Source organism: Anomaloglossus baeobatrachus (assembly GCF_048569485.1).
Source record: "Anomaloglossus baeobatrachus isolate aAnoBae1 chromosome 5 unlocalized genomic scaffold, aAnoBae1.hap1 SUPER_5_unloc_30, whole genome shotgun sequence".
In the NCBI taxonomy this organism is placed as follows: Eukaryota; Metazoa; Chordata; class Amphibia; order Anura; family Aromobatidae; genus Anomaloglossus; species Anomaloglossus baeobatrachus.
The window spans coordinates 156,504-228,592 of NW_027441807.1; the positions used below are offsets into that span (position 1 = coordinate 156,504).

Sequence of the window (72,089 nt, forward strand, 5' to 3'; positions counted from 1 at the left end):
GCTGAGCGACCTCACTGTGGGGGGCGAACGTCCACTTCCTGAATGGGGAGGGACATTCGGCGTAACAGCGACGTCACACAGCCGCCGGCCAATAGAAGCGGAGGGGCAGAGATGAGCGGGATGTAAACATCCCGCCCACCTCCTTCCCTCCACATAGCCGGCGGGAGCCGCGGGAAGCAGGTAAGCGATGCACGGAGCAACGTGTGATACCACGGAAACGATGAACAACCGGCGCCATGTTTCATAAACGATTTTATGAAACCTAGCGACGAGTACACGACTCACGATTTTTGAGTGATACTGCGTCGCTAGGAGGTGTCACACAGGCCGACGTCGCAAGCGACACCGGATGTGCGTCACATGACCGTGACCCCGATGATCTATCGCACGATAGATCGTCTCGTGTAAAGCAGCCTTTAGGGACCACGATCTGGCAGATTCTCTCATGAGTCTTGGGGTTGGTCCGACTTCTGCACAATTTACCTTGATGCAGGTAAAGCCGACTCCGATCTTGCCACAACTTCTTGGCCTCTTCTGGAGCGACTGGTCCAAGACGGGCATCAGGTCTGGTCAGCAGTACTTTGACTAACTTAATCGCTGGGTCTCGATCCTGAGCCTCCAGCCAGCCATTGTGGGGCAACGGATTACAGGTCATCTCTTGTTGTCGGGTACTGGATCTGGATTGTTCCTCCCATGGAGGCTGGTGGAACGCAGGTAGCTCGACCTCTTCCAGGTCCTCTTCATTACCACCATCATTGGACAAGTGAGGCATCCGGGATAGGGCGTCTGCATTAGTGTTCTTATGGCTAGTCCTGTACTTAATAACGAAATCGTAGTTGGCCAGTCGTGCGACCCATCGTTGCTCCAAAGCCCCCAACTTTGCTGTATCCAAATGAGTCAATGGATTATTATCAGTGTACAACGTGAACTTAGCAGCAGCGAGGTAATGTTTGAACTGTACAGTTACCGCCAAGACAAGTGCCAGAAATTCCAATTAGAAGCAGCTATAATTCTCTGGATTTCTTTCCGTAGGTCTTAGCTTCCGGCTGGCATAAGCAATCACCTTTTCTTTGCCCTTCTGTACTTGGGACAAAACGGCTCCCAGCCCTACATTGCTGGCATCAGTGTACAACACGAAGGGGAGGCCATAATCGGGATGAGCCAAGATTTCTTCCCCTGTTAGGGCGGACTTCATCCTCTTGAAAGAATCTTCTTGTTCCGCGCCCCATTTGAACGGAGGCCCCAAGGATTTACCGTGTGCAGCCTGGCCCACCAGGAGATTCTGCAAGGGGGCCGCCATTTGGGTATACCCCTTCACGAACCTCCGGTAGTACACCATCAGGCCTAGGAACTGTTGCACTTCTCTGACTGTAGTGGGCCGTGGCCAATTCTGGATGGCTGCGATCTTTTCGGGGTCCGGGGCCACACCTTCAGCACTCACCACATGCCCCAAGTACTGCACCTTCGGTTTCAACAAGTGACACTTGGACGGCTTGAGCTTCATTCCGTACAAGGAACAGAGCCTCAAACACCTCGGCCAGATGCTCCAAGTGTGCTTCGTAGGTCTTGCAGTAAACAATAACGTCGTCCAGATACAGCAAGACGGTTTCAAAGTTACAATGGCCCAAACAGCACTCCATTAACCTCTGGAATGTCCCGGATGTATTGCACAGCTCGAATGGCATACTATTAAACTCACATAGATCCATCGGGGTAGCAAAGGCGATCTTCTCCTGGTCTTCCTCGGCAACTGCAACCTGCCAGTACCCGCTGGTAAGGTCAAGGGTGGAAAAGTACGTTGGGACTTTAGAGCGGCTAATGACTCCTCAATGCGGGGCAGAGGGTAGGCATCTTTATGGGTAATCTTGTTAATCTGGTGGTAATCTACGCACATCCTCATGGTCTCATCCTTCTTCTTTACCAGCACCAGTGGGGCGGCCCACGGACTGCAGCTATCACGGATCACTCCTGCTTCTTTCATACTTCTGAGCATGTCCTTGGCACATTGATAATGGGCAGGTGGTATAGGCCTGTACCTTTCTTTGATAGGTGGGTGCGTGCCAGTGGGTATGTGCTGTTGTACCCCCTTAATTCACCCAAAATCCAATGGGTGCTTGCTAAAGACCTGCTCATATTCCTTGACCACCCTGTAGACCCCTTGTTTGTGATGTGCGGGTGTAGAGTCGGTGCCCACATGTAGCTCCTTACACCCCTTCCCTACTGGACCCTGGGGATCAGCGCCAGGATGTTGACTTTGCTCGCCTGAAGACCCTGTTGCATGAATGTCATCTGCATTTACTGTAAACAGCTTGGCTATGATGGCATAGAGGGGCAATGTGGCCTCCTCTTCCCCATAGTTTAGCACGCGCACGGGCACCCTCCCCTTCTGGACATCCACTACCCATCTGGCCGTGAACACAGTGGGCCAATGTTCTGAGTGTAGGGGTTCTACCACTGCTTGGTAACCCTGTCCCCGGGAGTCTATAGCTGCTCTGCACCATATCAACATTTCACTTTGTGGGGCACTACTAGGGGGGTTGCATCCATTACCCGTACACCACCTATCTCACCTCCAGAGAGATTTACCTGTTGTCGCTGCAGGAGAGCTCGGATCTCACGTTGCAGGACCCTCTGTCGCCCTGCTCCTTCAGTCTCAGACAGCTGTTGAAGCAAAAACAACACTTCATCCATGCAATTCTCAATGACATTTGTTCCTAAAATGATCTTCGGGTTCCGATCACTAGGGTCATTTTGTAATACTATCAGGCCTTGTCTGACTAATTCTACTCGGCCCACTTTTACAGTCACCTCCTTGAACCCAATTTGAGTCACAGGTAACCCGTTGACAGCATAGATGGTCAAACCGTCGTCTGGGGCATCAAGTCATCATCAAGTCAGAACTTCTTATAGAGTACATAAGGGATAGTTGTTACCTGTGAGCCGGTGTCAAGAAGTGCAGAGGTAGGGATCCCATCCAATGTAATAGAGACGATGGGCCGTCCCCTGACATACCGCTCTCTCCAGTCTGCTGGGCCTTGGCAATTTATTCCTGTGGATTGGCCCTTGGCCCCAGGGGCTGCCCGTTTGAAGGACAGCTTCGTGCGTAGTGGCCGGTCTTGTTACATTTATAACAAACAGGTGGATCATACCGGTCACCGCCTCGTTCTCTGTACGCTGAGGTCCGCTTTCTCATCGAGGGGACGTCCTCTGGGCAATCCGCCAGTTGGATCTCTCTCGACGGGATGGTCTTTGACTTCAGTTGCATGGCTTCCAAAATCCAGGCGACATCCTTAGTTGTTGCACTTGGGTAGATAAATCGGGTACTACTCTCCCAGTTGCTGTTAAGGGAGTCGTTGCAGGCAGGGCCAGGGCAGAGGGCTTTACTTGTGCTGGGGAGGCATCGGCCTGCCAAGCCAGGAGTGGGGAGTCAGGAGCCTCTGGGGGCTGTAGGGCCTTGATTGCCCGTTCTTTCAGGATAGCAAAGTGCAAAGCAGGGTGCTCCAAAGCCCATAGCCGGAGCTGCTTGCGGTCCTCCACCGACCCGAGGCCTTTTAGGAACTGCTCCACTAGCATCTTGTTCCCTTCCGGCTCTCCGATATCGTTGGTCAGTCTCAGGGTCCGCAGCGCTGCTTGCAATCTCAAGGCGTAATCTCGGATGTTATTGTACTGCCCCGCGCTCGGCTGCAGCCGAGCCGCTCGGATCCGGACTCGTTTGTCGGTGGCTCGAGCGCCTCCGGACCGGGAGTTACTTCGCTCTGAAAGGGGCTGGCGCTCTAAAGGGGGTTTAGGGTTACGGCTGGGGCCATGGTGTTTGTTGTTAGAGTTCGTGACGCCACCCACGGGTTGTGCTGAATGTGGACACCACCGCTGCTGTTCACTAGGCACCCGGGGGAGATGTTGTGCAGCTTTGGTGTTAACCCCTCCGTGGGCAGGGGAGATGGCCCCTGGACCCGTTTGGTGTGAGGTAACGGTGCTTGGCGGTGCAGGGCAATGCGTGGCCTGAGGGCACAGTTGTACTCACTATTACAGATGCACAAGAGTCTCTGGTAAACCAAAAAGATGGTGGTCGGTGCCCGCAGCCGGCTGCGTCTGGTCCCCCAGGCGGGTTGGTGGTCTCCGCCTTTCTCCTGCACCTTCTGTGTAGCTATGGACAACCCGTGCTTCAGCAACGGGAGCCCGCTCCCCGGGATTATGTGTCGGGAGAGCCCGTTTGCCCGCAGACGCTGGCCCTTTGGATCTCTTAGCCTGAGCGGTGGCTTTTTATCCCTTTTCGGTGGGCTGTTGTCTTCAGTCGGGACTTGGGTGGGAAAGGACCTAAAGTCCAGACCTCAATCAGTTAATTAACGGGATCCGGTAGTTTCGGGACCGCGTTGCAGGGTCTGAGTACCCCCCTTTGTGCTCCAGTTTCCAGTCGGTTCCCCGGTTCGGTACCGGCAGGCCACTACCCTGTCCCGGTCCCTTATAGTTCCACCGAGCCATCTTCCCGACTCCTGCAGGCTGAGGCCACCATCTGCCTCCTAGCCAGAGGTGACTGGGCTCCGACCCAGAGACCCGGAGTTAGGCGGGCTTTGCACGTTGCGACATCGCAAGCCGATGCTGCGATGTCGCACGCGATAGTCCCCGCCCCCGTCGCGGGTACGATATCTTGTGATAGCTGGCGTAGCGAAAATTATCGCTATGCCAGCTTCACATGCACTCACCTGCCCTGCAACCGTCGCTCTGGCCGGCGACCCACCTCCTTCCTAAGGGGGCGGGTCGTGCGGCGTCATAGCGACGTCACACGGCAGGCGGCAAATAGCGGCGGAGGGATGGAGATAAGCAGGATGTAAACATCCCGCCCACCTCCTTCCTTCCGCATAGCCGCCGGCGGCAGGTAAGGTGATGTTCCTCGCTCCTGCGGCGTAACACACAGCGATGTGTGCTGCCGCAGGAACGAGGAACAACATCGTACCTGTCGCGGCAGCGTAATTATAGAAAAGTCGGAGCCTGCACCGATGATACGATAACGACACTTTTGAGCTCGTTAATCGTATCATCTAGAATTTACACACAACGATGTCGAAAGTGACGCCGGATGTGCGTCACTTTCGATTTGACCCCACCAACATCGCACGTGCGATGTTGCAACGTGCAAAGCCGCCCTTAGACTGGGGCAAACTTGGGCACAGGTCTGCCTCTGCACTTGTACTTCACTCCTCCACTCCTCAAACTAATCTAACTGTTTTTCCTGCCTCAGGAGCTGTGAACTCCTCGGTGGGTGTGGCCAACCGCCTGGCTTTACCCCCCTGGTGTTGTTATGGACAAGATTATGAATTATTATGAGTATATAAGAGTTACATGGAGATATCCATAAAGAACAGGATTTAAGATGGTGTTTGAACTGTACCACACTTTTGTCTTGGCATAAGACTCAGACAGACAGTCTGGGCTATTCTTGTGACAAGTGAATCATGCTGACATTGCCTAATATAAATGAGGAACCAAGCACATTACAGTAAATTGTATATCACAGAATAAGCTGTTCTACTTTATCCAATAGGAGACGTGTTACGTATTCTTGGCACCTAGCCAATAAGCCCGGTTATATATATTTGTACAACTTCCGGAATAAAGCAGTCTTACTTTCTATTCATATCTGAGCACGTCTCTGGTGTGGGTGAAAGAGAGTGGAATGCATGCTACCACGAGTGACTCATAATTTGGACTGCAGACAGTTTAAGAGGGATGCATGACTGAATGGCATCAACCTAAATTAAGGCCTTACCAGTGTGAACATCAAATCCTGAGGGAGGTGACTAGGGTTTTAAGGGTGGCTAATGACACCTTTTTAGGGCATGGGTGTTTGTGCAAGGGCCTACCTGTGACTATCTGGCTAGTCCAGGGCGTCACATTCCCCCTTGGTTTAATACAGACCGTCCGCGGGCTGTCCGACCACCAGCGGTTTATTTTTGTTGTAACTGCAAAAGATAAACGGGAAAAACAGATACAAGTATAATAACATTATTTACATTATAAGCAAGTGTGGAAATCATCCCTTACGGGGGGCATGTTACTTTAACGTTGCAAACATAAAACATTTTTATTAAATGGGAACGGGTCCTTTCATTTGCCCACCCAAGCAAACCTACCCCTTGGTGCTGCCTCTAAGAACAGGTCAGCACCCCTCTTCCCTAGTCCAGGAATCGGGTCCGGGTCCGGGTATTGCCCACAACGGGCCGGGTACAAAGTTCCATACCCGGCAGTCTCTCAGAGGTCCCACGTCCAGGGGACCCCTGGACCCGGAGGGTTGTCACCGGTTGCCATGGTGACGGGACCTCGGCCGACTCTACAGCAGGCCCTTTGTCCAACCAGCCTCTCCGGAAACCGTAGACATGAAAGGTGTTCCAGGGGCTTTTTACAAAGCCCAAACGTTATTGGGTGGTCTGCAAGTTCTCGGCCTTGTCTATGTTTAAAACGGGACCGCGTTTCAGGGTCTGAGTACCCTCTTTGTGCTCCAGTTTCCAGTCGGTTCCCCGGTTCGGTACCGGCGGGCCACTATCCTGTCCCCGGTCCCTTACGGTTCCACCGAGCTGTCTTCCCGGCTCCTGCAAGCTGAGGCCACCGTCTGCCTCCTAGCCAGAGGTGACTGGGCTACGAGCCAGACACCCGGAGTTAGACTGGGGCAGACTTGGGCACAGTCTGCCTCTGCACTTGTACTTCACTCCTCCACTCCTCAAACTAATCTAACTGTTTGTCCTGCCTCAGGAGCTGTGAACTCCTCAGTGTTCATGGCCAACCACCTGGCTCTGCCCCCCTGGTGTGAACATCAAATCCTGAGGGAGGTGACTGGGGTTTTAAGGGTGGCTGATGACACCTTTTTAGGGCACGGGTGTTTGTGCAAGGGCCTACCTGTGACTACCTGGCTAGTCCAGGGCGTCACACTATCCTGGGGCCGTTGCTTGCAGCTGTAGAACCTCATTCTCAGCTCCGCTTCTGTGCGGGTTTCAAATGCAGCTCCCAGTCTCCTAAAAATGGTGGTCACTGATGTCCGGTCTGCTTCAGTCCACATCTCCACTTCTAGCTCGGCAGCATCGGTCAGCTGTCCCAGTACCACCGAGGCCCGCTGCCGCCCGTTTAAGGCATACATATCCAGACGTTACATATTTTCCTCTTAAATCCTTGCAGCGCATCTGATCGGCCGTCATACTGTGGGAGCCAGGCATACATACGGCAATGTTATCGGCATTATGGGGACAACTGCTTCAGGTCCCGGTGCCGCTGCCTCTTGTGACTGGAGCGGCATACGCTGCGCCATCATTACCCTGGTCGGGCGGAGGCAGCACCGCCACAATCCCATCGTCTGGAACCGACATCTCCGCGCGCCACCTTGGTCTTTTCGCAGCACTCCCTTGCTGACCGTGGCCCTCTGGGAACTTCCGGTTACGGCCTCACTGGGAAGACGAAGGGCGGGGCTTAGGCTTTGCACGCTTTCTTGGGGAAGATGGCGTTTTGGCGCGAAAAAATGCCAGAAAATGGCAGAATTGGCGGGAAACAGAATCTTGACTCGCAGTTTTCGGCTTTTAAGGCGCACGTTACCAAGGTAAGTGGGTCCTGCTCGTATCCTGTTCGTGACGCCAGGTTTTTCGAAAGTGTACCGCCCCCGTTACAGCGGCCGAGCCGCTCGGATCCAGAGCCGCGGTGGCTCAAGGGGTCTCCGGACCCGGGGGTTCGCGCGGACACTTGAATTAAAGAAGAGAGGGGGAGATATGTACAGGGGAGATGTGTAAGCTCGTGATGCCACCCACGGTGCGTGGTAATGGGGGAGACCACTGCTACTGTTGGGGAGCCCGGTGGCGATGGTGGAGCAGCAGGATGTTTAACCCCTCCGTGGGTAGGGGGTTTGTGCCCCGGGGCCCGTTGGATTGTTGGTGATTGGGGTGCCATTGAGTAGAGGAAAAGGGGGCTTTCAGTGTACTCACTCAGTCCAGGAATGATAACACAGACAGCTTGTAAACCAGAATTCTGAGCACCACTGCAGCTTGGAGGGAGCACGCTTGGGTCCGTGCCCTTGGTGTTGCTGTAAGCCTGTGGCCTTTCCTTGGCACTTGATTTCCTCTAGTTGGACAGTTAAGCCTGCTTTACATGTTACGATTTCGCATACGATATCGTATGCGATCTTAACCGCCCCCATCGTATGTGCGGTACATTCAATTTGTTGAATGTGCCGCACAAACGATTAACCCCCATCACACTTCGAACGTCCACTTCCTGGAGTGGGAGGGACGTTCGGCGTCACATCGACGTCACGTGGCATCCGGCCAATAGAAGCGGAGGGGCTGAGATGAACGGTACGTAAATATCCCGCCCACCTCCTTCCTTCCGCATTGCTGGCCGGGAGCAGCTGGACGCAGGTAAGATCTGTTCATCGTTCATCATGTGCTACCCCGGGTACGATGAACAATCTGACGTTCAATTTTTAGGAATTGAACGACATGCATGCGATGAACGTTTTAAGGTTCAATCGCAATCGCACGTACCTGTCACACACTACAATGTACCTTACGATGCCGGATGTGCGTCACTTACGACGTGACCCCGCCGACACATCATAAGATATATTGTAGTGTGTAAAGCGGGCTTAAAGCATAAAACTTTTCGGATCCCGCTCACCCGTATGGCTAACGGAGTGAGCTTGCTCTCAGGGTTCACGCGTAGGATTTTTTTGGACTGTATTGGGAAAGTCCTATCCCATCGGTGTGCTAGTACCCCGGTTTTGGAGTGGGTTGGGGATGAATCTTGAAGTCTTCACCACTGTCTGGCAAATTACCTGAACGCGTGAAGCTACTTCCCGGCCTAGGGTCCACATACCTCGTCATGCCCTGGCCCCTGCTCGGTGATGGCTCAAGGCCGCCGGCTGCCCTCCTCGGCAGCCCGTGCCCCTTGACATGTTCCCCTGCGACCGGGGTTCCAGCTCCTACCAGGCCCAGACCAACGTCTGCCACCTAGTAACTTCAGGAGCCCTGCTCCAGGCCGGTGACCTCTCCCTCTCAGAGAGTCACCTCCACCTCCTTCTCCTTCCACTTCCGTTTCACACTTTCTTCTAAGTGTCACTTTCTCACTTTCTCCTCACCAACACCCTATCTGGGCGACCCTATTCCCTTCAGGCCCCCCAATGGTGTGTCTGGTGGGTACGGTATAAAGTGTTTCTAGGATTTTGATTGGCTAAGCTGTTAGCAACTCCAAAGGACCAGGATCCATAACGAAGGAGGAGTGGATACTGTGGAGAGGGGCAGATTGCACAACACCCTGTGACGACCTGATAGGCCAGGGCGTCAGATATGCTTTTTAGGGTTAATTGGGCAGTTCACGTCTCCACCCACATGCAGCCATAAACAGATCACTTCTGGGGGAGGATGGGTTTTTCCATTTTTTTTTTTGCTTGTGCACACTACATCCGATCATTCTGTTGTTACCCCCAGTGCAAGCCGATCAAACCCTGCAGGTGACTCACACTGGGTTGAGCACCGAGCGTACCCGAGTACCGCGATACTCCAAGAGTGGTTTACATTCATAAAGCCCCCGAACTCTGAACTCGAACTTAGTTTTCTTGGAAAAGTCGGAGTTTATACTGATAGCCAAAATTCAGTTTCACTCATCTCTAGTGGTATTTTTGCATCAATGGAGTTGAGTGAGGAATTGTTTTTTTCTTGATGAGCCAACATTTTCATTGATGCCATTCTAGGTACAATATGAATAATTGATCACTTTTCATTGTATTTATATGGCTATAAAATGATATCTCACCTCCCATATCTGAATTAATTTTCCATATCATCTGCTCATCTCCTTCCCATTCAGGTCCTTATAATATCAAATCCTCTCAGTGGTGATCTTCTATATAACAGAATTCTCCTGATTGCCCCGTGAAGGATGGATATGGACAGGGACAAGATGGCGGAGAGGATATTACACCTCACCCTAGAAATCCTCTTCCGGCTTACTGGAGAGGTGAGAGATTCTGATGACGTCACATTACATCATCCTTATCTATGGGAATAACAGATGGACAGAACTGGAGAGGTGAGGACTCTGGAAATGTCTGTAGTGAGATTTATTACTGTGTCTCTCCATAACCAGGATTACACAGTAGTGAAGAAGACCTCTAGTGAGCGCTGTCAGAACCCTGTGTCTGAGGGATGGGGAAGACCCCTGAGCCCAATCACGGGGCCTCCACCTCACCCCCCGATACATGAGGACATCAATGACCAGAAGATCCTAGAACTCACCTACAAGATGATTGAGCTGCTGACTGGAGAGGTGACACTGCTGGGAATGCTGGGACATTATACAGTAACGCTATGGAGGGATCGGGGGTGACGGTATCATTGTATGTGTCAGGTTCCTATAAGGTGTCAGGACGTCACCGTCTATTTCTCCATGGAGGAGTGGGAGTATTTAGAAGGACACAAAGATCTGTACAAGGACGTCATGATGGAGAGTCCCCAGCCCCTCACATCACCAGGTAATAGACAGGACTAAATACACACGGCCTATAATTATCTGTATGTAAGGAATGAATTCAGTCCCTGTATGTGTCTCCTCCAGTTCTATCCAGTAAGAGGACAACACCAGAGAGATGTCCCCGTCCTCTTCTCCCACAGGACTGTAAACAAGAAGATCCCGATGTTCCTCAGGATGTGTTTCCTCCAGTTCTATCCAGTAAGAGATATCTACTCATGTACTTTCTGCACTAATTTTGTGTTTACATTTTTAGACTTTCTGCTCTGGGGTTTTTTTAGCTGTATTTTCTTTTCTTCTTCTGCTTCTTCTGCTGTTTGTTTCTAGTGCCTTCTCTATGTTGTTATGAAGGCAACTCAAAGACCTGCAGAGGGTTCACGAATACTCTGTTTCCCCAAAAATACGACCTACACCAAAAATAAACCCTAGCATGATTTTATGGGATTTTTGGAGAATGAAATATAAGCCCTACTCCAAAAATAAGCCCTAGTTACAGTCAGGGCCAGCGTTAGGAGGAGTTAAACTGCGCAGTTTCTCAGGAACCCAACTCTCTTCGGGTCCCCATCAGTTGTATTCTAAGGTTGATTGTTTAAGGACCTTTGATGACTTCAAAGTTATGTGACATGATGTAACCAAAGGTCTCATCATTGCAGGAGTCTAAATTGAACAGAATAAAGGCTGGCATGCAGGACTGGTATTAATGGAAAGGGAGAGCAAACTGGACAATTTCACAGAACCCCCATTCTACTAGGTCCCCCAGTGTTTATATACCGATTATAGGACTGCTTAAGGACCTTTTTAACATCACATCATGTGATATAAGGTCTCTTAATTACAGAAGTCTAAAAATAAAGAGGCGATAGGCTGGTGTGTGTGTGTGTGTGTGTGTGTGTGTGTGTGTTCATGCAAATTTTAACCAGCTTTGCCAAAATAGGCAGAGTTACAGCCGCACACTGAAATGCAAAGGTTTACAACTACCAAAAAAGATGTAATTAAATTATTGCTTTAGAGAGTGTGAATTACTGGCAAACTACCCTGGAAGGAATGGAGACACCTACAGAAGGAGATTTTACACCCTGATTCATCAAAGCAATTATGGCATAAACCACTTTGAAATTTCTCAAAAAAATGTGTGCAGCACGAAGTTTTAAAAAAAATTGTGCAACTTTTGGAGGTTTCACGCCAATTGTAACCAGCTTTGTCAAAATGGGCAGAGCTTGGCCAGAAGAAGGGTGTGATGCCACCGCTTCTCTAATTCATAACAAAATGCAGTGTTCCCTATGCCAGAAATCTCACTCCAATCCATGATGTAATTTTTCAGTGTCCATCGCCAGTCTTGATGAGTTGGAGCTCTAATGTTTATCTGCATAGACCGCAAGAACCTGCTACCGGATTGGTTACAAAGCCTAAGGATGGGGGGGGGGAGTGGCCGGCTGCAGAGTGATGAGGAAGTGAAAATCCTCTCTGTGTTTCACTCAGCAAAGCTACAAAATACAGCAACTTGGATGGACCTTAGCCTTTATTGAACGAAGGAGAGCACAAGAGGACTCCGTCTGGATCATTTCAGTACCAAAATTACCTAAATCGGGCTCTCCTAGCCTGAGATATCACAGATTATAGCAGGCACTATCACAGCACAGAGGGACCGAGGAACAGTGGACACAACAAGCACTGGTGAGTGCATATAAACCTGGGCCAGGGGTGCACAGTTTATCACACTAGGCCTGATTCAGGGGATATAACTGTTAACACAGTGGGAGACATAACTGGGCTGAGCAGGAGCCTTTTCCCCACAGCTCCATCCCTCCCCCTCCACTTCTCTCAGACTGCAAGGGACAGAATCTCTGCAGCATTGCATATGCTAATTAACCCCTGTGGTGAAGTTGCTAATTCTTGCTGGAGCTGAACTTTAACAACAAATAAATCAACAAGCCACTAAGTGGTGAAGGCAGTGCTGCCCTGACTTTATATCACCCTGTAAATAGGAGATTCTCCTATATAATAAACTATACAGCTGCTTTTAAAACGTATTCTACTGCAAAGCAACCCTGTGCAGCATTCAGCCTGCAACTCACTGTATAATACCTTACTGTGACAAAGGTCTTGCTGACAACTATTTGTGAGATCAGCAAACCACCATAAACAAGGATTAATAACAGATTCAAGTTAAAAACAACTACCCAAGGAGAGCTGCTAGACCCCTAAACAGCTTGTCTATAGCCTATTCAACAACAAAGCCCTGACAAGTGCATATTCCTTATAAGGTTAACAAATAACAGACATTTCTGCATATTCCCATAAGGTTGTAGTTAATCAGAGGTCTCAGCTACTGAACCGTCAAGACTAAAATAAACATTGCTAACAATAGTCAAATACTATAACTGTAATTATTTACACCAGCACAAAATGTCAAAACCTACTCCAACTACAAATACCAAAATGGAAAGAAGTACTCAAGAAACCAGACAGAACACTACTAAATACTCACAGAACCCATCTTCACAATCAAGCAGCAAATCTGCACCACAAAAGGAGAAAAATATGGTATCACTAGTCACTCAACTCCATGACACTGCAAGAAGCATTAGCTCTCCCAATGTGTCTCAACATATCAAGACAGACTCAGTTTCTGGCTATACAGACAGTGATTTTCCTGCTCTAAAAAGAGATTTAGAAGATAGCACAATGGACATCACATACCAAACTCAAAAAAGAAAGGAACCCGATTCGGACAGATCAAGGATAGCTAACCCCCATTCGGATGGCGAATATAAATCAGATTCAGAGTCATCCCCAACACAGAGCCCAGCAAAAAACAAGAGCAGAATGGAACATTCAGATGACAATAACGGCAATTCAATAAATCATGCCATCAACTTTGAAGATATTGCTTCGTCTGATAAAAACGCCTCTGAAAATTTTGTGAAAAGCGCAATGGCAACAATGTTCGAAAAATTTAATATTCTGTTTCAGAATCAAACCAAGATTTTGCAAGCCATTATTGACTCTAACAACAACAGGTTCTCAGAGCATGAAGATAGAATAAAAAAATTAGAGGATAACAGCCACTCAGCAGACTTGGAGCAAGCAACAATCAAGAACGAAATCCGCCAATTAAGAGCCAAGGTTGCGGATATGGAAGATCGAAATTGTAGAAACAATGTCAAGATAAGAGGCATCCCAGAATCCGTCCCCCCGAAAGGACTTTCCGAATTCTTGAAAAACATCATACGTGCTGTATTACCTTCTGTTGCAGAATCAGAACTTATTATCGACAGAATACACAGACTCCCGAGACCCAGACATATTTCCGAGGAAACTCCAAGGGATACCATAGCAAGAATCCATTTTTTCCATATAAAGGAGGAGTTTATGCAAAAATTAAGAAAAATAAAAAATCTCCCTAAGCCCTTTGAGCTAATAAAAGTATTCACTGACCTCTCCAAAGAGACCATGGCAATGCGCAAATCTTTCAATTTAACCACTAGCTTCTGCCGGGATAATGGAATCCAGTACAGATGGGGCTTTCCCACTAAATTATTGATCTCATTCAGAGGGAAAATAGTACCCATTACAACTCCTGAAGATGGCCACCGCTTTGTCAGCTCCCTTGAGGAACGAAAAGCCCCTCACCCAGATCCACGACGTAGACCAACATAGACTTGGCCCTGAAAAATCCTTTGATTTATTTTGATGGGCCTGTTATTTTCTTCTCAAGAGATCTTGTGCTTTAAAGAGATAATACAAGATTATCTATTCATGTTATGGTTATAATGGAAAAGTTATACATGTCTTTCCCAATTTTCACATGATGAGTGACTCACGGTAACATAATTTGTTGTTTCATTTTATATATAACCTTTTATTTTTCACAAAACTACAATTAGTACTTGGAGATAAAGTACTATATTAAAGTCTTTACAGCAATTGACTAGTGCCTCAAGAGGGAAATGTCTGACCAAAAGGCATTCCCCGGAGATTTATTTGTTGGAACAATATTTTTTTTCTTGTTTTTCTGTTATTTGAGTATCTTATAGGTAAAGACAGTGAACGACAAGATACAGAATTAAGAACCCTTAAATTTTGAATAAAGTATCTGAAGTAAGATACTTTAGAAAATTACTGTTTGTTTACAGATATTTACAAATTGTAGCAGATTTTGATAAGCGTTCGCATTGTACTAGTACTGGTATACAATACAGAAATGTATCTTTTATATTAGGTCAGCTAAAAACCTTGGTAACCCATTTCAACACTTAATGGATAACAGGTAAATATAATTAAACCCCAAAACAACTGTAACCCAAAATGGACATAAACATTCTATCCCTAAATGTTAAAGGTATGAACAGCCCTAATAGAAGATTCATGATTTGGAAGGAAATCAAAAATTTTAAAGCAAATATAATCTGTCTTCAAGAAACAAGACTGGCCAGAAACAATCACCCTAAATTTGAAAATAAGAATTATACTAATATTTTCAAAGCCCTTAATGAAAAAAAGAAAGCAGGAGTTATTACGATAATCAGTAACTCAACTAGGTTCTCCTTGATATCTGAAATACAAGACCCTGAAGGACGGTACCTTATCCTTATTGGTAAAATTAATGACCACCTATGCACTATCGTAAATGTATATGCCCCAAACAGTGGCCAGATTACTTTCCTTAATAATCTAATGGAAAAAATTCAGAAGCACAAACAAGGAGATCTCTTTTTAATAGGCGATTTTAACTTGATACCTGATATTAAGATGGACTCGACAGCAAATCCCAGACAACATCACCCATCATTATACAAATGGCTTCAAACTCATGAACTGTTGGACACCTTCAGATGTCTTAACACCACATCTAAGGAATATACCTTCTACTCATTAGCCCACAAAACCTTTTCTAGAATAGATTTACTTTTAACTGAATCCCTCTCAATCTCCAGAGTAACTAAAATAGAAATTAAGGACAAAACTTTCTCAGACCACTCTCCCTTATTCTGCACAATTAAAGTAGGCCCTCCAGACAGATTAAATTTCACCTGGAAAAATAACCCGGCAATTTTCCAACACCCAAACTTTCAACAAGAAATTGAAAAATCTTTAAAAAATTATTTCTCCGAAAACGCCTCTGAAACTATGAACCCTTTTTCAGTTTGGAATGCCAACAAGGCGGTGCAAAGAGGCATATTGATTCAAATTTCTTCAAGACTGAAAAAACAAAGGAATTCAGATCTGTCTAAAATACAAGAAAAAATAAAAGAAAAAGAAAGAGAACAGCAAAGACTACCCCAGCCCAGCCAACAAATACATGTCGATATTATAAAATTGCGTATACAGCTGAGAGACTTACTTCTGGCTGACTATGATAAATATGTGAGAATATTAAATACAAACCATTATACATCAGTTAACAAACCAACTAAATATATGGCACGTAGAATTAAACAAAAAAGAATTAGGAATAGGATACACAAGATAAAACACCCAGATGGCCATTATTATATCCATCCAAAAGACATCGTAGAAGCATTTGCGAGTAATTTCAAAAAACTATATAACCTCAATTCCACTCCTTCTGACCAGAATGATAACCTCAACAAAATGAATAACTTCTTGGACAAAATCCATCTTCCTAAACTAAATGAGCATCAGCTAAATATTTTAAATCGTCCATTTACTGACTCTGAAATTTTACAAACAATTAAAAACCTAAAAATAAACAAGTCCCCAGGCCCAGATGGGTTTTCCAATGAATTTTACAAGACTTTTTCCCAATTACTTGTACCTCACCTCTGTAAAATTTTTAATCACGCAGCTTCCACCAGAGAATTCCCTGCAGAAATGCTCCAGGCAAATATAACCCTCATCCCTAAACCAAATAGTGACCCTGAATTAGTGACTAGTTATAGACCCATCTCTCTAATTAATACAGATGTAAAAATTTATTCAAAAATATTAGCCGAAAGATTAAAAGAAATTCTCCCATCATTGATCCATCAAGACCAACTAGGATTTGTTAAAAATAGGCAAGCATCAGACGGTACTAGAAGATTACTAAACATTCTTGAATACGCTAAAAAATCTAGAACACCCACCCTACTTTTATCGCTTGACGCTGAGAAAGCATTTGATAGAGTGGGGTGGGAATTCTTGGAAAACACCCTGAAAAAATTTGGCTTTGACAACACATCCATTAACGCCATCATGGCGCTATATTCCTGCCCCTCAGTCACAATTAAATCAGATAACCACTCTTCAAAAACTTTTATGATAACCAATGCAACTCGTCAGGGATGTCCTTTATCACCGCTACTTTTTGCCCTGATTATGGAACCTTTGGCAGAATGTGTCAGGTCAAATGAAAAAATTAAAGGTATTTCCATAGGGAAAGAAAACTTTAAAATAAGTCTTTTTGCGGACGATGTAATTATGACTCTTAGCGACCCAGTAAACTCCATCAATGAAATAAACAACATTTTGAAAGAATTCTCCATTGTTTCAAACTTTAAAATTAATGAGAAAAAGTCAAAAATGCTAGCTCTTAACCTCATCCCAACAGCACAAGAAAATCTTAGAAATAATGTTAATTATGAATGGGTTACAGACGCTATTGAATACTTAGGTATTACTTTCACAAAAGATATTAAAAGCACCTTAATCCTCAACATGAATAAACTCTTATCTCAGATTGAAAAAGACTTTGCAACATACAACAAAACCGAAACGACTTGGCTTGGTAGAATATTGGTAGCTAAGATGTTTATTCTACCCAAAATTTTATATACAATTAGATGTCTACCTATCATCATCCCAGACGAATTCCTAGTCAAATTGCAAAAATTGATCAACAAATATGTCTGGAATAATAGTAAAGCAAGGGTGGCCAAAAATACATTATTCAAAAATAAAATTAATGGAGGATACGGCCTTCCTAATATACAAGCATATTATTACTCAAATTTATTAAAACAAACCAACAATTGGTTATTAAAAAATGAAAATACTCCAACTTGGGTTAACTTGGAACTAATATTATCAGGAAATAATTCTTTCCGCTCTCCTTTACTGGAACAGTTACTAAGCTTTGGAGGACGAAAATCAAATACCTATGATAGCAACACTATTAATGCTGCATTTACTTCCTGGGAAAAGATTTCAAGAATCTCCAAAGACAAAATGACTTTTGAAGTCTTTAAAAATACTGAGATAAAAAATATAGATTTGTCAAACAATACCGAGACAGTAGATAGATGGATCCAGTCAGGGATAAAATACATAAAAAATATATACGATGGTACAAACTTCACCTCATTCTTACAACTTAAACTACAAAACAATATACCAGATAAAGATCTTTACTTCTTCCTAGAAATAAGGAAAATCATCCGGAAACTTGTAGAACCCAAATGTAAAATAAACAAATTCATACTTAAATTGATAAACAACCCAAATAACAAACTAATATGGAGTCATAAGAACATCTATCATGCCTACAATTCTGAACTCCCCACAAGAAAAATTATACACATATCCAGTTGGGAAAAGGACTTGAAAGTAGAATTCACTCAAGACCAATGGGATAAAGCTCTTAAAAACACATACCTTTCCAATATCTGCGCTACATTACATGAAGCTTATTATAAGATTTATACCAGATGGTATTTCACTCCGGACAAAGTAGCTAAAATATTCCCAAGCCAAAAACCAACATGCTGGAGAGGTTGTGATACAAAAGGTGACATTGTTCATATTTTTTGGAGCTGTCCTAAAATCAGAAGCTTATGGCAGAAAGTGTCTAAAATAATAAATCTGATAATGCACTCAAAAATAAGTCTAACCCCACAATTAGCTCTCTTATCGATAGATTCGGATACAATAAACATAAAATACAGGGCCATCGTAATTCATATCCTTCTAGTTACCAAAATCGAATTGGCGGCACGTTGGAAATCCAATAAAATTCCAAATATTTACGATCTAATAGAAAAAATATCCCTTCATAAGTTCTATGAAGAGAAGCATGCCCTAATTAATAACTCTTGGAACAGATTTCATAAAAAATGGGACCCATGGACTGACTTTATTAACAACAATACATAAAATTTTAAATCTAATCTAGTTAAAATTCTTGTATAAACGTAATACACTATACTTATTTAATTAGTTTAACAAGAAAATTGTTTGTTTACATCTATCTCCTGACATATTATTTGAATATCATACTTTGTAAATACTTAATCCGACTGTATGTCATAGTTTTTACCAATGTTATTTGTTTGTTTCTCCTTTTGTATATGTCTACTGTATATTATTTGTTTGATATAGCATGAAGTAATGCTATACAGCACTTTGTTTTATTGTTTTTGTTAGAACTCTTTTATGTATAAACTTTGAAAACCTAATAAAAAATTATTGAATCACAAAGCCTAAGGATGGGCCATCAACGTTACAGTCCCGGAAAACCCTATTAGGCTATGTGCCCACGCTACAGGATTTACCGCGGATTTGCCGCGGATTTTGCCGCGGATTTACCGCGGATTTGCCGAAAATCTGCAGCAGCAGCACTTCCAAGCCATTTCAATGGCATTTTGGAAATGTTGTGCCCATGCTGCGGATTTTTCCGCTGCGGATTTGCCGCGGATTTTGATCCGGAAAAATCTGCAGCATGTCAATTGTTTGGTGCAGATTTGGTGCGGATTTTTGGTTTTGCATGGGGAAAAAAAGAAAAATGAAATCCGCGGCAAATCCGCGGTAAATCCGCGGCAAATCCGCGGCAAATCCGCGGGTGCGGATTTGCCGCGAAAGTCGCGGATTTTCAGGCAAAAAAATCCGCAGGGACATTCTAGCGTGGGCACATAGCCTTATACAGTGTGTCCACCCATATCCTGTCCACCGCCATTAACTTGAGAACGGCGGCAGCTTTAGGCATAAAAGTGTTTTCTGGGTATAGTAAACTAGCCATGCACTACGCAATGAAACCACCTATAGCGCCACCTGGTTGAAAACAACGGAGTTAGCATTTTTATTATGAAATTGGAACGAGATCGAGAAAAAAAGTGAATTACAAAGTTGTATGGCATACCTAGGCACCACTTCTAGCTGCCGCCGTTCTCAAGTTAATTGCGGTGAACAGGATATGTGTGGACACACTGTATATCTGGCATCTGTAACTATTTTATTTTCGTCTTCGAAAAAACCCTCGTTGAAATTGTCTATGTTGTGGATCAATGTAACAAGGAGATGTTTGCAGGGTATGCCAACTGTCATGGCGGCATCAGGATCTGTGGAAACTATACTCTGCCTGCTAACTTCTCTGATGTCTGTGAGCAGCGCAGGGAGATGCAGGTGTCAAACCACAGGCTTGGGCAGGCTAGTAAGAGTTATTCTCTGCTGAGCTGCTTGTTAATGTCTTTGATCACATGCTGTAAAGGGGAAAGTATCATTCGCTTCCCTTCTGTATATGCTGGCTGGACTATCTCATTAATGCCAACTAAAGGTTACCTATACTTGTCTGGTGAGGTGTTGTGATCGAGATGTACGGGTTATTGTTGTGTACTATTGCTGTAAGCTGTTGTGGTGTTAAGCCTTGTTGTCTTTTTGTTGCTGCCTTCCAGCTCTTGCTTTTCTCCTTAGTCTCTCACTGTTTATTTCTGTGACTTTGCAATGTGTCCTGTCTGTCTTAATCTGTGTTTCCCGTCTTTCTTAATCTGTGTTTCCATCATACTTCTGCCCATTCCTTTCCCGGGGGGATAACAGATTAGATCTCTTCAGGAGACTAGTAAGGCACGGGACTCTGGCATCTCCATCTTCAGGGGTAATTCAGTGGTTAGGAATAGGTTAGTGTCCCCTAGCGTGAGGGACAGTATAGGAGCCCCCTGTCCCTCATTATCCTGCAGTCACATTATGACAATCAATCAGATTATTTACTGTAGCACATTCCAGAGAACTGGTGCTAGAAATGGAAGATCCGCATTAACGAAGATGTAACTCTTAAGGCCGCTTTACACACAACGATATCGCTAGCAATCTCGTTAGCGATGTGACACGCCCAGATCATTGCTACGATTTGCCGAGATCGCTCATAGGTCGATTTTTAGCAGTCACACGTACCCATCTTACAAACGACGCTACATCGTTCAGCGATATATTGTTTGACTATTGCGGTCGTGTGGACACCGTCACACAGCATTCCTCCCAACAATTCCAACAATGACAGAGGCGTACAATTGTGTCCGCCTTATCAACCATGCCTGCCAAATCAGAACGCAGTTGGTACCACCAATCAGAGCAGAGGAGGCATGGAGCATTGCTCGTAACGACACGCCCGCGTCGCTGATGACGGACACACTAGCGATGTTGTTTGAAACGACGAACAATAGTTTGAAACTGAACGACGTGTCAACGATCAACTATTTTTGCTATTTTTAAGATCGTTCGGAGTCGCTCATAGGTGACACACGCAACGACGTCGCTAACGACGACAGAAGTACGTCACGAAAACCGTGACCCTGACGACATATCGTCAGATAAATCGTAGCGCGTAACGGGACCTGAAGATGTCAAAATTGGACAACAGATTCAGAATACATTTTTTCCTCATTTAATTTCTGATGTTATGGTTTAAAAAAATAAATGTGCTTTCAAGATATTAAAAACTAATAACATTGTATTTATTTTTAGGAGATTACTGTATTTTGAGTTCGTATGGAAATCTATTATCTTCAGAATTTGAAACTGACAATCAAAGTGTCAGACATGATACATATGAAGAGCATGCAGTTGTCCCAGATATATCTCCAGTCCTTCCTTGGAAAGCTCTATCATCTGATCTTTTCAAACAAGTCCAAAATTCTGATTCATTACAGAATTGTCAGCAAAATAAAAGTTACAGTAGGGATGTGGAATATGAAACTGCTCCTACAAGGGAGAAACCATTTTCATGTCCAGAGTGTGGAAAATGTTTTATTCAGAAATCACAACTTGTTAAGCACCAAATATCTCACACAGGGGAGAAGCCATTTTCATGTTCAGAATGTGGGAAAAGTTTTATTCGGAAATCAGCTCTGGTTAGACATCAAAGATCTCACACAGGGGATAAGCCATTTTCATGTTCAGAGTGTGGGAAATGTTTTATTTGGAATTCAGAACTTGTTGACCATCAAAGATATCACACAGGGGAGAAGCCATTTTCATGTTCAGAGTGTGGGAAATGTTTTAGTCAGAAATCACAACGTTTTCAGCATCAAAGATCTCACACAGGGAAGAAGCCATTTTCATGTTCAGAATGTGGGAAATGGTTTAGTCAGAAAGCACAACTTTTTCAGCATCAAAGATCTCACACAGGGGAGAAGCCATTTTCATGTTCAGAGTGTGGGAAATGTTTTATTTGGAATTCAGAACTTGTTGCCCATCAAAGATCTCACACAGGGGAGAAGTCATTTTCATGTTCAGAGTGTGGGAAATGTTTTATTCAGAAATCATACCTTGTTAGACATCAGAAAAATCACACAGAGATTAAGCCGTTTTCATGTTCAGAATGTGGGAAATGTTTTATTCAGAAATCAGACCTTGTTAGACATCAGAAAAATCACACAGGGGTGAAGCCATTTTCATGTTCAAAGTGTGGGAAATGTTTTAAGTGGAAATCAGGACTTGTTGTACATCAAAGATATCACACAGGGGAGAAGCCATTTTCATGTTCAGAATGTGGGAAATGTTTTATTCGGAAATCAGATCTTGTTTGTCATCAAAGATCACACACAGGGGAGAAGCCATTTTCATGTCTGGAATGTGGTAAATGTTTTATTAGGAAATCAACTCTTATTGACCATGGAAAACTTCACACAGGGGATAAACCATTTTTATGTTCTGATTGTGGAAAATGTTATTCTCAGAAATCAGATCTCGTTAAACATCTGAAGAAGGCACACAGAGAAGGATCCTTTTTCATGTTGTGAATATTTGAAATGTTTAACTGGTAAATCAAGTCTTGTCGACCATGAGAAAACCCACACAGTAGAGGAGCCATTCTTGCATTTGGAATTTGGCAAATGTTTTTATCATTACTCAGGTCCTGTTGTCAGATGAGTCACATGGGAGAAGGCATCATGATGTACTGTGAGTAAAAGGTTTTTTTTTCAAAAGTCAATTGCTCAAGTAAGACTTCGTCAGGGAAAGCACCATTTTCTTTCTTTTTAAACTTACTGTATTATTATGATTATAAGATGCACTTAGGTTTTAGAGGAGGAAAATAATAAAAAAATTGTAGCAAAAAACGTAGTCATGATACACTGTTATGGGTGGGTGGGGAATCTTCTGCTGACACTGTTATGGGGGTAATATCCCCCAATTCTGTACTATTATCCCCCATCCCGAGGCCCTTCCAGTTATGTGTCTCTGATTTTGGTGCATATTTCGTTCTTCCTGGTATATATGTTCCTTATCTTTCTCCCATCCTGGTATATATGGCCTTCATCCTGGGCTCATCCTGGTATATATGATCCCCATGCTGGTATATAAGGCCCTCACCCTGGTATACATGATCCTCATCCTGGTATGTATACCTCTCATCCTGGTATATATTGCAATCATCCTAATATATATGATCCCCATCCTAAGCCCATTTCAGAATATATGTCCCTTATCCTGGTATATATGATCCCAATCTTAGTATTTACAAGTGAAAATGGGCCCCCTTACCTCTTGGCCTGCAGGTTGCACCTGCCCCTGGCGTCATCCTGGTATAAATATCCCTCATCACACTGCATAAATAAAAAAAAATGCTTATATTCACCATCCATCTGCTCCCCCAGTGTGTGGTGTTGTCTTTGATGTTGGCAAGTGAATTCAGTGTATAAGCGGTGCATCGCATGACATCACTGCCATGCACCTGCAGTTACACGCAGATATCAGCTGCCGGAATATTCACTGCTTCCCACACCTGGGATTATTGGCTTGGGGACAAGTGAATTATTAAAAAGAAGTAATAGTCACTGCTCCCCACGCCCATAATGCCACACACCCCTCGATTTTAGCTTCAGTGTCTAGAGGTAGACGGGATTATGGGAGTGAGGAGCAGTGAATATTCACTTTTGTTATTAGCAGGCACACTGTTAGCCCCAGCGCTGGTTCCTGCCTCCTGCACTACCACTCCTCCAGCCACAGCCAGGAGCATTCGGACTATGAGACAACCCCCCTTCCTACACATTTTTTTTGGGGGGGAGGGGCGATGTGTCTTAAAGTACAAAAATTACAGGAATTGGTTAACAATTAGTAAAAGTAAAAAAAAGTACAATAGGCAAAATCACATATCATAAAAGGGCACAAATTATTGTGAATCTGTCTGACCGCTTCCGGCACCACTTTCTTTCACTAAACTTCTCTTACATTTCAGAATAAAAAATGTCAAAAGTCACAAAATGTTTGAACAACTAAGGTGTGTGTTTCACAAAATGAGTGACTTTTACACAATAGTTTGTAGCACAATTTGTTTGATGACTTTCCCTTTAAATAGTGCTTATCATCACAAAATATATATCATGGGATCCTTTATCAAGAATGCCTCAAAAAAAAAAACCACTGAACTGCCGTTCAGCGAGAGCTGGAAATTACCTTGTTAAAGTTAGAGGCAGCAAATGAATCATATCCCACTATCCATCTTACCAAACTCACCACAGATATTACATTTCAACTACAAACTTTGTTGACAACAAAAACGGAGCGAGCACTAAGATGGACGCAAGCGACATACTACAAACTTTCCAATAAAATACATAAACTATTAGCAAGAAAACTTTGTGATTAGGAAAGGATTAACTCAGTATACAAATTAAACAACAATCAGGGAGGCCAAACCTCCAAACCTGATAGAGTATACCAGTTATTTAATAACTTTTATCAATCTTTATATACCCAGACAGCACCTGCTACCCCGAATGCGATAGATAGTGTCGCGGGCGGAGGGGCGCGCTCGGGTCCGGGGCTTCTGCTGCTGCTGCTCGGTGGCTCGAGCGGTGGGCCGGACCCGGGGACTCGAGCAGCGCTCCTCACCCGTGAGTGAAAAGGGATGGAGGGATGGTTTGTTTGGGGAGATAGTTCGTGACGCCACCCACGGGATGTGGTGATGATGGCTCCACTGCTGCTGGTGACGGGGATCCCGGGAGCGATGGTAGGGAGCAGCTAGGGTGTTGTCCCCTCCGTGGGTAGGGGTTGGTGTTCCCGGGGCCCGGGTGATGATACGGGACGGCTGGATAGCTGGGATGCAGGGTTGCAGAGGCAGCGCGGCGCAGTGCCGGATGGCACTGTTGTACTCACTCAGACAGAAAATCACAAAGTCTCTGGTAAACCAAACGGCCGGATGGACGGGTCCCGCAGCCGGCTGCAGTGTCTTTGCTCTCCCCGGACAGGTGATGGTGGCTGTCTTTCCCTGCACCTGTGTAGAATGTGTTGACTGTTATGGTTTCCCAATGGTAGTCCTCTCCCCGGCGTATTGGTACCGTAAGAGCCCTTTTGCCCGCAGGCTCTGGCCCTTGGATCTCTAGCCTGTGGCGGTGGCTGTATATCCTCACGGTGTGGACTATTGCCTTCTAGCGGGACTTGGGTGTTAGGAAACCCCTGGGGTTCCGGTCACTTTCGGATAAACTTTGCAAGCCTAGTCGGGGTCCGATGGCCCTGCATGTGTGCTTAACTTCACTGCTCTCCCCGGTTCAGTACCGGTGGGCCACCGCCCAACCCCGGTCCTACGGTTCCGCAGAGATCCGCCAACTCCTGCAGACGGCCACCACCATCTGCCGACCTTGCTGTCAGTGCCTGGGCTGCTACCCAGGCACACGCAGACGTTTTACTCCTCTCACTTTCACCTCCAAAACGAATCTGACTCCTTTTCCCGCCTCCAGGCCTGTGAACTCCTTGGTGGGTGGGGCCAACCGCCTGGCTCCACCCCACCTGGTGTGGACATCAGCCCCTGGAGGGAGGCAACAAGGTGACTGGTGTAACTGTCTAGGGAAGGTGGTGTGTGTGGTGTTATGTCTGTGACTACCTGGCTAGTCCAGGGCGTCACAATAGCTTTTTAAACTCCATAAATCTTCCTACCCTTACCTCGAATTTCTCAGCAACACTTTAAGCTAGAGTCACTAAAGAAGAGTTCGAGGAAATGGTTAAAAAGTTAAAACCTCACAAAGCCCCCAGCCCGGATGGACTCTCAGCAGTTTATTATAAGAAATCCATTCACATTTTGAAACCCCATATTATAAACATATGTAATTACATGCTTGAAGGTAAAGCGATGCCCCTGGAATTTCTCTTAGCACATATAACTGTTTTACCAAATCCCAAAAAAAAGACCCCCTGCAGGTGAAAAACTACAGGCTTATATCACTTTTGAATGTTGACCTGAAGCTCTTTACCTCTCTTTTGGCTAGTAGAATTAATCGAGGACTACAAGCACTTATACCTCCAGACCAAGTCGGATTCATCCCGTTTTGCCAGGCACCAGACAACATCCGTAAGAATCTCAATATAATTCAACATGCCAGTAAGTCCAAATCGTCAATACTCCTTCTCGCCCTTGATATAGAAAAAACCTTTACCTCGGTAATGTGGCCTTACCTATATAGGGTGTTGGCTAGATTAGAGTTCACTGAGAACTTCATCCGAACTATACATTTTCTCTATAACAACCCCGCGGCGTACCTAAAACTTCCCACCACTAGCCCACAACCAATACGCATTGGACGGGGTACCAGACAGGGGTGTTTATTATCACCGGCCCTGTTTGCAATAGCGATGGGTGATTCAATAACTTGAAAACTATAGTAGCATACATTTTTTTTCCAAGAAATAGTTGATACCTGATTTTCTGATCCCATTTGGGGGAGATATTTTGAAAATAGCATAATGTCATTGCATCAAGAAATGTAACCATATAATGCTTTGATTTATTTGTCAATGATTTGAATGACTCAATAAAAATCTGTTGAAACAAAAATAAATATTTACAATAAAAATTTGTAATAAGAAATTGATTTTGTAAGTCTTATTTTCATTTATTTTGAGGTATTGCCTTATTTAACATAGTTACCTAAATGGTCAGAAAAAGTGATGTCAAACCGAAGGTTATTTTCGGATTCAGTGCACCCAAAAACATAAGGATTACGTGGAAAAAACAAAACATCTCTTGAAAAAACATTTTTTGCAGACCTGTGTTATGGATCCTTTTTCTACATTTAAAACAAAATATGCTCTCCTCATAATAAAAGCTTTTGAGAAAGGAATCTTAGGCGGGCTTTGCACACTACGACATCGCAGGTGCGATGTCGGTGGGGTCAAATCAAAAGTGACGCACATCCGGCGTCACTGGCGATGTCGTAGTGTGTAAAACCTTTTTGATACGATTAACGAGCGCAAAAGTGTCGTTATCGTATCATCGGTGTATGGTCTGACATTTCCATAATGCCGGTGCAGCGACGGTACGATGTTGTTCCTCGTTCCTGCAGCAGCACACATCGCTGTGTGAGAAGCCGCAGGAGCGAGGAACATCTCCTACCTGCGTCCCGGCTGCAATGAGAGGAAGGAGGTTTGCGGGATGTTAACATCCTGCTCATCTCCACCCCTCTGCTGCTATTGGCCGCCTGCCGTGTGACGTCGCTATGACACCGTACGACCCACCCCCTTAGTAAGGAGGCGGGTCGCCGGCCAGAGCGACGTCGCACGGCAGGTGAGTGCATGTGAAGCTGGCATAGCGATAACATTCGCTACGCCAGCAATCACAAGAGATCGCCGCTGCGACGGGGGCGGGGACTATCGCGCTCGGCATCGCAAGCATCGGCTTGCAATGTCGCAGCGTGCAAAGTAGCCCTTAAAGAGAAGCAACCACCATCCAACATATTGTATAACGATTTAGAGCAGACATCAGTTGGATTGATTGCAATCTACGGTAAGTAGTATTATTTTCCAAAATGTCATATTCTCATTTTTTATATAAGGAGGCCTCCAATAGCACTATACATCCCGCCTTGTCTGACTTACGTATAACCAAATAGTTCTTATTTTCTTGTTTATTTTCAGCATTAAATTGATTTTTTCTTAAATTATATACTTTATTTTTATTGGAGGAGACATAACGGGGCAGAGCCAACTGGTCCTTTCCTATCATATTCTGGAACATGTGTAATGATGGTACGCGAGATGTTACTGGATAATAATGAGGGTTTGAGACCTTTGTTTTTACATCATGGTCCCCCACCAATTCTTTCAAATTACGATCCTCCTCCATTTAGTTTAGCATTACAATGACTTCTGTTCAGAGAAGGAGAATTCTTCAAATTCATTAAAGGTTGTAAATGTATTACTTGAGTAATTCTGACCTGAAACATTTCTATCCTCAGCAAAAAAAATGCCACTGACAAAATTTAAGCCCCTGTCCAGGACTTCAATCTGCTCAACCGATAAGACTGTGGGTGTCAAAACCAAAACACTATGTCACACCAGAGCGTACAGACACTCAGCGTGCAGCGTAACACGAGGGTAACAATGGGAATGGTAAAAAAAAGGCCCTGATGATGGGGAGAGGGGACACCTCCTGCAACTCACCTGAGTCTGTACCCTATGCTCCCTAACGTCTCTATACGGGTGCTTGCCCCCGTTATCATCATGTGTCTAGGCCTTCGCTAAATCTGGCTAGTGAGAAGGTCGGCGAGAGCAGTAGTCTCACCATTGCAATACTACAACACATAGGTAAATGAGACAGAGGGAAAATAGACACAAAAAGGAAACAGACTTCAAACTCTTCCAATGCAGCTAAACACCACAGCTGCAATAGTCACAACTCCTCAGCTTCTTCCAGAGACAGGCTCCTTCCAAAGAGGTCAGCATGGAATGAGAATCTATAACTGGTATTAGATGGTACAATAAATTACTTTTTATATTGAAGGGGAGTGGTCACAAAAGAGATGCACCTAAGCTTAAGGCTACAAAGCATAGCCAGATTGGAAAGCGTTTTTAACCCCTACAGCATTAAAACAAAGTAGATTGACTCAAATAATGTTGTAGACCTATGAACAATAAGGCGCTGTGACCTTCTGATCCTAGAGTCACCAGAGGTCTCCCCAGAGCGGGACACTCTCATGACACATTATCCATAAATTCATTCATATTCAAGTTCATTTTTTCTTGTTCCGTATTGGGATCTTCTCATATCCTTCTTATTGGTTCTCCTTTTTCTCTTTTTTTTTCTGAATCCTGAAATTCTCTGAATGACGTATTAGAATAAATTATCAGGATTACAGTCTGGAGATTCCAGATTTGTAGATTTTTGCAGCGTCCGTGCAATAGTTATTGTGTGAGGTTTTCTTTAAGATTTAGGCTATGTGCGCATGTTGCGTTTTTTCTTGCGTTTCCGCAGCATTTTGAGCTGCAGCGTTTTAATGCAAAAATGCAGGCGTTTTGATTTCCAAGCAAAGTCTATGGGAAATAAGCATATTCTGTGCGCACTATGCGTCCAAAAACGCTGCATTTTTTGTGACATACATTTGTCAAAATCTCTGCGTTTGAAGAAGCAACATGTCAATTGTTTTGTGCGATTTGGCAGCGTTTTGGTAACATTGAAGTCAATGACAGTTGTGAAAACGCATCCAAAATCAAAAGTCAAGCAATTTACATGCATTTTTGGTGCTTTTTTGTCAAAATGTAAGCATGCGTTTTTAGCATTATAGTGAGGTCAAGAGGTTTACTTTTGCCCTCACATGCAGCCCGACTTTAAAAAAAACAATAAGATAAATTTATTTTTAACATAAATATTAAATCTCATGCTTTTTATGAAAATTATCATTATAGTGTATGATTTAAAGCATGATTTTTTTTCATTTTTTTCCTAGTGTTTGAATGTTCAAACTTTATTTAGTAGTGTCTTTGTCTTGAAAACGCACCCCATTTTAAGCACTGAAAAAGCATGTAAAACGCGGTCAATAAAACAAAAACGCAAGAAAAACACATGCATTTTTCATGCGTTTTTCATGCATTTATGTGGTGAGAAAGAAATTTGACATTGACAAATTCTGCCAGAGGATGCGTTTTTTTCTGCAAGGTACAGGACTCAATGTGCGCACATGGCCTTACTTCTGTGAAAGAAGGTGTTTGCCCGACATTGCGCTATGAGCCAAATGTCTATCATGGTGCAGAGAAAGGCGGCAATCGCTCTCCCCCCTTTTGTCACGTGATAGTATTTTGAACACGCCCCTATCACGTGACAAAAGGGACTTCATCCCTGGAAGCAGCCCATACAGTCTAGCACTACCCTGAGCACAGTGTGACCGCTGGTGAGGTTTGCGCGCTCACGAGATTATGGGCGGGTACTTGCTGATAACAATCACAGCCCCGCCCATAATCACTTGCCTGCGCACACGTCACCAGCGGTCACACTGCTCAGTCCCCTGAGCCTGGCACTGGGCATGCGCGGGGATGGCTGGAGCAGTGGGCGGTGCATCAGCTATGGAAAGGAGCGATGGGGGCGGTGTACAGGACCAGGGGGCAGAATAACGGACGCCAGAAAGTCCACCCCCGTGTCACATTTACAGAATCTGAATACAAAAAGGTACCACTTTATAAAGTCTTTATTTTGGTCTCACATGGAGCACAATAATAACAGGGACCTTTCTAGAATGCAGCCCAGGAGCTGCAGAGGGGGAAGCTTTTAGGTTTTGGGCGAAATTTCTGCTGACAGGTTCCCTTTAACCTGTAATTTAAAGTTAATAAACACACATCCTCGTACACACACGGCTCTGCTCCGTACACCTCGTACACACACGGCTCTGCTCCGTACACCTCGTACACACACGGCTCTGCTCCGTACACCTCGTACACACACGGCTCTGCTCTGTACACCTCGTACACACACGGCTCTGCTCCGTACACCTCGTACACACACGGCTCCGCTCCGTACACCTCGTACACACACGGCTCCGCTCCGTACACCTCGTACACACACGGCTCCGCTCCGTACGCCTCGTACACACGCGGCTCCGCTCCGTACGCCTCGTACACACGCGGTTCCGCTCCGTACGCCTCGTACACACACGGCTCCGCTCCGTACGCCTCGTACACACACGGCTCCGCTCCGTACACCTCGTACACACACGGCTCCGCTCCGTACACCTCGTACACACACGGCTCCGCTTCGTACACCTCGTACACACACGGCTCCGCTCCGTACACCTCGTACACACACGGCTCCGCTCCGTACACCTCGTACACACACGGCTCCGCTCCGTACACCTCGTACACACACGGCTCCGCGCCGTACACCTCGTACACACACGGCTCTGCGCCGTACACCTCGTACACACACGGCTCCGCTCCGTACACCTCGTACACACACGGCTCCGCTCCGTACACCTCGTACACACACGGCTCCGCTCCGTACACCTCGTACACACACGGCTCCGCTCCGTACACCTCGTACACACACGGCTCTGCTCCGTACACCTCGTACACACACGGCTCTGCTCCGTACACCTCGTACACACACGGCTCTGCGCCGTACACCTCGTACACACACGGCTCTGCTCCGTACACCTCGTACACACACGGCTCTGCTCCGTACACCTCGTACACACACAGCTCTGCGCCGTACACCTCGTACACACACGGCTCCGCTCCGTACACCTCGTACACACACGGCTCTGCTCCGTACACCTCGTACACACACAGCTCTGCGCCGTACACCTCGTACACACACGGTTCTGCTCCGTACACCTCGTACACACACGGCTCTGCTCCGTACACCTCGTACACACACGGCTCTGCTCCGTACACCTCGTACACACGCGGCTCCGCTCCGTACGCCTCGTACACACACGGCTCCGCTCCGTACACCTCGTACACACACGGCTCCGCTCTGTACGCCTCGTACACACACGGCTCTGCTCCGTACACCTCGTACACACACGGCTCCACTCCGTACACCTCGTACACACACGGCTCCACTCCGTACACCTCGTACACACACGGCTCCGCTCCGTACACCTCGTACACACACGGCTCTGCTACATCCACACTGTAAACCCCTCCTGACCCCACACATAAACTTCCCCTCATCCAGCACCATGACAACCAGCACAGCAGAGTCCTGCATACACTGAGGAGCTGATCATGTGACCCTGACTCCTCCCCTCCATGTGACATCATCACAGGTCCTGTAAGCACAGAGCAGCCATATATCTAGTGTGCGGCTCTGCAGGTGGAGGTAGGTGCAGGGTATTATATATCTAGTGTGCGGCTCTGCAGGTGGAGGTAGGTGCAGGGTATTATATATCTAGTGTGCGGCTCTGCAGGTGGAGGTAGGTGCAGGGTATTATATATCTAGTGTGCGGCTCTGCAGGTGGAGGTAGGTGCAGGGTATTATATATCTAGTGTGCGGCTCTGCAGGTGGAGGTAGGTGCAGGGTATTATATATCTAGTGTGCGGCTCTGCAGGTGGAGGTAGGTGCAGGGTATTATATATCTAGTGTGCGGCTCTGCAGGTGGAGGTAGGTGCAGGGTATTATATATCTAGTGTGCGGCTCTGCAGGTGGAGGTAGGTGCAGGGTATTATATATCTAGTGTGCGGCTCTGCAGGTGGAGGTAGGTGCGGGGTATTATATATCTAGTGTGCGGCTCTGCAGGTGGAGGTAGGTGCAGGGTATTATATATCTAGTGTGCGGCTCTGCAGGTGGAGGTAGGTGCAGGTTATTGTATATCTAGTGTGCGGCTCTGCAGGTGGAGGTAGGTGCAGGGTATTATATATCTAGTGTGCGGCTCTGCAGGAGGAGGTAGGTGCAGGGTATTATATATCTAGTGTGCGGCTCTGCAGGTGGAGGTAGGTGCAGGGTATTGTATATCTAGTGTGCGGCTCTGCAGGTGGAGGTAGGTGCAGGTTATTATATATCTAGTGTGCGGCTCTGCAGGTGGAGGTAGGTGCAGGGTATTATATATCTAGTGTGCGGCTCTGCAGGTGGAGGTAGGTGCAGGGTATTATATATCTAGTGTGCGGCTCTGCAGGTGGAGGTAGGTGCAGGGTATTATATATCTAGTGTGCGGCTCTGCAGGTGGAGGTAGGTGCAGGGTATTATATATCTAGTGTGCGGCTTTGCAGGTGGAGGTAGGTGCAGGGTATTATATATCTAGTGTGCGGCTCTGCAGGTGGAGGTAGGTGCAGGGTATTATATATCTAGTGTGCGGCTCTGCAGGTGGAGGTAGGTGCAGGGTATTATATATCTAGTGTGCGGCTCTGCAGGTGGAGGTAGGTGCAGGGTATTCTATATCTAGTGTGCGGCTCTGCAGGTGGAGGTAGGTGCAGGGTATTATATATCTAGTGTGCGGCTCTGCAGGTGGAGGTAGGTGCAGGGTATTATATATCTAGTGTGCGGCTCTGCAGGTGGAGGTAGGTGCAGGTTATTATATATCTGTGTGCGGCTCTGCAGGTGGAGGTAGGTGCAGGGTATTATATATCTAGTGTGCGGCTCTGCAGGTGGAGGTAGGTGCAGGGTATTATATATCTAGTGTGCGGCTCTGCAGGTGGAGGTAGGTGCAGGGTATTATATATCTAGTGTGCGGCTCTGCAGGTGGAGGTAGGTGCAGGGTATTATATATCTAGTGTGCGGCTCTGCAGGTGGAGGTAGGTGCAGGGTATTATATATCTAGTGTGCGGCTCTGCAGGTGGAGGTAGGTGCAGGGTATTATATATCTAGTGTGCGGCTCTGCAGGTGGAGGTAGGTGCAGGTTATTATATATCTAGTGTGCGGCTCTGCAGGTGGAGGTAGGTGCAGGGTATTATATATCTAGTGTGCGGCTCTGCAGGTGGAGGTAGGTGCAGGTTATTATATATCTAGTGTGCGGCTCTGCAGGTGGAGGTAGGTGCAGGGTATTATATATCTAGTGTGCGGCTCTGCAGGTGGAGGTAGGTGCAGGGTATTATATATCTAGTGTGCGGCTCTGCAGGTGGAGGTAGGTGCAGGTTATTATATATCTGTGTGCGGCTCTGCAGGTGGAGGTAGGTGCAGGGTATTATATATCTAGTGTGCGGCTCTGCAGGTGGAGGTAGGTGCAGGGTATTATATATCTAGTGTGCGGCTCTGCAGGTGGAGGTAGGTGCAGGGTATTATATATCTAGTGTGCGGCTCTGCAGGTGGAGGTAGGTGCAGGGTATTATATATCTAGTGTGCGGCTCTGCAGGTGGAGGTAGGTGCAGGGTGTTATATATCTAGTGCGCGGCTCTGCAGGTGGAGGTAGGTGCAGGGTGTTATATATCTAGTGCGCGGCTCTGCAGGTGGAGGTAGGTGCAGGGTGTTATATATCTAGTGCGCGGCTCTGCAGGTGGAGGTAGGTGCAGGGTGTTATATATCTAGTGTGCGGCTCTGCAGGTGGAGGTAGGTGCAGGGTGTTATATATCTAGTGTGCGGCTCTGCAGGTGGAGGTAGGTGCAGGGTGTTATATATCTAGTGTGCGGCTCTGCAGGTGGAGGTAGGTGCAGGGTGTTATATATCTAGTGTGCGGCTCTGCAGGTGGAGGTAGGTGCAGGGTGTTATATATCTAGTGTGCGGCTCTGCAGGTGGAGGTAGGTGCAGGGTGTTATATATCTAGTGTGCGGCTCTGCAGGTGGAGGTAGGTGCAGGGTGTTATATATCTAGTGTGCGGCTCTGCAGGTGGAGGTAGGTGCAGGGTGTTATATATCTAGTGTGCGGCTCTGCAGGTGGAGGTAGGTGCAGGGTGTTATATATCTAGTGTGCGGCTCTGCAGGTGGAGGTAGGTGCAGGGTGTTATATATCTAGTGTGCGGCTCTGCAGGTGGAGGTAGGTGCAGGGTATTATATATCTAGTGTGCGGCTCTGCAGGTGGAGGTAGGTGCAGGGTATTATATATCTAGTGTGCGGCTCTGCAGGTGGAGGTAGGTGCAGGGTATTATATATCTAGTGTGCGGCTCTGCAGGTGGAGGTAGGTGCAGGGTATTATATATCTAGTGTGCGGCTCTGCAGGTGGAGGTAGGTGCAGGGTATTATATATCTAGTGTGCGGCTCTGCAGGAGGAGGTAGGTGCAGGGTATTATATATCTAGTGTGCGGCTCTGCAGGTGGAGGTAGGTGCAGGGTATTATATGTCTAGTGTGCGGCTCTGCAGGTGGAGGTAGGTGCAGGGTATTATATGTCTAGTGTGCGGCTCTGCAGGTGGAGGTAGGTGCAGGGTATTATATGTCTAGTGTGCGGCTCTGCAGGTGGAGGTAGGTGCAGGGTATTATATGTCTAGTGTGCGGCTCTGCAGGTGGAGGTAGGTGCAGGGTATTATATGTCTAGTGTGCGGCTCTGCAGGTGGAGGTAGGTGCAGGGTATTATATATCTAGTGTGCGGCTCTGCAGGTGGAGGTAGGTGCAGGGTATTCTATATCTAGTGTGCGGCTCTGCAGGTGGAGGTAGGTGCAGGGTATTATATATCTAGTGTGCGGCTCTGCAGGTGGAGGTAGGTGCAGGGTATTATATATCTAGTGTGCGGCTCTGCAGGTGGAGGTAGGTGCAGGTTATTATATATCTGTGTGCGGCTCTGCAGGTGGAGGTAGGTGCAGGGTATTATATATCTAGTGTGCGGCTCTGCAGGTGGAGGTAGGTGCAGGGTATTATATATCTAGTGTGCGGCTCTGCAGGTGGAGGTAGGTGCAGGTTATTATATATCTGTGTGCGGCTCTGCAGGTGGAGGTAGGTGCAGGGTATTATATATCTAGTGTGCGGCTCTGCAGGTGGAGGTAGGTGCAGGGTATTATATATCTAGTGTGCGGCTCTGCAGGTGGAGGTAGGTGCAGGGTATTATATATCTAGTGTGCGGCTCTGCAGGTGGAGGTAGGTGCAGGGTATTATATATCTAGTGTGCGGCTCTGCAGGTGGAGGTAGGTGCAGGGTGTTATATATCTAGTGCGCGGCTCTGCAGGTGGAGGTAGGTGCAGGGTGTTATATATCTAGTGCGCGGCTCTGCAGGTGGAGGTAGGTGCAGGGTGTTATATATCTAGTGCGCGGCTCTGCAGGTGGAGGTAGGTGCAGGGTGTTATATATCTAGTGTGCGGCTCTGCAGGTGGAGGTAGGTGCAGGGTGTTATATATCTAGTGTGCGGCTCTGCAGGTGGAGGTAGGTGCAGGGTATTATATATCTAGTGTGTGGCTCTGCAGGTGGAGGTAGGTGCAGGGTATTATATATCTAGTGTGCGGCTCTGCAGGTGGAGGTAGGTGCAGGGTCTCTATTATTTTGGGGTCATCATCATTATCATTAACCCCTTTATGTCCAGTTCCAGACCAGTTTACTCCGGTTCTTGATCAGGCACATTTTCATATTAGAAAGGGGAGGAGCCAGCACTGCTTGATCAGGCATGTCAGATGTGAGATAAATCCCCTCCCCCGGTCCCGCGTGTGGCCAAAGTGCCCCCCATTCCCCCTGCCCATACTGATCATCTAAGATGGTGGCCGAACGCTGCATTCATCCTCCTCCTCTGATTTCTGTCACATGTGACATGTCAGATGTGACAGAAACGTCCTCCCCAGGTCCAGCTAAGTCACCCTCTGACACTCCCCGGTCCTCCCCCGGTCTCCTGATACCAGCTGCTGCTCTGTCCTTGTGATCCCAACTCATCCTCTGAAAAATATCGTCCGCTTGCGCAGAGCGGTTCTAACCCCAGGACTTGATGCCAGGTGACATTACACAGCTGGTATCAACCCCCATTTATTACCCCGTTTGCCACCGCACCAGGGCAATGGGATGAGCCAGAGTGAAGTGCCAGGATTGGTACATCTAATGGATGCGCCACTGCTGGGACGGCTGCGGCCTGCTATTTTTAGGCTGGGAAGGGCCAAATAACCATGGCCCTTCCCACCCTGAGAATACCAGACACCAACTGTCAGCTTCACCTTGGCTGGTGATCCAATTTGGGGGGAACCCATGTTTTGTTTTTTTTAATTATTTATCAATAATTTAAAAAAAAAACTGCGTGGGGGGCCCTCTGTTTTGGATTACCAGCCAAGGTGAAGCTGCCAACTGTGATCTGCAGGCTTCAGCCATCTGCTTTACCCTAGCCGGCTATCAAAAATGGGGGGAACCCACATAGGTTTTTTTTCAATTATTTATTTTTTGGCTAAATATAAGGTAAACACCCTTCACTGCCACATGAAAGTCACTAAAGGGTGCCAGCTTAGATTATGCTGGGGGCTGGGACATTATATATGTGTTTGTCTATCCATCCATCCATATTAGCTTTTTAGGCTATGTGTCCACGATCAGTGTTTGCAGCGTTTTGGACACAGAGTCTTTTCGCTGCGTCCAAAATGCTGCGCTGTGCAGTACAAACGCAATGGAAGGATTTTTGGAAATCTCCTGCCCACTGTGCTTGTTTTATTCCTTAGCATAAACTGACCTGCAGCGCGGCTTCCTGAGCCTCAGCATGTCAATTTATGCTGTGGAGACGAGAGTTTCGACCAAAGGGAAAATAGAGCTAAAGTCCTCAGCAGCCTGAACCTGGATCGTGGGCCCGGGCAGCTGCGTTCTCCAGTGGACAATACTCGCATCTCTGCACGAAAGCTGACATTGCGTCTAGACACAGTGTCGCTGGATCGTGGGCACATACCTAAAAGTGAGAAATTTGGCACTACAGCAACATTTGTGTGAAGTACCTGTGGTTTCAAAATGTTTACTATACCCCAGAAGGAAATCCTTGAGGGTCTAGTTTTCAAAATGGGGTCACTTATGGGGGTTTCTGCTTTATAGGAACCTTAGGGGTCCTGAAAATGCGACATGGTGCCCGCAATTTTTTTTCAATTTTTCCAAAATTCATATGGTGCTCCTTCTGTTATGGGCCCTACCATTTGTCCAAACAGAGATTTAAAGCCACGTGGGGTATCGCTGCGCTCATAAGAAATTGGATAACAAACTGTGGGTCCACATTTTGGTGTTGCCGCTTGAAAAAGTGAGAAATTTGGTGCTGAAGCAACATTTTTGTGAAAAAAAGAACATTTTCAATATAACGACCTAAGTTTATTAAATTTTATAAAGTACCTGTGGGTTCAAAATGCTCACTATACCCCTGGATAAAATCCTTGAGAGGTCTAGTTTCCAAAATGTGATCACTTTTGATGGAGCTCCACTGTTTAGGCAGCTCAGGAGCTCCAAACGCGACATGGCATTCGCTAATGATTCCTTCCAATTTTACAGTCAAATGGCGCTCCTTCCCTTCTAAGCCCTGCCGTGCACCCAAACATTTGATTTGCAGCACATATGAGGTATCTGTGTACTCAGGAAACTGCACAATAAATTGTGTGGTGCAATTTTTCCTGTTATCCTTGTGAATAAAGAGTTTTGATGTCACTTTGATGCCCACTTTGTACCAGTTTGGTACATTTTTTGCTGCTTTTAAGTGTATTCACATCCAGGCTCCGTACTGTATTGTATTTTATTATTGTGATTTGTTTGTTTTTTTTATGTTGTTAAACCTGTAAAAAAAAACAAAAAAATAAAAACTGAAAAAAAAAATAAACCAACTTCAGCCTCGAATAAGAAACTGGATGAATAAGAAACCAACTTCAGCATTGTGTCTGATGTCGAGCGATACCAGTTTGAAAATAAGGGAAGTGTCTGTTATTACAACATATATACCCCACCCCCCACACTGACTGACAGCCACTGAGCATTGGAACCTGCTGTCAGTCAGTGTCAAGAGCGCGGTATACTGAGCAGTGACTAAAACCACTCGGTGCCACCCCTATGACTGAAAGCTGGACGCCGTCTCAATATATGTCTATGATCACATGTACATATTTCATAGTTATTTAGTAACACTTCTTATTTTGCATATATGGCTGCTTTTTACCTGGTCGGGGCTAATAACAGAGATTTGGATTGAGAGTGGCATTTTCCTATATGTCACACATTGGAAGGGGGCGGGGTCAGTTCAGTTTATTTTTATTTTCATCTTCCTTCCCGTTTAACTGGGGCTGATATAATGTCTCAGCGGTGACCATATCCTCTGTATATGGGGGAGGAGGCACCGTCAGCTCTTTCTACCCTGTTTCCTCGAAAATACAGTCATATGAAAAAGTTTGGGCACCCCTATTAATGTTAACCTTTTTTCTTTATAACAATTTGGGTATTTGCAGCTATTTCAGTTTCATATATCTAATAACTGATGGACTCAGTAATATTTCTGGATTGAAATGAGGTTTATTGTACTAACAAAAAATGTGCAATCCGCATTTAAACAAAATTTGACCGGTGCAAAAGTATGGGCACCTTAACATAAAGGTGACATTAATATTTTGTAGATCCTCCTTTTGCAAAAATAACAGCATCTAGTCGCTTCCTGTAGCTTTTAATGAGTTCCTGGATCCTGGATGAAGGTAGATTTGACCATTCCTGTTTACAAAACAATTCCAGTTCAGTTAAGTTTGATGGTCGCCGAGCATGGACAGCACGCTTCACATCATCCCACAGATGTTCAATGATATTCAGGTCTGGGGACTGGGGTGGCCATTCCAGAACATTGTAATTGTTCCTCTGCATGAATGCCTGAGTAGATTTGGAGCGGTGTTTTGGATCATTGTCTTGCTGAAATATCCATCCCCTGCGTAACTTCAACTTCGTCACTGATTCTTGCACATTATTGTCAAGAATCTGCTGATACTGAGTTGAATCCATGCGACCCTCAACTGTAACAAGATTCCCAGTGCCGGCATTGGCCACACTGCCCCAAAGCATGATGGAACCTCCACCACATTTTACTGTGGGGTAGCAAGTGCTTTTCTTGGAATGTCGTGTTTTTTTGCCTCCATGCATAACGCCTTTTTGTATGACCAAACAACTCAATCTTTGTTTCATCAGTCCACAGGACCTTCTTCCAAAATGTAACTGGTTCGTCCAAATGTGCTTTTGCATACCTCAGGCGACTCTGTCTGTGGCGTGGTTGCAGAAACGGCTTCTTTCGCATCACTCTCCCATACAGCTTCTCCTTGTGCAAAGTTGTGTTCTTCCATTTCCTTCCTATGTTCCTCACAGTGGAAACTGACAGTTTAAATCTCTGAGACAGCTTTTTGGATCCTTCCCCTGAACAACTATGTTGAATAATCTTTGTTTTCAGATCATTTGAGAGTTGTTTTGAGGAGCCCATGATGCCACTCTTCATAGGAGATTCAAATAGGAGAACAACTTGCAAGTGGCCACCTTAAATACCTTTTCTCATGATTGGCTACACCTGCCTATGAAGTTCAAGGCTCAATGAGGTTACAAAACCAATTTAGTGCTTCAGTAAAGGCTACTTTACACGCTGCGATATCGGTCCCAATATCGCTAGTGTGGGTACCCGCATCTGTTCTGTACCCCATCTGTTGTGCGACACGGGCAAATCGCTGCCCGTGCCGCACAACATCGCGCAGACCCGTCACACGTACTTGCCTGCCCTGCGACGTCGCTGTGACCGGCGAACCGCCTCCTTTCTAAGGGGGCGGTCCGTGCGGCGTCACAGCGACGTCACTGAGCGGCCGCCCAATAGAAACAGAGGGGTGGAGATGAGTGGCCGGAACATCCCGCCCACCTCCTTCCTTCCTCATAGCGGCCGGGAGGCAGGTAAGGAGAGGTTCCTCGTTGCTGCGGCATCACACATAGCAATGTGTGCTGCCGCAGGAGCGATGAACTACATCGTTACTGCTGCAGTAACGATAATCGAGAATGGACCCCCATGTCACCGATGAGCGATTTTGCTTGTTTTTGCAGCGATGCAAAATCGCTCATCGGTGTCACACGCAGCAACATCGCTAATGCGGCCGGATGTGCATCACAAATTCCGTGACCCCAACGACTCCGCATTAGCGATGTCGCAGCGTGTAAAGCCCCCTTAAGTCAGTAAAAAGTAGTTAGGAGTGTTCAAATCAAGAAATTGATAAGGGTGCCCATACTTATGCACCTGACAAATTTTGTTTAAATGCGGATTGCACATTTTCTGTTAGTACAATAAACCTCATTTCAATCCAGAAATATTACTGAGTCCTTCAGTTATTAGATATATGAAACTGAAATAGCTGTTGCAAAAACCCAAATTGTTATAAAGAAAAAAGGTTAACATTAATAGGGGTCCCCAAACTTTTTCATATGACTGTAAGATGTACCTTGAAAATAAGCCCTAGTAGGATTTTTGGGAGTTTTTTTGAGTATATTTAAAACATAAACCCCACTCCAAAAATACACCTTGGTTGTGGTTCCATAATGAATTGTCCAAACATCTAAAAAAGTTAAAGAATACAGCAGGAGTTTTATCAAAGAAAGCAGACACCCACAAAAGAAAGCAAATATCCCCCCCAAAAAATAATTGCATTCACCAGACTCCAAACAATTACAGATGGCAAGTACTGATGGTGGATGGGTTCTCACACAGAGATCTGTGTCACTGTCAGGTCCCTCACCATTCCCGCTGCATTGCACCGCAGAGCTGTGTATACAGTGACAGAGAAGGCAGAGGCAGTAATAAACCGTCTGTGCCTTATCTAGAGATTGACGGATTTCCGCACCTGATGCTTCATGATTGCGTGTTGTTACTCTGCTCTTTTATTTTCCCATCCACATTGCCGTATAAAGGTTGTTTTTTTTTTTAAAAATGACTCAGGTTTTAATTTTACCATAAAATGTACTGGAAATTAAGTAAAAATTCAAAGTGTGGGGAAATGGTGAAAAAAAATAATTCCATCATTGTTTTCACTCCATTCACGATGTGCTGGAAGTGAGCGGTCAGCGTGATTCTCCAGGTCAGTGTGATTACGGCAATATCAGACATTTATTATCTCAGTGGTGACTAGAGATGAGCGGACCCGTGGACGTTCGGCTTCTGCTGGTCCAGCTGAACATTTGTAAAGATCGGTTCTGGACTTGGACTTTACCTGAACTTTATTTGAAGTCACTGATTAGCAGTTCGGGTCTCCGCCCACATGCAGCCATAAACACATCACTAACAGGGGAGGGCGGGTTTTCAGTTTTATTTCTTGGTGCACAATACATCCGATCACACGAGAGCGGTTTCCATACGTAAAGCCCCCGAACTCCAAACCTGAACTTTACTATCTTGGAGAAGTCTGAGTTTGAACCGAAAACCGAACTCCAGGTTCACTCATCTCTAGTACTAAATAAAAATCAGAGTTTTGTAAAAAAAGAAAAAAAAACATTAAAAAATCTCCATTTTCCAACATTGGAGCTGAGTGACGACTTGCTTTTTGCTTGATGAGCCGACGTTTTCATTGATACCCTTTTTAGAAACTCATTTCATGTCGAAATTTTTTTTTACTGCTCAAATTATATCTTCCCTTCATTATTATCTCCATTAATGTTACATATCGGCTCATCTCCTTCCCATTCAGGTCGTTATAATATCGGATCCTCTCAGTGGTTTTATTCTACATAAGAGAATTCTCCTGATTGCCCCGTGAAGGATGGATATGGACAGGGACAAGATGGCGGAGAGGATATTACACCTCACCCTAGAGATCCTCTTCCGGCTTACTGGAGAGGTGAGAGATTCTGATGACGTCACATTACATCATTCTTATCTATGGGAATAACAGATGGACAGAACTGGAGAGGTGAGGACTCTGGAAATGTCTGGAGTGAGATTTATTACTGTGTCTCTCCATAACCAGGATTACACAGTAGTGAAGAAGACCTCTAGTGAGCGCTGTCAGGCCCCTGTGTCTGAGGGATGGGGAAGACCCCTGAGCCCAATCACGGGGCCTCCACCTCACCCCCCGATACATGAGGACATCAATGAGCAGAAGATCCTAGAACTCACCTACAAGATGATTGAGCTGCTGACTGGAGAGGTGACACTGCTGGGAATGCTGGGACATTATACAGTAACGCTATGGAGGGATCGGGGGTGACGGTGTCATTGTATGTGTCAGGTTCCTATAAGGTGTCAGGACGTCACCGTCTATTTCTCCATGGAGGAGTGGGAGTATTTAGAAGGACACAAAGATCTGTACAAGGACGTCATGATGGAGGTTCCCCAGCCCCTCACATCACCAGGTAATAGACAGGACTAAATACACACGGCCTATAATTATCTGTATGTAAGGAATGAATTCAGTCCCTGTATGTGTCTCCTCCAGGTCTATCCAGTAAGAGGACAACACCAGAGAGATGTCCCCGTCCTCTTCTCCCACAGGACTGTAAACAAGAAGATCCCGATGTTCCTCAGGATGTGTCTCCTCCAGTTCTATCCAGTAAGAGATATCTACTCATGTACTTTCTGCACTAATTTTGTGTTTACATTTTTAGGCTTTCTGCTCTGGGTTTTCAGCTGTATTTTCTTTGCTTCTGCTTCTTCTGCTGTTTTCTAGTGTCTTCTCTATGTTGTTATGAAGGCAACTCAAAGACCTGCAGAGGGTTCATGAATACCCTGTTTCCTTGAAAATAAGACCTACCCTGAAAATAATCCCTAGTTACAGTCAGGGCCAGCGTTGAGAGGAGTCAAACTGCACAATTTCTCAGGAACCCCACTCTCTTATGGAGTCCATCAGTTGTATTCTAAGGTTGATTGTTTAAGGACCTTTGATGACTTCAAAGTCATGTGGCATGATGTAACCAAAGGTCTTTTAATTGCAGGAGTCTAAATGAACTGAACAGGACACAGGCTGGCATGCAGGACTGGCATTAGGGGAAAGGGAGAGCAAACTGGGCAATTTCACAGGCCCCCATTCTCCTAGGAGCTCCAGTGTTTATATGCCAATTAAAGGACTACTTAAGGACCTTTTGGACATCACGTCATGTGACCAAAGGTTTCAAGCAGGAGTTTGAAGCTGAAGAGGAGACAGACTGGTGTGTGTGTGTGTGTGTGTGTGTGTGTGTGTGTGTGTGTGTGTATGTGTTTGTGTGTGGTCACGCCAATTTTATCCAGCTTTGCCAAAATGGGCAGAGCTTGGCCAGAACAAGATTGTGATGCCACCACTTCTCTAATTCATAACAAACTGCATCGTTTCCTATGCGAGAAATCTCACTCCAGTCCCTGATGTCATTTTTCAGTGTACATCGCCAGTTTTTATGAATTGGAGCACAAATGTTTATCTGTACAGGCTGCAAGACCCTGCTACCTGCTTTGGTTACAAAGGCTAAGGATAGGCCATCAAAATTACAGTCCAACCACTAACCACATTAAATTTCCACCATCTGTCTTTTAACTATTTTATTTTCGTCTTCGAACAAAATCTATTTGAAATTGTCTATGTTGTGGAGGATCAATGTCACAAGGATGTTTGTAGGTTATTGAACTGTCAAGGCGGTGTCAGGATCTGCGGAAGCTACACTCTGCCTGCTAACTTCTCTGATGTCTGTGAGCAGTGCAGGGAGACACAGGCATTGAACCACAGACTTAGGCAGGCCTACCAAGAGTTAATCCCTGGTGGGCTGCTAGTTAGTGTATTTGATCACATGCTGCAGGAAGCCAGTGTCATTCTCTCCCCTCCTGAATATGCTGGCTGGACTATTCCATTAATGCCAGCTATAGTTTACCTTTTCCTGTCTGGTGAGGTGTTGTGATACAGACTAACAGGTGATTGTTGTGAATTATTGCTGTGAACTGTTGTTGTGTTAACCCTTGTTGTCCTTTTGTTTCTGCTTTCCTGCTCTTGCTTTTCTCCTTAGTCTCTCACTGTTTATTTCTGTGAGTATGCAGTGTGCCTGAGTTTTAATTTTCCCGTCTGACTTAGTCTGTATTTCCATCATACTCCTTCCATTTTCTTCCCTGGGGGATCACAGATTAGATCTAGTCAGGACAATAGTAAGGTACGGGACAAGGGCATCTTCACCTTCAGGGGTAATCCAGAGATTAGGGATAGCCTAGGGCAGTGAAACAACAAAGAGCCAGCACCAATGTGCACTAAGGCATCAAATATTCCAAACTGCATTATAAAAATTTTTTTGAGATTTTTGGCAAAAAATTGCAATTTCTTGAGCTGCTTCGCCACGTCACGGCAAATCTCATTTGAAGCAGTCCTACACTAAAATATTTTTATAAAATGTGCCATGCGGCCTCACATATAAATAGCAGAACTGCTCTCAGCAGCACTCACCTGGTCTATTGCAGTCCCGTACCCATGACTGAGTCATGGCTGTGGGCGGGACAGGTCCAAGCAAATGCTGCATGAAGTATATATATAGCCTGTGGACAAAGCCTGATGACCCAATGTGAACAGTCACCAAACGCCAAAATCTATACAGATGGAATACATCCCAAATTGGGGTGCATAGCAAGGTGGAGGTCAACCACCGACCAATTCAACAAAGAAACAACAAAGAGCCAGCACCAATGTGCACTAAGGCATCAAATATTCCAAACTGCATTATAAAAATTTTTTTTTTTTTTTTTGAGATTTTTGGCAAAAAATTGCAATTTCTTGAGCTGCTTCGCCACGTCACGGCAAATCTCATTTGAAGCAGTCCTACACTAAAATATTTTTATAAAATGTGCCATGCGGCCTCACATATAAATAGCAGAACTGCTCTCAGCAGCACTCACCTGGTCTATTGCAGTCCCGTACCCATGACTGAGTCATGGCTGTGGGCGGGACAGGTCCAAGCAAATGCTGCATGAAGTATATATATAGCCTGTGGACAAAGCCTGATGACCCAATGTGAACAGTCACCAAACGCCAAAATCTATACAGATGGAATACATCCCAAATTGGGGTGCATAGCAAGGTGGAGGTCAACCACCGACCAATTCAACAAAGAAACAACAAAGAGCCAGCACCAATGTGCACTAAGGCATCAAATATTCCAAACTGCATTATAAAAATTTTTTTGAGATTTTTGGCAAAAAATTGCAATTTCTTGAGCTGCTTCGCCACGTCACGGCAAATCTCATTTGAAGCAGTCCTACACTAAAATATTTTTATAAAATGTGCCATGCGGCCTCACATATAAATAGCAGAACTGCTCTCAGCAGCACTCACCTGGTCTATTGCAGTCCCGTACCCATGACTGAGTCATGGCTGTGGGCGGGACAGGTCCAAGCAAATGCTGCATGAAGTATATATATAGCCTGTGGACAAAGCCTGATGACCCAATGTGAACAGTCACCAAACGCCAAAATCTATACAGATGGAATACATCCCAAATTGGGGTGCATAGCAAGGTGGAGGTCAACCACCGACCAATTCAACAAAGAAACAACAAAGAGCCAGCACCAATGTGCACTAAGGCATCAAATATTCCAAACTGCATTATAAAAATTTTTTTGCCTAGGGCAGTGATGGCGAACCTATGGCACGCGTGCCAGACAGGGCACGCAGAGCCGTTTGTGCTGGCACGCCGCTGTCGCCACACTGCGCCAGTTTGATCTGCTGGTGTGGTCGCGCCAGCAGCTCAAACTGGTGTTTAGCAGAGGAGACATTTCTCCTCGCTCTGACACTCCTCCTCTGCTGGGCTGCAGACCTGTTGCCTAGGAGACGGAGGAGCGTCAGTAGGCGGCGCCGGTGTCTTGTGGCCGCGCGGGAACTGAAGTGACTGAGGATGCAGCAGTGGAGGAGTGGGGGCCAGAAGGTGAGTTTTTTTTTTTATTTTTAGCCTCTGTGCGGCTGTGCCAAGATGTGGGGGGGCAGAGCCTGCACGGGGGAAACATGCAGCGCACCGGGGACACATGGGGGACAGAGCCTGCACGGGGGAAACATGGAGCGCACGGGGGACACATGGGGGACAGAGCCTGCACGGGGGACACATGGGGGACAGAGCCTGCACGGGGGACACATGGGGGACAGAGCCTGCACGGGGGAAACATGGAGCGCACGGGGACACATGGGGGACAGAGCCTGCACGGGGGAAACATGGAGCGCACGGGGGACACATGGGGGACAGAGCCTGCACGGGGGAAACATGGAGCGCATGGGGGACACATGGGGGACAGAGCCTGCACGGGGGACACATGGGGGACAGAGCCTGCACGGGGGAAACATGGAGCGCACGGGGGAAACATGGAGCGCATGGGGGAAACATGGAGCGCACGGGGGAAACATGGGAGCATGGGGGAAACATGGAGTGCACGGGAGAAACATGGAGCGCACGGGGGAAACATGGAGCGCACGGGGGACAGAGCCAGCACGGGGCAAACATGGAGCGCACGGGGGACACATGGGGAGCACGGGGGACACATGGAGCGCACGGGGGACACATGGGAGCACGGGGGAAACATGGAGCGCACGGGGGAAACATGGGAGCATGGGGGAAACATGGAGCGCACGGGGGAAACATGGAGCGCACGGGGAAACATGGAGCGCACGGGGGAAACATGGGAGCATGGGGGAAACATGGAGCGCACGGGGGAAACATGGGAGCATGGGGGAAACATGGAGCGCACGGGGGAAACATGGAGCGCACGGGGGACAGAGCCAGCACGGGGCAAACATGGAGCGCACGGGGGACACATGGGGAGCACGGGGGACACATGGAGCGCACGGGGGACACATGGGAGCATGGGGGAAACATGGAGCGCACGGGGGAAACATGGGAGCATGGGGGAAACATGGAGCGCACGGGGGAAACATGGAGCGCACGGGGGAAACATGGAGCGCACGGGGGAAACATGGAGCACACGGGGGAAACATGGAGCGCACGGGGACAGAGCCAGCACGGGGCAAACATGGAGCGCACGGAGGACACATGGGGAGCACGGGGGAAACATTGAAGCATGGGGGACAGAGCCTACATGGGGGAAACATGGAGCGCACGGGGACAGAGCCAGCACGGGGGAAACATGAGGAGCACGGGGGACAGAGCTAGCACGGGGGGAACATGGGGAGCACGGGGGACAGAGCTAGCACGGGGGGAACATGGGAGCATGGGGCATATACAAACAGAGCACGGGGCAAACAGAGCACGGGGAAAACATGGAGAGCACGGGGAAAACATGGCTGCAAAGATGGAGAGAAACGTGCAAAGATGGAGAGAAACGTGCAAAGATGGGGGAAACATGGCTGCAAAGATGGGGGAAACATGGCTGCAAGGATGGGGGTAAACATGACTGTATGGATGGGGGAAATCATGCCAGGATGGGGTACATTTAGCAGGAAGGGAAACATGCCAGGAAGGGGTACATTTACCAGTATGGGGGATATATTTACCAGTATGGGGGATACATTTACCAGAATGGGGGATACATTTACCAGAATGGGGGATACATTTACCAGAATGGGGGGAAACATGAAAGGATGGGGGGGAAACATGCCAGGATGAGGAAAAATGCCAGGATGGGGAACATTTAGCAGGAAGGGTGACATTTATCAGGATGGGGTACATTTACCAGGATAAGGGAACATGCCTGGATGAGGTACATTTACCAGGATGGGGTCATTTAACAGCATGGGGGAACATGCCAGGATGGGATACATTTACCAGGATGGGGTACATTTACCAGGATGGGGTCATTTAACAGCATGGGGGAACATGCCAGGATGGGATACATTTAGCAGGATGGAGTACATTTACCAAGATGGGGTACATTTACCAGGATGGGGTACATTTACCAGGATGGGGTACATTTACCAGGATGGGGGAACATGCCAGGATGGGATACATTTACCAGGATGGGGTATATTTACCAGGATGGGGTACATTTACCAGGAAGGGGTCATTTAACAGCATGGGGGAACATGCCAGGATGGGATACATTTACCAGGATAGGGTACATTTACCAGGATGGGGTACATTTACCAGGATGGGGTACATTTACCAAGATGGGGCCATGATGTGGACAAATATACCAGAATGTAGGAAATATATATCAGGATGGGGGACATGTTTACCAGGAAGTGGCCAGGAAGGGGACATAACTACACAATGAAAGGGGAGAATAGCAACTCGTACGTCTTTATGGGATTTCAAGATGTTCAGACATTGAAATGTAGATGTGGATTGCAGGGTGACATCTGATTGCATTCCAGGCTAAAATCTCTGTCTAATATGCTGCAATTTATTTCCAGAAAGATCAATCCAACTGCTGTGTCTGGAAAGGGCAGGGGCTCAGCTCCAATGTGTGGTAAGCATGCATGAGCGTGATGCCCCCTGCTGAAGAGAAGAGAAGACTGCAAAGGTAAGGTTAAAATCAATTATTTACATAATAGGATTGGTTGGCACTTCGGAAAAAAAACTAGGTTTAGAACTACAGTTTGGGCACTCGGCCTGTAAAAGGTTCGCCATGACTGGCCTAGGGTCTACTAGCGTGAGGGACAATATAGGAGCCCACTGTCCCTTGTTATCCTGCAGTCACATTGTGACAATCAGATTATTTACTGTAGGACATTCCAGAGAACTGGTGCTACTAGAGAGATATCCTGGAGACAGGAATAGGAGGTCTGAATTAACGAAGATGTGACTCTTTTATCTAGAAATTGGAAAACAGATTCGGAATAATTTTTCCCTAATTTAATTTCTGATGTTATGGTTTAAAAACAATAAATGTATTCCTTTCTCGTCTTTTCATTGGGGGACACAGACAGTGGGTATTATGATGTCTCCAGGGAGGCGTGACACTAGATTGAAAAAGTGTTAGCTCCTCCCCCCACAGCATATACCCTAGCTAGGCAGGAAACTTGCTCAGTTTTTTTTAGTGTCAGCAGGGAGGCTGACATGTCTGGACTGAGCTCCACCAGAAGTGCCTCAGGCCAGCTTATTTTGTTTTTTCTTATTCATTCTATTTTTGATAGGGGCAATACCAGGGTGCCTTGCCACCCCCGTTCCCCCAGTTTACGGGCAGAGGAAACCTGGCGTGCACAAACCGTCAGTCTTCCCTCGCGCCCAAGTGGTCGGGTCTGCGTACCCCTCCAGGCTCCCTGGAAGCACCTCACACCAAGGTAGCTCCAGAGGGCTAGCAGAGCCGAGGACCTGCTTCAGCCTTGAGACGAAGATGCGTCCCTAAGGCTATGTGCGCATGTTGCGTAAATACATGCAGTTACGCTGTGCTTTGTAGCGCAGCGTAACTGCATGCGTTCTGCGTCCCCTGCACAGTCTATGGAGATTGTGCAGGGGCCGTGCGCACGTGGCGTCTTAGAGCGCAGCGCTTCGGCTGCTGCCCGAAGTGCTGCGTTCTAAGAAGTGACATGTCACTTCTTCCGTGCGCTTTGCCGGCAGCTCCTGCTCTGTCTATGGCAGGAGCTGCAGGCAGAGCGCATGGAATCGGCTTTGTTTTTTTTCTCTACGGACATTTTCTGCAGCGATTTGAAGCGCACGTGTGCTCTTCAGATCGCTGCAGAAATTTCTGCAGGGCTAGTACGCAACTTGCGCACATAGCCTAAGATCCCCGCATCCATCACCGACGCGTCTTCAGACGGAGCCAGGAGCAGGTAGGGAGACGATGAGTCATCTGTCCCCTGCATCCAAACCGTCGCTTGAAAAGGCGCAATGCCAAAAGGTGGGGCAATGCAGGCCGTGATCCCGGGGAGCATCATTAATTTAGCCCCCGGCTTCGGCCTGCATTCTAGCAACGCCCCCCTCTCACTGCTCTGGAAGCCGCTCCCTCACTCAGGAGCAGCTCCTTTCCGATTGGCCGTCATACTTAGTCCCAACCCTGGGACCAATCAGCCTCCAGGGGCCGTCTCTCTCCTCCAGGCTGCCAGGAATGCTGGACGCCATTTTCCACGAGGGGAGCAGACTTGGCTCTGCACTTCTGCAGCACTATATACCGCTCTGCTCAGCGGTATATCGCTGTCTTTATAGCGGTGTGTGCCTGCTGGTTAGCGGTGTATATCAGCTATTAGCGGTATATACTGGCTCTGCCTGCAGGTACAGTTAGGTCCAGAAATATTTGGACAGTGACACAATTTTCGCGAGTTGGGCTCTGCATGCCACCACATTGGATTTGAAATGAAACCTCTACAACAGAATTCAAGTGCAGATTGTAACGTTTAATTTGAAGGTTTGAACAAAAATATCTGATAGAAATTGTAGGAATTGTACACATTTCTTTACAAACACTCCACATTTTAGGAGGTCAAAAGTAATTGGACAAATAAACCAAACCCAAACAAAATATTTTTATTTTCAATATTTTGTTGCGAATCCTTTGGAGGCAATCACTGCCTTAAGTCTGGAACCCATGGACATCACCAAACGCTGGGTTTCCTCCTTCTTAATGCTTTGCCAGGCCTTTACAGCCGCAGCCTTCAGGTCTTGCTTGTTTGTGGGTCTTTCCGTCTTAAGTCTGGATTTGAGCAAGTGAAATGCATGCTCAATTGGGTTAAGATCTGGTGATTGACTTGGCCATTGCAGAATGTTCCACTTTTTTGCACTCATGAACTCCTGGGTAGCTTTGGCTGTATGCTTGGGGTCATTGTCCATCTGTACTATGAAGCGCCGTCCGATCAACTTTGCGGCATTTGGCTGAATCTGGGCTGAAAGTATATCCCGGTACACTTCAGAATTCATCCGGCTACTCTTGTCTGCTGTTATGTCATCAATAAACACAAGTGACCCAATGCCATTGAAAGCCATGCATGCCCATGCCATCACGTTGCCTCCACCATGTTTTACAGAGGATGTGGTGTGCTTTGGATCATGTGCCGTTCCCTTTCTTCTCCAAACTTTTTTCTTCCCATCATTCTGGTACAGGTTGATCTTTGTCTCATCTGTCCATAGAATACTTTTCCAGAACTGAGCTGGCTTCATGAGGTGTTTTTCAGCAAATTTAACTCTGGCCTGTCTATTTTTGGAATTGATGAATGGTTTGCATCTAGATGTGAACCCTTTGTATTTACTTTCATGGAGTCTTCTCTTTACTGTTGACTTAGAGACAGATACACCTACTTCACTGAGAGTGTTCTGGACTTCAGTTGATGTTGTGAACGGGTTCTTCTTCACCAAAGAAAGTATGCGGCGATCATCCACCACTGTTGTCATCCGTGGACGCCCAGGCCTTTTTGAGTTCCCAAGCTCACCAGTCAATTCCTGTTTTCTCAGAATGTACCCGACTGTTGATTTTGCTACTCCAAGCATGTCTGCTATCTCTCTGATGGATTTTTTTCTTTTTTATCAACCTCAGGATGTTCTGCTTCACCTCAATTGAGAGTTCCTTAGACCGCATGTTGTCTGGTCACAGCAACAGCTTCCAAATGCAAAACCACACACTTGTAATCAACCCCAGACCTTTTAACTACTTCATTGATTACAGGTTAACGAGGGAGACGCCTTCAGAGTTAATTGCAGCCCTTAGAGTCCCTTGTCCAATTACTTTTGGTCCCTTGAAAAAGAGGAGGCTATGCATTACAGAGCTATGATTCCTAAACCCTTTCTCCGATTTGGATGTGAAAACTCTCATATTGCAGCTGGGAGTGTGCACTTTCAGCCCATATTATATATATAATTGTATTTCTGAACATGTTTTTGTAAACAGCTAAAATAACAAAACTTGTGTCACTGTCCAAATATTTCTGGACCTAACTGTATATGCCGGCTGTTTGACAGTATATGCCATTTTGCTACGGTATATACCGGCTCTGCATAGCAGTAACTTTATAATACTGCTAGTGGCTCCTCACTCATATAACTCTACCCCTATAGGGCTGTAGGACTCTATTGCTGACATGCGTAACCGCAAGGGTGATAAAGCTTCCCAGGCGTCCTCTATGGACCTGTACCACCTGTGGACGCTCGTTTTCTAATGGCCGAAGCTATCCACTATGCCGGGGCTGCGATGCCCCTTTTACCGTGTCATATCAGACCACGTTGCCGGACCAGGATGCCATGCAGTCTCTGGATTCTGCTCCGGCCACCGGCCAGGCAGCACCCCCGTCTGATGACGTAATGCCTGCATGGGCTCTTCTAATGTCTAAAAGGTTAGATGACCTTGCCGCTCAGATATCCCAGCCGTCCTCAGGCTCCCACAGCCTTCCCCCGGCTCAGCTCCCTCAGAGGAGCCCGCCTGCTTCGTCTGGTCCCTCTTCCCCAGAACGTAAAAAGGCTGTTTCCAAAAGGCGCCATTGCGACCTCTATGCCTCTTCAGACTCGGACGATGGTCAGTCTGACCAGGGCTCTGTGACTTTTAGTAGTCACAATTCCCAAGACTCTGACTCTGATTCAGATGTCCTTTCTGAGTCTAGGCATATAGAAGACACACTAATTTCGGCTGTCAATCACTCTCTGTCGATCTCTGATCAGCCTCCTGATCCGACTTCTCAGTCGGCAATCAAGCGGGCCAAGAAGCCTCCTAAATCCTTTGCTCAGGACCCGGTTTTTCGGCAAATTATATCTAAACGGTGGGATCACCCTGATAGAAGGTTTAATAAAAACCCTTCTCTTCGCTTATCCCTTTCCCTCTGAAATGGTTAAGCCCTGGTCAGTACCCCCTGTTGTGGATCCGCCAGTATCCAGACTGGCTAAACACACGGTCATGTCTGTTTCAGACAACGCGTCTCTCAAGGACTCGTCCGAGCGCACAGTTGATGCTGCGGTGAAATCTGTTTTCCAGGCTTCGGGCTCCTCTCTTCACCCCTGTTTGCCTTAACATGGGTTGCGAGAGCTATGGGGGTGTGGAGCAAGAATCTACGCAGGATGCTTCGCTCTTGTAATATTCCCCCGGCGGCTTTTGAGATCCTTGATTTCTTCTCTCTAGCCTCTAATTATTTTCTTCACGGCTTCCTAGATGCAGCTAGTTTGTCAGCCCAATCGGCGGCCAATGCTGTCTTTGACCGCAGAGTCCTTTGGCTAAAAATATGGAATGCGGACAGTGCCTCCAAGAAATCCCTGTCCACACTCCCCTTCCATGGCCTGCGTCTGTTTGGAGAATCCCTGGACAAACTCATATCTGAGACGACGGGTGGTAAAAGTACCATTCTACCTCAAAAGCGGCCTGTATCCAGGAATTTTAAAAAATCTCCTTGGCGCAGGCAGTCCTTTCGGCCTGCCCCCCAAAAAACATCAGCCGAAAGATCGTCCCAACGCTCAGAACGAGGATCCGGTCACTCAAGGGGCTCTTCTTGGCGTTCCCACTCCAAGCAACCTAAACCCAAAGGACCTCGCTCTGTACAGGCCCCCTCAGCATGACGCCAGGTATCGCTCAGATCCGACTCCTGTTGGAGGGCGGCTTCTGCTTTTTCGGGATATCTGGCTAGACCACACTCACGATGCTTGGGTTCAAGAAATCGTCACCTCAGGTTACAAGATCGATTTCCGTTCCCTTCCGGGCAACAGGTTTTTGCGTTCTCATCTTCCAAAGTCCAAAACGCAAAGCCAGGCCTTATTTCAGGCCATAGCCTCTTTACAGAAAGCAAATGTTATCATTCCAGTGCCCCTGGAACAGCGCGGCAAAGGTTTCTATTCAAACCTTTTTGTCGTTCCCAAAAAAGATGGCTCTGTCCGCCCTATCTTGGACCTCAAAGGGCTGAACAAATTCGTATGGATTCGAACTTTCCGAATGGAATCATTGAGAGCAGTGCTAGCCACCATGGAACCTGGAGAATTGCTAGCTTCCATAGATGTTCAAGATGCTTATTTACACATTCCCATATGTGTCTCTCATCAACGGTTCCTTTGCTTTGCCGTAGGACACTGTCATTTCCAATTCAGGGCCCTCCCCTTTGGGCTGGCCACTGCGCCTCGGGTCTTCACAAAGGTCATGGTGGCCGTCATGTCCATTTTACACCCCAGAGGCATCCTGGTCGTTCCCTATTTGGACAACCTTCTTGTCAAAGGGAGCTCTCTTCAAGTTTATGCCTAGACACGCTGTCAAGGCTAGGGTGGCTTATCAACTTCAACAAGTCATCCCTCATTCCTCATCAGTGCATCACCTTTTTAGGTATGCTGATAGACATGGCTCAGTCCCGGGTTTTTCTTCCAGAGGACGAGGTCTTCCCTGATCCGGGCCGCCCAATCCCTCCGCTCTCGCCATCACACATCCCTTCGGAATGGAATGAGAGTGTTAGGCAAGATGGTGACTGTCATAGAAGCCGTGTCCTTTGCCCAATTCCATCTGCGCCCTCTACAACTGGATCTTCTATCCTCCTGGTACAAGAATCCAGCTTCCCTAGACCGGTCAGTTCGCCTATCTCGGTCTGCGCTCAGCTCCCTCGTCTGGTGGACTCAAGCCTCATCCCTATCTCAAGGGAAGTCCTTCCGCCCGGTCTACTGGCAAATAGTCACGACGGATGCCAGCCTGATAGGCTGGGGGGCGGTGTTTCTCCACCACACTGTTCACGGACGCTGATCTCCTTCCGAGCGCTCCCTGCACATCAGTGTTCTGGAGATCAGAGCCATATTTTTGGCCCTTCAGAATTTTCAACCCTTACTATTGGGCCTCCCTGTTCGGATCCAGTCAGACAATGCCACGGCCGTGGCTTACATCAACCGTCAGGGAGGAACTCGCAGCGATGAAGGAAGTATCCAGGATTCTTCTTTGGGCAGAGAAGCACATCCCCATTATTTCAGCTGTCCATATCCCAGGGGTAGACAACTGGGCCGCAGACTTTCTCAGCAGGCAAGGTCTAGCAGCAGGGGAATGGTCCCTCCACGACGAAGTGTTCCATCAGATCACTCTTCGTTGGGGACTCCCGGATGTGGACCTCATGGTGTCTCGAATGAATGCCAAAATACGTCCCTTCATAGCCCGGTCGAGAGACCCGTTAGCGATTGGCTCCGACGCCCTAGTCTTTCCGTGGGCGCAGTTCCGACTACCCTACATCTTCCATCCGTTTCCTCTCATTCCGAGTAATCAAGAAAATCAAAGCGGAGGGAATCCCGGTGATCCTTGTGGCCCCGGACTGGCCCAGGAGAGCCTGGTACCCAGAGCTTCTCCAACTGCTCGGCGACACTCCCTGGCATCTTCCAGACCGCCCGGATCTTCTGTCGCAAGGTCCCATATTCCACCAGAATACAGTACAGCTGCATTTGACGGTGTGGCGCTTGAATCCTTGATTCTAGCAAAATCAGGTCTTTCTTCTAAGGTAGTTCATACCATGCTTAATACTCGGAAGCCCTCCTCCGCCAGTATCTACCACAGGACCTGGAAGATCTATCTTTCCTGGTGTGACCATCATAATCGGTCACCCCTTACCTTTTCAATCCCGAATGTTCTTGCCTTTCTGCAAGACGGTCTGGACTCGGGACTAGCTCTCAGTACCCTTAAAGGACAAGTTTCTGCCTTGTCAGTATTTTTCCAGAAGCGGCTGGCTTCTCGCCCTCAGGTCCGTACCTTTCTTCAAGGGGTGGCGCATTTGGTCCCTCCTTATCGCCACCCCTTAGATTCCTGGGATCTGAATCTGGTTCTCGGAGCTCTTCAGCTTCCTCCCTTCGAACCTCTGAGAGAAATCTCTCTTCAACGACTGTCCTGGAAGGTTGCCTTTTTAGTCGCCATTACCTCTATCAGGCGAGTGTCCGAACTAGCGGCTCTTTTCTGTAGCTCACCTTACCTGATTTTCCATCATGATAAGGTGGTCCTTCGGCCTTCCCTCGCTTTTCTCCCGAAGGTCGTATCTTCTTTCCACTTAAACGAGGACATTGTGTTGCTGTCATTCTGCCCGCTCCCGGTCTACTCTTCTGAAAAAGCCCTTCACACTCTAGATCTTGTCAGGGCTCTGCGGATCTACATCTCCAGAACAGCGCCGTTGCGCAAGTCCGATTCCCTCTTCGTCCTCTCAGAAGGACACAAAAAGGGCAATCCGGCTTCTAAATCCACGATTTCTCGATGGATTAGGACTGCCATCTGTGAGGCTTACAAAACACGAGGTGTTGTTCCTCCTCAATCTGTGCGGGCCCACTCTACGCGAACAGCGGGGGCTTCCTGGGCTATCCGCCATTAGGCTTCGGCGGCCCAACTTTGCAAGGCCGCTACCTGGTCCAGTGTGCACACGTTTACAAAATTCTACAGAGTGCATACGCATGCCTCCGCGGATGCTGCTCTTGGAAGACAAGTCCTTCAGGCGGCAGTGACCCATTTATAAGTGGCCACTGCTCGTTTTTTTTTTTTTACAGTGTTTTGATATATGTTCACTGCAGTTGCAGTTGTTAGTCAGCTGTTAGTCTGATGCTATACACTGTTAATAGTTCAGTTCCCACCCAGGGACTGCTTTGGGACATCCCACTGTCTGTGTCCCCCAATGAAAAGGCGAGAAAGGAAATGACATTTTTGTGTACTCACCGTAAAATGTCTTCCTTGGAGCCTTTCATTGGGGGACACGGCTCCCACCCTTGTGGTTTTGGTTGTCCTTCTCCTACTGCTTTTACACCAAACTGAGCTGGTTTCCTGCCTAGCTAAGGTATATGCTGTGGGTGGAGGTGCTAACACTTTTTCAATCTATTGTCACGCCTCCCTAGAGACATCATAATACCCACTGTCTGTGTCCCCCAATGAAAGGCTCCAATATAGACATTTTACGGTGAGTACACAAAAATGTCATTTTTCAAGATATCATTAAAAACTAGTAACATTGTTTTTATTTTTAGCAGATGACTGTATTGGGAGTTCAGATGGAAATCTAATATCTTCAGAATTTATAACAGATGATGAAAGTAGTACACATGATACATATGAAGAGCATGCTGTTGTCCCATATATACCTCCAGTCCTTCCTCGGAAAGCTCTATCATCTGATGTTTTCAAACAAGTCCAAAATTCTGATTTATCATATAATTTTAAGCAAAATAAAAGTTACAGAAGGGATGTGGAACATGAAACGACTCCTACAAAGGAGAAACCATTTTCATGTTCAAAATGTGGGAAATGTTTTAGTAGAAATTCACATCTTGTTAACCATCAAAGATCTCATTCTGGGGAGAAGCCATTTACATGTTCCGAATGTGGGAAATGTTTTAGTCAGAAATCAAATCTTGTTACGCATCAAAAAAATCACACAGGGGAGAAGCCAGTTTCATGTTCAAAGTGTGGGAAATGTTTTCATTGGAAATCAGAACTTGTTGTGCATCAAAGATATCACACGGGGGAGAAGCCATTTTCATGTTCAGAGTGTGGGAAATGTTTTATTCGGAAATCAGACCTTGTTGTGCATCAAAGATCTCATACAGGGGAGAAACCATTTTCATGTTACGAATGTGGGAAATGTTTTATTCGGAAATCAGAATTTGTCAGACATCAGAAAATTCACACAGGGGAGAAGCCATTTTCATGTTCCGAGTGTGGGAAATGTTTTATTTGGAAATCAGAACTTGTTGTGCATCAAAGATCTCACACAGGGGTGAAGCCATTTTCATGTTCAGAATGTGGGAAATGTTTTATTCAGAAAGCACATCTTGTTAGGCATCAAAGATCTCACACAGGGGAGAAGCCATTTCCATGTTCAGAATGTGAGCAATGTTTTATTCAGAAAGCACATCTTGTTAGGCATCAAAGATCTCATACAGGGGAGAAGCCATTTTCATGTTCAGATTGTGGGAAATGTTTTAATTTGAAATCAGAACTTGTTGTGCATCAGAGATCTCATACAGGGGAGAAGTTATGTTCATGCCTGGAATGTGGTAAATGTTTCACTAGAAAATCAACTCTTTTTGACCATGGAAAGCTTCACACGGGATAAACCATTTTTATGTTCTGAATGTGGAAAATGTTATTAAATGTTTAACTGGTAAATCAATTCTTGTCGACAATGAGAAAATCCACACAGTAGAGGAGCCATTCTTGCATTCGGAATTTGGCAAATGTTTTTATGATTAGTCAGGTCTTGTTGTCAGATGAGTCACATGAGAGAAGGTGAAAAAGGGAGAGGAAAAGCTCATGCATAATGGACGCGCAACCCAGATATAACAGTAAACAATGACTATGGTCCGTATAATTCACATAAATTACAATTTTTATTAGGTCCAAAAAAGACACACACACACAAGTGTACATTAAAACCAATTAAAATGTGCAGGAATAGCACAGGTACAAACACGTTCCCCCTGTGTGCAGATGGAAAAGGTATTGCGACACATGAAAGAATACAAGGTAACATACACAATTTTCAAAAATAATGGTTATCTATACCTCCAAAATTTATCAATAGGGTTAATCGAACCCACAGGGTGTATGACATAATGATGGCAGAAAATACATACCCCAAAAATCACATATGATATAATATCAGACCACCAGCACATGAGTGTGCATAAATGATATGTCCCTAATTATTCAGCTACACAGTGTCACTGGTAAGTCATCATGTAACAAGCAAAAGGACAATATCAAGTCTCACGCCAGCAACAATCTGGGGTATGAGAGCCCAACAAGATCTGACAATAGGTCCCCTGTGAGGGTTTAAATAGAAGGTGCCCTGCAAGGTCATATATGTCAGTCTTACCACCTGGTCAGGGGAATGGAAGAGGGGGGAAAGAGGAGGGGAGGTTGTTATGCCATAGTAGTAGTATAATACCCAAGTGTGGAGCATAGATTGAAGGTCATGGTGGTATCAGAGGGAACGTGGCAGGCCCATGAGAGAAGGCATCATGACGTACCGTGAGTCAAAGGGTTTTATCCAAAAATCAATTGCTCAAGTAAGAATTGGTCAGGGAAAGCACAATTTTCTTTCTTTTTAAGCTTACTGTATTATTATGACCATAAGACGCACCTAGGTTTTAGAGGAGGAAAATAGGAAAAAAAACTTGAAGGAAAAAATGTAATCATGATGCACTGTTATGGGAGAAATCTGCTGCTGACACTGTTATGGGGGTAATAATCCCCAATTCTAGACTAATGTCCCCATCCTGGGCCACTTTCAGTTATATGTGTTGATCATCCTGATGTATATGTCATTCTTTTTGGTATATATGTTCCCCAGCTTTGTCCCATCTTGGTATATATGGCTCGCATCCTGGTGTATATGGCCCTCATCCTGGTTTATATGATCCCCATCCTGGTATATATGGCCTTCATACTGGTATATATGGCCCTCATCCTGGTAAACATGATCCTCATCCTGGTATGTATGGCCCTCATCCTGGGCTCATCCTTGTGTATATGATCCCCATCCTGGGCCCATTCTGGAATATACAGTGGAACCTTGCTTAACGAGTAACCCAGTTAGCGAGTATTTCGCCTTATGAGCAAAGCTTTCTGTAAATTTGTAACTCGGTTTACAAGAAAGCCTTGCTGTACGAGCAAAATACCGCACACACTTCCGATTCCGTACATCCACCGCGCTCTAACCCACACTTGCAGTCCACACAAGCACGCACAAACACGCACGCACACACACATATTATGCTCCCCTTACCTTCCGTTCCCTCGCCGGCTTCCTGGAACTTGCATGTATCGGGTAACCAAGGCGACCGATGCCGGACCTTCCGCACTCAGCGCGCTGACGTCAAAGGCAGGAGCCGGTTGCCTCTGATTGGCTAGCGAGCTGCCTTTGAGTAGCGCCTGACAGGGGAAGGTCCTCCCTCCACAGGATGTGTATTCGGTAACCATCGCGACGAGGGAGGAACTTCCCCTGTCAGGCGCTTCTCAAAGGCATTGCGCTGGCTAATCAGAGGCAAGCGGCTCCTGCCTTTGATGTCAGCGCACTGGGTGCGGAAGGTTCGGCATCGGTTGCCTTGGTTACCCGATACACATCTTGTACGGGCGCACTGCAAGTTCCAGGAGACCGGCGAGGGAACGGAAGGTAAGGTGAGCATAATCCGTGTTTGTGCGTGTTTGTACGTGTGTGGAGTGGCACAATAGTGCACCAGGATTGGACATTTAACAAGTTGTGGAACGAATTGTCTGCATTGCAATGATTTCCTATGGGAAATTTTACTTTGCTGAATGAGTAACTTGGTTAACAAGCACACTCCCAGAACGGATTGTTCTCGTTAACCAAGGTTCCACTGTATATCTTTTATTCTCATATATATGATCCCCATCTTGGTGTTTACAGGTGAAATTGGGCCCCCTTGGGCTGCAGGTTGCACCAATGATTTTTGTGCACCTGCCGTCATCCTGGTATATATGTCCCTCATCACGCTGCAGACATAAAAAAAAATGATTACACTCACCATCCCTCTGCTCCCCCAGTGTGCGATGTTATCTTTGATGCCGGCAAGTGAATTCAGTGTGTCACTGCCATGCACCTGCAGTTACACGCGGACATCAGCTGCCGGAATTATGGGCTTGTGATGCAGTGAATATTCATTCTCTAATAGCAGCCTCACGTGATCATCCAGCCACAGCATTAAGTTGGCGGCTGGGTGATCATGTGTGCCCTATCTTAAAGAGAATGAATAGTCACGGCTCCCCACACCCATAATTCCGCCCACCCCTCAATGGCGGCTTCAGTGCCTAGAGGTAGATGGGATTATGAGAGTGATCAGCAGTGAATATTCACTTTCGTTATTAGCAGGAACACTGATCGCCCCGGCGCTAGTTTCTGCCTTCTGTGATGCACTCCTCCACCGCCGCCACCCCAGCCACAGTGAGAAGCACTGGGACTATGAGACAACCTTCCCACTTACACATTTTTTTTTTGGGGGGGGGGGGCGGAATGTGTCAAAGTCTGAAAAATTGGTCATCATATGGAACAGTAAAAAAATCACAATAGTCAAAATCACATATCATAATAAAAGGGCACAAATTATTGTAAATCTGTCTGACCGTTTCAGGCACCACCCTCTTTCACTAAACTCCTCTTTTAGAAGTGTCCCTAATGTCCCCAAAAGGAACTTCCAGGTTGTGAGATCCCACAACCCTCAGAGATCACTCACAGTGAAAGAGTAAGCTCTATGACCCCAGCTCTGCGGCATCCTTCTTAAGCAGTTCGGTAAAACCTTAAAAAACTATGTGACCGCGCTAGATTAGGTGAGAGAGCAACGTCTCGTGCTTAGAGCAGCTGCAGAGACTTGTGGGATCCCGCTCTGCACACTGAGATCCCACAAAATGGAAATTCGGGCTCCACTTTGCTAGTAAATTGGGCATTTCAAGAGCCTTTAGGAACATTTGTGAAAGGTTTTGATGCTGGATTATATTTAGATAATTCACTAATCTCAGGTTTCCCACTGCTTTATTTACTAAAAAGTGCAGCCCCAGATTGGAGATAGGAACTCTGAAGTATATCACATTGTATATAATTGCATTATAAAACTTGTTTTGTTAATAAATGCTTGTAAATATATATTCTTCATGTCTGTCTTTCTCTTGTCTAGATGAGATGATTTTGCCTCAGAACCTCTGGAGTTGAGGCAGAGCTGTAGACATTTCACACCAAAATTGTGATGGGAGAATTGAATCACACTGCATCCTAGTGTCACGCTAGGTACGGGGATGTACCAAGCGCATGGCGAAAGGGAATACCTGCATCTAGGAAGCTGGTGACCCATGAATGAACATACTGCTGGTCCCTGGGGTCCCTCACCATCCTAAATTGGTTCCACACCTATGTGCCGAGCCTGATACCTGACCCTAAGGCTATGTGCCCACGGGACTCTGTATCTGCGGATTTTTCTGCATCAAAATCCGTAGCTTTCCCCCGGAATCCGTACCTTTTCATAGGTGCAGATTTGACGCAGATTTTGTTGCGGATTTTGTGATTTATTTTTTTTTTATTTCAATTGAATAGGCAAAATCCGCACGAAAATCCGCAACAATAATTGACATGCTGCAGATTTTTCCGCACGATTTCCGCTGCGGAAAAACCCGCAGCGTGGGCACAGCATTTCCCAAATGCCATAGAAATGGCTGGGGAGTAGCTGTGCTGCAGATTTCTGGAAAATCCGCGGCTTTTCCGCGAGAAATCCGCGGCAAAATCCGCGCATTTTCCGCAGCGTGGGCACATAGCCTAAGTATTCCAAATGTTGGGCCCTAAAGAGAGAAAAGATGAGATGAGGTCTTTGTCAACCCTACTAAACAACTATAGAAGACACAAGCAGGACACGAGGAAATGCATGAACTACTTATCATTAGATGACTCAGGAAGGAGTACAGCAGAGCTTTCAGCAACATCACCACAGAGGAGTACAAGCCACCTATTTGCAACCTCGGCTTGATGGAACTGAAAATATCACCAGCATAATCCAAAGGAAGGAAGAGGTATTTAAACACCAAGGGAATACTGATAATCAACAGCTGGGTGGAAGTTGAGCTCCTGCTTGTCCAAAAGGGAGAGAGATTAATTCAGCAGGAAAACTACCTATACCAATGAATACTGACAGCAAGAACAATGGAAAGTCAGAGCAGAGAGCATTCTGCGCAGCTTGATGCTGTCACCGTCGATGGCAAGAAACCACATGACTGCCTCTGAGCCGTGACATCCAGATATGTGGAAGTGAAGACTCTCTAGTGCCAAGTCATCAAAGTTTTTATGCTAAAATGTCACACAAGCTTCGAAACGTCTCATAAATTTGGCTTAATTCAGAGTTGGTGAAGAGCAAGTAACATGTATGACACCTATGCTGGGGTTTACTTAATTAATGGGGTTCTGTCACTAAGTGTTTACCTCATAATTAAACGTCAGAATAATATAAAGACAGGGACTCTGATTCCAATGATGTGTCACTTACTGAGCTGCTTGCTGTAGTTTTGATAAAATCCCTGTATTACCACTAGGGGATTATCACTAAAGAACTAGTAAACCTGCTGCCATGTATCCTCGATCTCCATAAGCTCTGTATAACCCCGCCCCCACCCCTGATTGGCAGCTTTATGTCAATGGACATGGTACACAGCTGCCAATCAGTGGTGTGGGTGAGGTTATACGCAACAGAATTTCGAGAATTTTGGTAGATCTTAAGCAGATAAAACTGATTTTTGTTTAAAACAAAGTTTATTAGAATAGTAGAAGGATATCAAACAATTGCACAGCGCGCAGGCTGAGGGTATATATCCCAAGCTAGCTGCGAAAGAATCACACTTCCATGTCTACACCTGCGCCACTGGCAACCAAAAATAACAAATACAATTTCTATTTACATAGGATAGGAAGAACCAGTAGAAAAATAAAAAGAGAAAGAAGTCAAGGTGGGAGAAGGAATAGAGACAGTAAAGACTACAGAAAAGTGGGAGAGTAACGTGAAAGGGTACAAAGGGTTCCCACCCAACTGGATGCGCCCTCCTACAACAGAACCACATTTTGAAGGTTACCCTTCCAGGTACAGAGATAAGAGAATTAATGGAAGATTACCCGCATACCTTCCTCCTGTGAATCATTAGACCCATATCCGGCGAGTCCCTGAACATAATCCACGGGGCCCACGTGACATCAACATTGTCCTTGTTACCGAGTGTCTGACTTATCAAGGTCTCCATCCTGAGAATCTCAATTCACTCTGCAATAAATTACTCCCATGCACAAACACAGGAGAACAACAATGGTTGGAATGCAAAGGTATACTATTATAATATTATTAATACATGCAAAAATAGGGCACATATATGGAGTTAAAGTGCAAAAGACAGAGGTTGCAATGGGCACAGTAAAGCAGGGGAGATCACATGTCACTTAGTAACAAAAATAATCATTTATGTAAACAGGATCATAGACCATGTGATAACCCAGGGTGGTAGCTGGTGACAAAAGAGTTAATATACAACAAAAGCACCAGGATAAAGCAGTATACCATACAAGTGTAAGGCTATGTGCGCACGTTGTGTACAGTCACTGCAGAAATTTCTGCAGCGATCTGAAGAGCACACAAAAAAGCCGATTCCATGCGCTCTGCCTGCAGCTCCTCCCATAGACAGAGCAGGCGCTGCATGCAGAGCGCAGGAAAGAAGTGACATGTCACTTCTTAGAACGCGCGCTTCGGGCAGCAGCCAAAGCGCTGCGCTCTAAGACGCCACGTGCAAAGCGCAGCGTAACTGCATGTAATTACGCAACGTGCGCACATAGCCTAACATACCAGTGCTGTATAAAATCAGAGATAAGTCACCAGCATAACATTAAAGTGCCAAGTGCAGAGCTGCAAGACCAAGTGTCCCCCCTTGCAGATGGTATCTGCATATTTTTGCATTTTTAAAATTACTCCATGACAGGATTCTAGTTTGCTTCCAATATCTTTGAGGCCTCAACTACACATCCGTGAAACACGTGCATGTTTGGTCCGTTTCCGTATATACTGGAGACATGGACAAACATGCACCAATGTTATGCTATGTTTGTGGTCACACGTGCATTATTCCATAAGGTCCATGTGTCCGTGTCCATGATACGTATGTGTATCCATTTTGTACGGAAGCATGTCCATTTTCTGCACAGAACACGCACACACGGACCCAATGGAAGTCTATGGGTCCGTGAGCACACGTACGTAACACGGATGCATCTCCATATGCTCCGTGTACGTTTTGTGCTTTTTTCTAGTGAAGTCGGTCATTCTTTTTTTTTCTGTGTATGTCCGTCAATCTCCCTCAGTCCGTCGGTCGGTCTCTCTGTCTTGTCTGTCCCTCTCTCAAGTCTGTCGGTCAGTCTCCCCCCTCTCTTATACTCACCGTTCCACGATCACCGGCGTGGCGCTGCACAGCTGTGAAATAAACTCCGGCGACTTTTACTATTTTGAAAAAGCCGGCCGCTCATTAATCAATCTCATATTCCCTGCTTTCCCCGCCCTATGATTGGTTGCAGTGAGACACGCCCCACGCTGAGTGACAGCTGTCTCGCTGCAACCAATCACAGCCGCCGTTGGGCGTGTCAATATCGAGCAGTAAAATAAATAAATAATTAATTTAAAAAAAACGACGTGCGGTTCCCCACATTTTGATACCAGCCAGGGTAAAGTCAAATGGCTGAAGGCTGGTATTCTCAGGATGGGGAGCCCCACATTATGGGGAGCCCCCAAGCCTAACAATATCAGCCAGCAGCCGCCCAGAATAGCCGCATCCATTAGATGCGACAGTTCTGGGACTCTACCCGGCTCTTCCCGATTTATCCTGGTGCATTGACAATCGGGGTAATAAGGAGTTAATGGCAGCAGCCCATAGCTGCCACTAAGTCCAAGATTAATCATGGCAGGCGTCTCCCTGAGATACCTTCCATGATGAATCTGTAAGGCTAAGTTCACATTTCCGCTAAAATCTATCAGTCACAATCCGCTGCTCTTGTAAACAGCGGAATCCGTTTAGCGGATTCCGCTGCTCCCATAGACTTGTATGAGCAGCGGATTGTGACTGATGATGCTGCGTTGCACCCTCCGCCCGACCGATCAGTCGTGGAACGACTGACCGCCGGGCGGGAGGAACGCAGCATGTAACGTTTTTTGAGCAGCGAGATCCGTCGGATTTCGCTGCGCATGCTCTCTGGCTCCCTGCACACGTCACCAGCTTTGGTTGGTTACCCGATATTTACCCTGGTTACGGTGCAAGGAGCCAGCGCTAAGCGGTGTAGGCCCGTAACCAAGGTAAATATCGGGTAACCAAGGTAAACATCGGGTGCTTTGCTGTTACCCGATATTTAGGCTGGTTACGTGTGCAGGGAGGCCGACACTTCCCCGCTCGGCCCCGCCCCCTCCCGCACTCCGCACATGTGTGTACACACACACACACCTGTCCCCAGCCATGCAGACAAGCACTGCCACTGACACCCTCGTCTGGCCCCGCCCCCCGCTCGGCTCCGCCCCCTCCCGCACTTTGCATGTACACACATACACACATACATACATACATACATACATACATGCACATACACACACTCACTCACTCACAGATACACTCACCTGTCCCCAGCCATGCAGACCGCAGCACTTCCACTGACATCCTCAGCGCCTGGCCCCGCCCCCCGCTCGGCTCTGCCCCCGAACTCCGCCCCCCGCACACAACGGAATCCGACAAAGAATTCTGTTCTTTGTCATCCGTTGTACAGCGTTGAACAGCGCATCAGTCACATGCGTCAAGCGACGCATGTGACTGATACAAATCAACGGAAATGTGAACTTAGCCTTAGTTATAGTAAATAAATACACACACCCGAAGAAATCCTTTATTTGGAATAATAAACACTAACAAATACCCTCGTTCACCACTTTATTAAGCCCGAAAAAGCCATCCATGTCCGGTGTAATCCACGGTGGTCCCGCATCGCATCCAGCTCTGCTACATGGTGACAAAAGCTGCAGAAGAACACCGCCGCTCCTGTCAGCTCCACACAGCAACTGAGGTGAGAAGCACGATCAGCGACAATGTCACTCAGGTTACTCACGGCCACCGCTGGATCCTCCAACTGTGACTGCAAGTCGCCTGAGTGACAGCGATGAAGTCACAGGTGAGTTGCGGTCACGGGTGGAGGATCCAGCTAGCCGCGGGTAACCTGAGTGACGGCAGCGCTAATTGCGCTGCTCACATCAGTCACTCAGGGGATTAGCGGTCACCGGTGAGTCCTTCACGGGTGACCGCTAATCATTACGCGACACAGACAGAGCCGCGGTATGACAAGTTCATTCTCATCGCGCGTCGCTGTCTGCTGTCAGCGGGTATGTATCAATGACATTGTGCATCACACACGGAACATTTCACACGGGTAACACACGGACATTGTCACTTACGTATCTCACGCACACACGTACATTCAACACACACACACGGCTAGCATACGCAATACACACGGATGCCACATGTACCATAAAAACGGACTTAAAAACGGACCCGAAAAACGTAACGTAACACACGTGCGTGTTTTTCACGGATGTGTGTTTGAGGCCTGAATTAGGTTTCTGGCAGCTGTTAAAATAAAACAGATTTTTATCAAAACTTCAGCAAGAAGCCAAGTAAGTGACAGATCGCTGGAAAGAGGGTCCTTGCTTATACAGGTCGATTGGACACACGTTACAAGTAGCTGCAGGGGCGGACTGGCCCACCAGGAGGTCGGGAGAATCCCCGGTGGGCCCCTGCTATTGATGGCCACGCCCCCTACTCCCCCTGGGCCCCTATGGATATGTGTGAGAGGGCCCCCGGCCGGTAATTTCACTAATCATATCGGCATATTGCTGATATGATTAGTGACAATCCCATTGCCTCTGCAGCGGCAAGCAGGAAGAGCGATCTCCCTGCTCTGCCTGCTGTCACTGTCAGTGCCGCGTGGCTCTGACTCATCTGCGCAGCGACACTGCAGGAGGAGGCAGTCTCAGAGGGATGACTGCTTCCTTCCTTTGCAGGTGCTGGCAGCATCGCGCGGCAGAGGACGGACCCGGCGTCGCCCCAGGCCAGGCTGCAGGAGCAGCAGTGCGTGAGTATAGAAGGCGAGGGCCCGGGGGGGAGTGTGCGGGGGCCCCGGGGAGCGAGCAGGGGCCCCGGGGGTATGTGCGGGGGGGCTCTTCTTCTTACCAGTCACCTGTCTGTATCTGCAGCCACCGGCGCGTTCCTCATCAGTGTGTGCATGCCGGGCACACGAGCAGGAGCCAGCGCGCTGTGCTGTTCCGGCCCTGCTGTGTGCCCGACATGCACACAGTGCAGAGGAGCGCGCCGGTGCCGGTGACCGCAGCTTCTTCCTATTCAAATGTATTTGCGTCTTTCAGGCGTAAATACATTTGAACAGCGCGCTGGGACTGGGCCCCGCCCCCGACGTGCAGCAACGTGATGAGATCAGCACATTGCTGACGTCATCACAGTGCTGCGGGCGCCACACTGGATTCATCAGGAAGCGAGCGCTCCATGGAGGAGCCGAAGAGACAGGTGTAATTAATGGAGATGTGTGGGGAGGGGCTGAGGACACATAACGGGGAACATTTGTGAAGGAGACACAGCTTTGTGACAGGCAGAGGAGGAGTACTGTATTCCGAGGGAGGGGGGGAGGCAGGAGTGTGTAGTGATGGGGTAGTGTAATTTGTGTCTGCAGGGGGTGGTGATGTAGGGTGCAATGTATTATGTCTGGGGAGGGGGTAATGGAGAGTGCATTGTATTGTATGTGGGGGAGGGGTAATGGAGGGTGCACTGTATTGTGTGTGTGTGTAGGGAGTGATGGGGGCTGCATTGTGTGTGTGTGTGTGTAGGGGGTGATGGGGGGTGCATTGTATTGTGTGTGTGTGTGTGTGTGTGTGTAGGGGGTGATGCATTGTGTGTGTGTGTGTAGAGGGTGATAGGGGTGTGCATTTTGTGTGTGTGTGTGTGGTGTGATGGGGGATGCATTGTATTGTGTGTGTGTGTGTGTGTGTGTGTGTGTATATAGGGGGTGATGGAGGGGTGCATTGTGTGTGTAGGGGGTTATGGGGATGCAGTGTGTGTGTGTGTTTGGAGGGGGTACATTGTATTGTGTGCGTGGGGAGATGGTAATGGGGGGTGCATGGTATTATGTGTGTGTGTGTAGTGGGTGATGGGGGGATGTATTGTATGTGTGTGTGTGTGTATGTAGTGGGTGATGGGGTATGTATTGTAGTTTGTGTGTGTGTGTGTAGGGGGTGATGCATTGTATTGTGTGTGTGTGTGTGTGGGGGGGGGTGATGCATTGTATTGTGTGTGTGTGGGGGGGGTGATGCATTGTATTGTGTGTGTGTGTGTGTGTGTATGTAGGGGGTGATGGGGGGTGCATTGTGTGTGTGTGTGTGTGTGTGTGTGTAGGGTGTGATGGGGGATGCATTGTATTGTGTGTGTGTGTGTGTGTAGGGGGTGATGGGGGGGTGCATTGTGTGTGTGTGTGTGTGTGTGTGTAGGGGGTGATGTGGGGTGCATTGTGTGTATGTGTAGGGGCTGATGGACGGTGCATTGTGTGTGTGTGTGTAGGGAGTAATGGAGGTGCATTGTGTGTGTAGGGAGTAGTGGGGGTGCATTGTATTGTGGGTGTGTGTGTAGGGGGTGATGGGGGTGCATTGTATTTGTGTGTGTTTGTAGCGGGTGATGGGGGGATGTATTGTGTGTGTGGGGGTAATGGAGCGTGTATTGTGTGTGTGTGTATGGGTAATGGGGGTACATTGTAGTGTGTGTTTGTGTGTAGGAGGTGATGGGGGGTGCATTGTATTGTGTGTGTGTGTTTGTGTGTGTGTGTAGGGGGCGATGGGGGGTGCATTGTATTGTGTGTGTGTGTGTGTTTGGAGGGGGTGATGGGGGGGTGCATTGTATTGTGTGCGTGGGGAGATGGTAGTGGGGGGTGCATGGTATTTGTGTGTGTGTGTGTGTGTGTGTGTGTAGGGTGTGATGGGGGATGCATTGTATTTGTGTGTGTGTGTGTGTGTGTGTATATATGTATATGTAGTGGGTGATGGGGGATGTATTGTATTGTGTGTGTGTGTGTGTAGGGGGTGATGCATTGTATTGTGTGTGTGTGTGTGTGTGTATGGTGTGATGGGGGATGTATTGTGTGTGTGTGTGTGTGTGTGTAGGGGGTGATGGAGGGGTGTATTGTGTGTGTGTGTGTGTGTGCGTAGGGTGTGATGGGGGGTGCATTGTGTGTGTGTGTGGGGTGATGCGGGGTGCATTGTGTGTGTGTGTGTGTGTGTGTGTAGGGGCTGATGGACAGTGCATTGTGTGTGTGTGTGTGTGTGTGTGTGTGGGGAGTAATGGGGATGCATTGTGTGTGTATGTGTGTGTGTGTGTGGGGGGGGGAGTAGTGGGGGTGCATTGTATTGTGTGTGTGTGTGTGTAGGGGGTGATACGTTATATTGTGTGTGTGTGTGTGTGTGTGTATGGTGTGATGGGGATGCATTGTATTGCGTGTGTGTGTGTAGGGGGTGATGGAGGGGTGTATTGTGTGTGTGTGTGTGTGTGTGTGCGTAGGGTGTGATGGGGGGTGCATTGTGTGTGTGTGTGTGGGGTGATGCGGGGTGCATTGTGTGTGTGTGTGTGTAGGGGCTGATGGACAGTGCATTGTGTGTGTGTGGGGAGTAATGGGGATGCATTGTGTGTGTGTGTGTGTGTGTGTGTGTGTGGGGAGTTGTTGGGGTGTATTGTATTGTGTGTGTGTGTGTGTGTGTAGGGGGTGCATTGTATTTGTGTATGTAGCGGGTGATGGGGGGATGTATTGTGTGTGTGTGGGGGGGGGGTAATGGAGTGTGTATTGTGTGTGTGTGTGTGTGAGGGTAATGGGGGTGCATTGTAGTGTGTGTGTGTGTGTGTGTGTGTGTAGGGGGTGATCGGGGGTGTATTGTGTGTGCGTAAGGGGTGATGGGGGGTGCATTGTATTGTGTGTGTGTGTGTAATGGGGGTGCATTGTAGTGTGTGTAAGGGGTGATCGGGGGTGCATTGTGTGTGCGTAGGGGGTGACGGGGGGGTGCATTGTATTGTGTGTGTGTGTGTGTGGGGGGGAGTGATGGGGGGTGCATTGTATTGTGTGTGTGTGTGTGTGTGTGTGTGTGTGTGGGTAATGGGGTGCATTGTAGTGTGTGTGTGTGTAAGGGGTGATCGGGGGAACATTGTGTGTGCGTAGGGGGTGACGGGGGGTGCATTGTATTGTGTGTGTGTGTGTGGGGGGGGTGATGGGGGGCTGCATTGTATTGTGTGTGTGTGTATTTGGAGGGGGTGATGGGGGGGTGCATTGTATTGTGTGCGTGGGGAGATGGTAATGGGGGTGCATGGTATTTGTGTGTGTGTATGTAGTGGGTGATGGGGGGGATGTATTGTCTGTGTGTGTGTGTGTGTGTGTGTGTGGAGGGGCGTGGAGTCATTAATCGGGCTATAGTTACATTTAATTCTCAAAATTTTCGTTTCAGTCACCTTTTCTGTTCTAATATTTTACAATGTGAACGACCATGGCTTGCCCCCCCCCCCTAGTTCTGATCCTGGGTACGTCCATGCACAGGCCTGAGTGGGCCCTGGCACCCAGCCTTTCAATCGTAAACTTCAGTGATCGTACAAGTTCTATACGATCACTGAAGTTTTCGCAGTTGCAGGACCTCTAGTGTCATCACATGTGTCATGTGACTCACCAAAGGTCCTAGCGGTGCACTGCGGGAGTCCCCAGGCCTGCACCGACCGCGCCGGTATTCAGATGTATGCGCGTCTTTCAGGCGCGCAATACATTTGTACAGTGCGGCCAGTGACAGTAGGGAGAGCAGCTCTGCTCAGCCCCGCAACGTACCGTCATCGCCAGGGCTGCAGAGGAGTGCGCCTCAGTCCTGCACCGACATCATCATCACCGGGGCCGCAGCTGCAGGGATGAAGAGGAGGACGTGCAGGCACAGGTAAGCGCTCCAGAGGAGCCGAAGATGTACTTTTATATGAGGGGCTGCGGGAGGGGGAGGAGCAGTGTTATTTTACAACTGGCATTAATAAGCGGTGGGGGACTTTATGGAGCATATTATGGGGCAGTGGGGGACATAATAGGGCAGTGGGGGACATAATAGGGCAGTGGGGGACATAATAGGGCAGTGGGGGACATTATAGGGCAGTGGGGGACATAATAGGGCAGTGGGGGACATAATAGGGCAGTGGGGGACATAATAGGGCAGTGGGGGACATAATAGGGCAGTGGGGGACATTATAGGGCAGTGGGGGGCATTATAGGGCAGTGGGGGACATTATAGGGCAGTGGGGGACTTAATAGGGCAGTGGGGGACATTATAGGGCAGTGGGGGACATTATAGGGCAGTGGGGGACATAATAGGGCAGTGGGGGACATTATAGGGCAGTGGGGGACATTATAGGGCAGTGAGGGACATTATAGGGCAGTGGGGGACATTATAGGGCAGTGAGGGACATTATAGGGCAGTGGGGGACATTATAGGGCAGCGGGGGACATTATAAGGCAGCGGAGGACATTATAAGGCAGCGGGGGACATTATAGGG

At 47.0% G+C, this 72,089-nt stretch overlaps 1 protein-coding gene across 1 annotated transcript; it reads left to right on the forward strand.

The window, feature by feature from the left end:
* Positions 1-7,773: 7,773 nt before the first annotated feature.
* Positions 7,774-58,073, forward strand: LOC142259198 (uncharacterized). Its single transcript, XM_075331693.1, has 3 exons — positions 7,774-7,792; positions 10,585-10,698; positions 56,933-58,073. The coding sequence occupies exons 1-3, from the start codon at positions 7,774-7,776 to the stop codon at positions 58,018-58,020; spliced, it is 1,221 nt and encodes a 406-aa protein (XP_075187808.1). The 3' UTR covers positions 58,021-58,073.
* Positions 58,074-72,089: the final 14,016 nt, after the last annotated feature.

What these genes read in the sequence shown, in the direction of transcription:
- LOC142259198 (XM_075331693.1), top strand. An exon ending in GTTTCCTCCAGTTCTATCCA is followed by an intron (nt 10,699 to 56,932) that starts GTAAGAGATATC and finishes TTTTATTTTTAG; the next exon opens with CAGATGACTGTATTGGGAGT.